The 72,089-nt window shown below is 37.1% G+C and overlaps 3 protein-coding genes across 17 annotated transcripts in view; 1 reads left to right on the top strand and 2 right to left on the bottom strand.

The window, feature by feature from the left end:
• Positions 1-13,059, bottom strand: part of LOC128243922 (uncharacterized) — a 16,019-nt gene extending 2,960 nt beyond the window's left edge. Inside the window, exons 1-9 of one of the 5 annotated variants that reach the window (XM_052961934.1) lie at positions 13,021-13,059; positions 8,584-8,635; positions 6,601-6,624; positions 6,251-6,361; positions 5,452-5,619; positions 3,178-3,327; positions 2,184-2,207; positions 1,042-1,152; positions 741-875 (exon numbers count right to left, since the gene is read on the bottom strand). In XM_052961934.1, coding sequence (XP_052817894.1) covers positions 741-875; positions 1,042-1,152; positions 2,184-2,207; positions 3,178-3,327; positions 5,452-5,619; positions 6,251-6,361; positions 6,601-6,624; positions 8,584-8,601 — 741 coding nt within the window. In that variant the 5' untranslated portion in view covers positions 8,602-8,635; positions 13,021-13,059. Of the gene's footprint in view, positions 1-740; positions 876-1,041; positions 1,153-2,183; positions 2,208-3,177; positions 3,328-5,451; positions 5,620-6,250; positions 6,362-6,600; positions 6,625-8,583; positions 8,636-12,777; positions 12,983-13,020 lie in introns of those variants that run through there. The other 4 variants (XM_052961932.1, XM_052961933.1, XM_052961935.1 and 1 more) reach the window with 4 other exon arrangements.
• A 3,348-nt stretch (positions 13,060-16,407) lies between these two features.
• LOC128242593 (uncharacterized) lies at positions 16,408-30,191 on the top strand. Of its 2 annotated transcripts, XM_052959810.1 has the most exons (12): positions 16,408-16,665; positions 19,131-19,169; positions 19,352-19,375; positions 20,797-20,838; positions 22,334-22,447; positions 23,222-23,239; positions 24,770-24,904; positions 25,568-25,621; positions 27,228-27,474; positions 27,774-27,908; positions 28,556-28,738; positions 28,977-30,191. In XM_052959810.1, the coding sequence occupies exons 2-12, from the start codon at positions 19,152-19,154 to the stop codon at positions 29,072-29,074; spliced, it is 1,068 nt and encodes a 355-aa protein (XP_052815770.1). In that variant the 5' UTR covers positions 16,408-16,665; positions 19,131-19,151; the 3' UTR covers positions 29,075-30,191. The 2 variants fall into 2 exon arrangements, with proteins under 2 accessions (XP_052815770.1, XP_052815772.1); XM_052959812.1 differs by lacking the exon at positions 23,222-23,239.
• Positions 30,192-30,741: 550 nt separating this feature from the next.
• On the bottom strand, positions 30,742-63,596 carry LOC128244907 (uncharacterized). 10 transcript variants are annotated; one of them, XM_052963029.1, is made up of 16 exons: positions 63,193-63,593; positions 59,041-59,227; positions 56,555-56,614; positions 55,806-55,871; positions 55,502-55,546; positions 54,609-54,701; positions 52,814-52,873; positions 51,809-51,868; positions 51,139-51,171; positions 49,908-49,952; positions 49,069-49,203; positions 48,564-48,730; positions 47,947-48,032; positions 47,379-47,510; positions 46,396-46,530; positions 30,742-31,796 (listed from the first exon to the last, which is right to left on the bottom strand). In XM_052963029.1, the coding sequence occupies exons 2-16, from the start codon at positions 59,047-59,049 to the stop codon at positions 31,711-31,713; spliced, it is 1,212 nt and encodes a 403-aa protein (XP_052818989.1). In that variant the 5' UTR covers positions 59,050-59,227; positions 63,193-63,593; the 3' UTR covers positions 30,742-31,710. The 10 variants fall into 10 exon arrangements, with proteins under 10 accessions (XP_052818989.1, XP_052818990.1, XP_052818994.1 ...); XM_052963030.1 differs by lacking the exon at positions 49,908-49,952 and adding an exon at positions 50,993-51,007 and having other exon boundaries at positions 63,193-63,592; XM_052963034.1 differs by lacking the exon at positions 52,814-52,873 and having other exon boundaries at positions 63,193-63,596.
• Positions 63,597-72,089: the final 8,493 nt, after the last annotated feature.

Here is a 72,089-nt window from a genome sequence, read left to right as displayed (position 1 = left end):
TTGTCTTTGTTATTGTAAAGTTCCAGTTTGACACTGACCCCTGTTAGTGTACTATTATATATGTATAACTTATATTTTGATTTCTTAACACAATCCATGTATAAACAGTTAGACCATGATTTTGCATGGCGTGATTTATATATATATATATATAATTATATATATCAAACGTTTAACACAGATACATATTCAATAAAGTAGACTAGTCATTGCTCAGTTTGCAGTATAAATCAAATGCTGCAATGCTGTTAACAATGCACTAGACCAGTCTGCGAAGGTCGACGCAGATATACACGGAAACTCATCAGCATTCCCTTGCCAAACACGGGCTCATCAACGATTACCCAATAGCCGTCACACGCTGCTATGGACCTGACGATTCACTGGACCACAATGACTCAAATTTTGGAAACTGTATGTTATTGTTGTCATTAAATGTGTTTTGGCCATGCTCATTGTTCATCAATACATCCACAAAATAATCACTGATTATGAAATATAAACAATGTATACCTGATACTGGTAACAATGCATGTATAGAGCCACCGTGCTCTGGACTGCATAGGCAGCGATGAACGACCGAAATATACTTATATACTAGTGTCGGTATTCCATTTCCAAACAAGGTTCAACAAAAAGAACAAGGTAGTCAATAAATACTGCTATATAGAACTGACACTGCTCTACATTACATTGGTAAATTGGGCCAAGCTGTAAGGGCCGACCCAGATACCACATACCAGACAGGGCTCAGCGAATCCCAAACAGTAACCCTCGAACGCGGCTATGGAGCTGACATTGCTCTGGACTGCATTGATGACCTCGGCAAGGCTGCGTGGAGCGACCCGCATCATCACCAGGTAACCTTTGTGAACCTGTAGGGTGTTGTGCTTATTATATAAGTAAAGACATTTTGTTACAATCCTTTCATTTATCAGAATAATACTAAACTACAGAATAACTATGAAACTGTAATGAGTGTTTCATGAATAGGGCATGTTTAGCCTTGAAATAAGGAAGGGATAGTTCCCTCGTACAAACCTCCATGGAGCGTCTCAAGCTGTGGTCTTTCACAACAGGGTCCCTTATGGACGTGAGTAGATCAGTGATTCGCGTGTTGTAGTTCGTCGCCAGACCGGCGCGTGGCATATTCTGAATATGTGTTTGTAAATAATATCTCATATAAATTAATAGTAAGTTTATAACAAATAAACCAAAGTGAGGCTGAACACTTGGGAATATGCTTAAAAAATATTAATGATGCTAATCCAATCTTTATAGACGATGAAGCAAGGACTTTGATTAATAGCAATCCGTTGCACACAAGCGGTGTCCAAAAGAAAAAAGCCATACATGTCTAAAACAATTTTAGTAGACAAAGATGCAAGCAATAAGAAGCGTGGCAAAACATGTTTGTATCTGTGTTGCTCAGAAGTCCCATTCGGAGCTCCTCGGCCATTTTTTCAAAAACAACCTCGGATGTATGCCGGTACATCTGTTGAAGTAGTCCGAATTTTTTTGAATAAAAGCATTAATTAAATGTTGTGTTTAAGAGTTGTATTCATTGCTCTCAGTTTAAATTGATTGCCAGTGAAGTGTATTATTGCAAACATAATTACGATTCCCAAGAGTTAAGTCATAAATTTTAACTACTAAATAAGATTACTACGCGATCTATTTGCAGCGGACTTAAACGTACCACTTTTTAAGTATGTAAACCGTCCATATACATCCGAGGTTGTTTTTGAAAAAATGGTCGAGGAGTTCCGAATGCAGAAGTCCGTGCATTTAAACTGATTCTATGTTCAGCGCCACCGGGCGGAGAAGTTTTGGTGTTTTGAAACGTAAAAACTCAGACAGTGTTTATTGTGTAATGTTGTCAGATATTTACCTTAAATATAAGTTTTCATGGTAGAATCGATCGCTTTGCGACATTTTGTTCTTAAGTCGGTTTGTTTGCGGGGGGTGGGGGGGGGGTGTAGGAATTTGAACCTTACGTAAAACATGGAGGAATCGGGATGGCCTAAAGCGTCTCCATTACATTGTTTTTAGGCGTTGCAAGCAATGTCTTAAATTAGTTCACTCTACGTAACACTCTGTGGGTAACGTAAGCAAGCATTAGAGTGAGTGCTAGCAAGGGTTGTTATAAGAGGGAAGAACCATGAGCAGGCAAACCGTCATACCTCATACTGTTGCTTATGTCGAACCTATCAGAACAACATGTAAACCTCGGTACTGTACAGTTATTGGAATGAATGGGGAAAAGTCATATGGTATGAAAAATAATAGACATTTAGACACAACAATATTAGAAAATATTTATTTTCCACGTACTTTAGTATTAATTTTCTCTTCTCGCCAAATAATCAACATTAGAAACTTGACCTTGAGCGTGAACAGTGTTGCATTTCTCACCACGGTCAATGAGCAGTTTCAATTAGGCTGACAAGACTGTTTCCATATTTTTATGCGTCAGAAGGATCTTCCTTTCAGCACGTTTTGAACCAATACACGACTTACCTGGTCTGCTGGCCTCGGTGGTGTATGGTACAAGTACAAGACATACCTGGTCTTCTGGCCTCGGTTGTGTACGAAACAAATACAAGACTTATGTGGTACATAACTGGTCTTCTGGCCTCGGTGATGTATTAATCAAATACAAGACTTACCTGGTACTTACCTGGTCTTCTGGCCTCAGTGATGTATAAAACAAATACAAGACTTACCTGGTACTTACCTGGTCTTCTAGCCTCAGTGATGTATAAAACAAATACAAGACTTACCTGGTACTTACCTGGTCTTCTAGCCTCAGTGATGTATAAAACAAATACAAGACTTACCTGGTACTTACCTGGTCTTCTAGCCTCAGTGATGTATAAAACAAATACAAGACTTACCTGGTACTTACCTGGTCTTCTAGCCTCAGTGATGTATAAAACAAATACAAGACTTACCTGGTACTTACCTGGTCTTCTGGCCTCAGTGATGTATAAAACAAATACAAGACTTACCTGGTACTTACCTGGTCTTCTGGCCTCAGTGATGTATAAAACAAATACAAGACTTACCTGGTACTTACCTGGTCTTCTAGCCTCGGTGATGTATTAACCAAATACAAGACTTACCTGGTCTTCTGGCCTCGGTGACGTTTTGAACTACTAGTAATACAAGACTTACCGGATCTTCTGGCCTTGGTGATGACTGGGAATAATAAGGGCTGTTAAAATCTCTATTGTCATAAGGAGGTGGCTGGCGTTGTTGCGGCTGCTGCGGCTGGTACTGCTGGTGCTGCTGTTGCTGCTGTTGCTGCTGTTGCTGATATCTCGGCTTTTGGTTAATATAAAAAGACATAAATGTAAATTCATTAACAGTTTTTGTATACTTTGCGGTCTGTGTTTAGTTTTGTGTGCGTATTTAAATGGTAGGAAATAACAATGCAATCTCAGTACACAGATTAGAACCGAACTAGTTATATACGTACATATGCTACTATCTTTGGAGGATATTAATTATAATCCTCGTTCGTATGTGGAACATATACAAACGGTTAGATATTAGCAGTGAACACGTTAGTCTTTTAAGGTGATGTATAGAAAAGCTATTAGAAATGATAGACGATCCATGAACAACATTTTGAAACATGCTCGCTTCTGTTCTAAATGTATCGTAATGCTCAAGACTTAGAAGTCAGCACACACACACATATAGACCTTAATAGTTATCGCACACTGCAGTACCAGTGTGTGTAAACTTGCTTCATAAATACTAATAAATGCTTCGGAAGGCAACATTTTGCTTCAAATAAAGACTTTAAACAAAGATAACTTTCCTATTTCTTCATCATAACTGAAACATAGCGCAGTCTACGCCGCTCACGGGGCCCCGACTTCGGTCTTTAACCAGAAATTGATTGAGAGTTTGATTTCTTAAAACGCTTCGACAAACCTTTTCACAAAACGGCCGTCTGACGGAGCACTGTCAAAACATTAATTTGAAAACAGGTTTGTCGAAGTGTTTGATGAAACTAATCACCTTATCAAACTCTGGTTTTAAAACGAAGGCGGGGCTCATTAAGCAGGATAGACTGCCCTTTGTTTCATTTAAAATGGTGTAGTAAAAGACACGTTACCTTTGTTTGAAGTCTTCATTTTTAGCAAAATGATGCCTTCAGATGTAGCATATCTGACGTAATTTATCACATGGTATACGCACACTGAGTACTTCTAGGTTTAAATTTTTATACACGATTTTTTTTATGTATAAGGCTGTTTTGTATTATACAATTGCTTGTGTTGCCCACGCTTTATTTAATATATATAAAAAAGCTGTGTAACAAACACATGTCTGATAGCAGTGTGTCGTGTCAGTCGTTTGTTGTTGGTACACTCATTCATAGATTCTTCCACATATCCACCCGTCTGTCATGCGTCCTCACATGTCAGTCCTGATATCAATGTAGCGGAAACAACGGCTTCTATAATGCTTTGCAAGTTCTTAAACAAATTCGCGTTCTTCTTTCGAACCTTTAATGATTTTTTTAAATATGATAGCTGAACAATTACACAAAGCATTACGAATTTGTCCCACAAGTAATTTTTAAACTAGTTTGCAAGTTTAAATGATATGATTTGATAAAAATAATATTTGATAAATATTGAGAGGCCTCGTCTCCCCAGCGTAAATAGGTTATGATACGCTGAGGTGCCGAGGATGAGTAAATTGGACTAGTGGATAGAGTCGAGATGATGTGGTTATACCAGTCTTGATGGAAACATCAGAATCAGTAAGATGGAAGAAAAGTAAACATGACAAACTACAAGCTCGTTGTCACTCAATACATTCAGGAGGAATTACGACCCCTTAATAATGCGTACACGCTCTAAATGTCTGTACAAGAATGGGCCTTTTTACCGTTCCTTATGTTGCAGAAACGGGAAAAGTAATGCTTTCCGGTATACATGTGTGAATATAAAATACCTTTACTTCAGGCAAACAATTTCCAGAGCATATATGACATATTAAACATTTTAGAAGTAGCATACCAAAAGTAATAAAAAAGTAAAACAGTTTAACAATGTAACAATCGACCAAATAAAAATCCAGGACAAGTATGTTCTTGGGGTTGAACTTGGGAAGAATAAGAGGAAATCTTGATCCTGATAACTACACTGAGTAGGGAAATTTCACCATGCTACCTTTCTCAATGACCTCATCGCTCACAGAGGGATCCTTACACTTATGTTGACTTACTCTAATGCCACCATTAAAGTTAACATACTGTGACTTTTCCTTTAATACCAGCTTAAATCAACAAATAGACGCCCTTTAAGAAGGTACAAACATGATGTTGTTAGCCTGGTTATTTCTGCAGAAATGCGTATGAGTGCGAGAGCGCGGCCAATGGTATAAATGCGTTGTTCTTCAGTGATTCTATGGATGTTTTCTACTTACAAGACTTTGCATAAAGGCTGGCGATTTATACGTATCGTTTTGGTATGGAGGCCGATTGCTATAGGAGTAGTAGGGTCTCTGTCTGTATCTTGGTGGATTATATGTGTAATAACTATATGCGGGCTGTTGCCTTTGTTCGGTCTGCAAGGTCGGACTTCGTCGATTGTCCTAGTCAAAATAAGACTTATTTAGTATTTATATTTATTTGAATTACTGTTCAAGTGTTACTCTTACATAGCTTTTCGTGTTTTGGGATTTGGTATAACGAAGAAGTGCATACACACAATGCTTGATGTAAAGAATTCAAAGTAACGATTAAATACATAAATGGCTTACATTAATTAATCAGCCATTAACGAACAGAATAGCCATTAAAAGTCAAGAGCTTATGAGGTCAAGGGATTGATAGTATTACTTAAAATATTAGTACCACTCTTACGCATTTTATAAAAAAGATAAGTCATATTATATAATTGACTTACCAATGACCTTACCAAAAATAAATTTCAAGTATTGTACAACTTAACTTCATATCCCTTTCTGGGCAGCTACCTTCAAAAAATCCTGAATTCCACAATAAAAACCCCCCATATCTTTTACGAGGGAGGGTCAACCTGTTTGTTACTTTGTCATTTACTGTTTTCATTTCTGTACTGCTTGCACACAAAACAAGTCCAAATGTAATGATATAGTTACTTCTGAACTTAGTCATGTTTTTGATGAATTCTGAAGATCCATAAATAACAATACAAATTGATCATCCCTCGTATTTGATCCATTTCGGCCATGTTAATCTTACGTCATCATAGTTTCTGTAGACTGGTTGAGGAAATCTGTGGTAGGCTGGCATTGGGACGTAGGGGTCAAACTTGGGGTCGTACTGGGAACTGTGCGGGTTAGCACGAGGGTCCTAGAGGATAACATGTCATAGGTTGTTCAATGTTAGATATACGAGTGATTAGATAACGTGTTTTAATAGGAATGTTCATCAGTCTAAAACATGTTTGATGTTTGCTACAATGTCGTATGAACTGAAGGAAAATATTGGAAACAGACATGTTTCATGAATGCTTGATTAGCTAAACGACATCTTTGTTCTAAACTAGTTGTGTTTCAAGAAGGCCAGGGGGTTAGCTGTTCTATACTCACATCATATTTGGCTTCGTAACGGTCCTGAAAATCAAACAAAACAACATATGTGTTGAAATGAATACGAGTATTAAGAATACTTACTTATATTTAAACTTATGCATTAAAGAACCCATTTCAGTTGTATAATATTTTGGAGGCTAGTTTAGTCTATGACATTCGCATGGCAACCTTACAATACTTATATTGAAATGAGTATCTGCTTAAATACATGTCGTCCATCACAGAGCAATTTGGCAATACATATCAGCATATTGGTTCATCTTTGCTAAGCTAATGATCGAGTATAAAGTGACTGTTATGTCCAGTAGTGAGGTCTTTATTGTTTGTGATGTCCCTTTGACCGCTTGAGTGCTACTGTTCTATTGCCAAAAACGTCAAGGTATGGTGGGAACGTTAGCTCAAGGCAATGACCCTATGGTGGGAACGTTAGCTCAAGGCAATGACCCTATGGTGGGAACGTGAGCTCAAGGCAATGACCCTATGGTGGGAACGTTAGCTTAAGGCAATGACCCTATGGTGGGAACGTTAGCTCAAGGCAATGACCCTATGGTGGGAACGTTAGCTCAAGGCAATGACCCTATAGTGGGAACGTTAGCTTAAGGCAATGACCCTATGGTGGGAACGTTAGCTCAAGGCAATGACCCTATGGTGGGAACGTTAGCTCAAGGCAATGACCCTATGGTGAGAACGTTAGCTTAAGGCAATGACCCTATGGTGGGAACGTTAGCTCAAGGCAATGACCCTATTGGGGGGAACGTTAGCTCAAGGCAATGACCCTATTGGGGGGAACGTTAGCTCAAGGCAATGACCCTATTCACTGATCTTAAGTATAACATTCAAGGGTACACGGATGTCGGGCTGGTTTCTAGCGAGGTGGTCAGGACTGTCTGACTATTAAAACTAAATATCCCACCATACATACGCTCGATTGCCCTATTGAATAGGTGTTTTTTACACAAATGTAAAAGCATTATTTCATTTCGAGGATTAATACTGAGACCCCATATTTCCATATTAACTTAGGACTGGATAGTTTAATGAAAATATCCAATATATGCTTAGCTGAATAGAAGGATATTTAGATAAACAGCTTATATACTGCCTTCAATGCCTGTCCGAACAATGCATCAAACGTGTTTTGTAAAGGAACCCCTTGGTGTAAAACTTATTCCAAGGTAAGTAAATCTATCCGCTTTGTCTAATTCTTTACCCTTATACATAAATTTAATATTTCTACTTAATCTTTCAACTTTTCTAAATTCGATTACCTTTGTCCTTTTGGATTAACACTTATTTTCCAACTTTCACACTACTTGTCAAATAATAATAATAACCCTTCTTGTTATCCTGACTCTGTGTGAGATAAAAAAAAACTCTATCATCAGCATGTAGTGAAAATAGATGTAAACGAATCCAAATCAATAACTGCATAGTTTTCAGTACATGAATACTCTTCTACTCTTCGTCATTTAAATTAATGTAAAATAAAAACGGAGTTAGAGATTCTCCTTGACCTACACCTAATAATCACAAACAAGCATTACGGAAATTCACTATTGTATTTCACTTTTGACATAACAGTTGAATTTATGTAACGCATACTATCTAAAATCCCTTCCCTGATTCCAAATTTTATCAATGTATATCTCTAACAATATAATCAAATTCTTTGGAAAAATCAACAAACACATCATATAATTTCCTATGCTATCAAGTTAACAAATAATTATATTATGTAGTACAAATATATCATCAATACTTCCCATAGTTTGCCTTAAACCAGCCATGGCCTCAATATTCACAAGATAATCTCTTGCCCATCAAGTAAGTCTAGTATTCAACATTTTTATACATCAAATTGGTATTTTTTACTTGTTTAATACAAAGATATATAGTTTTTATTTCACTGATATATCTCTATAAGCCATCGTAAAGCATATCATAAAACTTGGCCTTTATGTTACAAGGACACGGACTTACTGCTTGTCGGTAGCTCATGGTTAGGATCTTGACATCTGACTTTGGTCAGCACCTGTAAATCGAAATGTGATAGAAGCAGTGAAAAAGGTGGGCAATTTATATATGAACTTGATGTCAAAAGTTGGTATTCAGAACTGGTGCATATGCAAAGGGTAAAATTAAAACATCGAAAGCTTGGAACATATGTCTGTTTTAACAGGCAATAAGCCATGAACTGTACTGAATATAAGTTTCGGGGCGTTTCCAGGAATTTACGTTATATTGACGTGGTTTAGGTGCGCACCTTGGAGCATGTTCCTCCTTCCCACGGAATCGCCAAAACATACTCTGTACATGGAAAGGAGCATGTGAGTCCTCCCCCAATGATCATTTGGATAATTTTAGTCTTTATGGTGTTTTTCGTGTATTATGTGTATAATTTCACTACGGTATTGACATGAAATGATCACTTGTATCCGCTAGTATCGCTGGAATACAAAGTTTTGGTAGTGTCTAGCGGATCAGCGTTGGACACTATGGATTATCAGTTGTAATCCACAACGTCATGTCAACAAAACAAATTATCCCGCTTTATTGCAACCATTCTCATTCATCAGAGGTTCGATTGTGATAAATCCAATGCATAGCATCATCACTCTGGTCAACGAGAATGTATTGCAACATACTGACTTAAAAAGATTTGCGAAATGTTTGGTGAACAGACTATAAGATACTGGTTGCAAAATATTAGCCTTTATCATTTTTCAGACGTCATAATTTTCAAATGTATTAAAGGTAAACATTATATTTTAGGTCTACTATAAATGATATTTAATTAACCACGTGTAGGTTTAATTGCTGACCAGCCTACAGTGGTAAGTGTATCAATAAGAAAATCTATCTGAAGTGTCTCATATCAAACATTTGGTTTTTAATTGTCATTAAAGTGGCATTGAGATATTGACTTTGAAAATAGGCTGTTGATTTAATCTCACTTTTTAATTCATAATTAAATGAGTTCTATAACCGACAAATTAAGTTCAATTGTTACGAATTTGGTTTGTCAAAAACATGTGGCAATTTCAGAATTGAACATTTCATGTATTTTGTTAATCTGACATTGACAAATTGGTAAAAGGTTAAAAAGTTTAACTTTGTTTCAGATTGCACCTGGTGAATAGCAGCATTTACAGTATGGTATTTCAATATAACATAGCATACCTTCAGTCATTGGACAAACTATAATTACCAACACTACGTCAAAACAGTTTTTGTGTTGAAGGGATATACTATAAAAAGTACTCGTACTATAAATGGACACATACTTATTTTTTGTTAAAGGAGAGAAAACAATATATCACTAAAGGATCTATCATTGGAATACATGTTTGCGGTATTTGCGATTTAATTTCATTTTCTGTTGTTGCCACATGCTGATCAGTGCAAGAAGTTAAGTGTTTTTCAGACTGATTTGTAAATGATCCTGATATAATTGCATGTGTTAGATTCTATGCCAACGGTAGCATGAACTAGATGTTTCGCTTTCCCATTTACCTAAACCTTTCCGGAATTCAATGTCCATTATATCTTTTTATGTCAACAATGCAAACTCTTCACATTTGATGTGATCATAATGCTTAAAGTGACACTCGTATTTAAAACCAATACATACATATGTATAACAAACATACATTTTGAGCGATTAACCTTCAACGATTTACTGAATAATGCATTTATGGAAAATATTAATTACTGATTACAAGATTGTAGCCGTGTATTTAATAGCTGTAAACACACACATATTAAATGATTGGTGGGCCCTATTTACAGTGATCAACGTATCGTCTCATGAGGTAAAAATACGGTGTTTTTGCACCTTTCTTTTCAAATTAAACACGGTATCCTTCTTAAGAACCATTGTTTTCGATATTTAGTCATCCTTTTCGGTAAATTAACGCAACTGTATTCATTGTGGTACTAAGAGCTTATTTGAGAGTAAAAGTGCATCTTTAAACGCACTTTGTATTAGAATGTGGTTTACGATCGTTAAGTATTGTCACCGATGTTTATGTACGATTTGCTCTTCATTATTTGAGGGAATACAAATCTGTAAATCCAACTTGTAAGTCGTTCGCAAATACACTTATAACATTTAATTAAAAATTTGCCATTTCGTATAAGAGGTTTCCAAACATCAATTGTACGTGTATATATACAGATACTTCTGTTTCCTTTAAGTTTAAGGATGCGTCGTCAACGTTTGCGAACTATCCGGTACAGTACACGTTAAAATGTAAATATATTATTCCGCTAACTACTTCTAAAACTCAGCTCCAGTTTACGCGTGTAAGTGGAGAGAACTCTGATATAACAAATACAAGTGCGACAAATACAGCCCTGAAGCGTTTTCTACAATTGTTCATTTGCTAAAAATATGTAGATTGTTATCTCTTTCTGCTCGTGAGTTGCTGACTAAACAAATAAAGTGTATTTGTTTTAGGCGCTTGTATGTAATATATAACCGTGCCTCCGTCTCTGGCGGTAAACAGTCTTTACTTTTGCGGGGATATACTCAAGGAGAAAAGTATGTGATTACTTGTAATGATAAGTGTTATTCTGTTGAAATACAAGTTGAAAATTAATGTTCGAATTCCACTTCAACAAAATACACTTTATCGAAGTTCAAACCAATCACGGATGTTTTTATGGATTAAGAAAAGACGCACGAGGATTGCAAATGTATTGGGTTGTCCTCTAAAGTTCAATAACAGCTTAACAATCACAAAACGCAAAACAAAATAAAAAAAATAAAAAAATCACCACCAAAGGTAAAACAAAGAAAGCAGCGGTCAATAGATCCACAGCATCGAAATTCGCATAATAGTTAAGTTAAATCTTAAACATAACTTAACATATTTTCCGGATTTAAAGCATCTTTTACAATCACCAGTTGTGTCAGTATCGGGTTCGACATTCCGTCTCCGATGAACGTCATGCAACGCCACTGCAGATTAATTTTTGCAACAAAATCCGTTGAACAATTTTAAATCTCACCACGCTCCACTTCAGATCTCAAAGAATTTCTTCAATTCCAGGCATTTTATTTGCATTTTTTTTAATCATTTTTGCAAGCTAAAATATTAAAAAGCGCTCTCTGTTATTTAAATACTAAGCGTGTCTGTGACATCAGTCTTACAGGTCTCAGATGCAATTTTATCTACGTTAATCAACGGTCATACCATTTTTCATCAATTTATATTAGTACATTTTGTTCAGAACATTTCTTACTCAAAAACATAAGGTTTTTTTTTTAACAAACGTAATACAAAACTTACATATTTTTTAAAAAAACCTTATCATTAGACCGACCAGCAAGTCAAAACATTAATTCATTCAACCATCGAATTCGAATTGTGCTACGGGGAAAATGCTTGAAGGCAAGATATCTGAATTGTCATGATTTTATTTAAAATATAAAAAGATAACTACCAATTTAAAAATTGATGTGTAAGAACTTTAAGTGAGTAAATGCATCCGAGTACAAGTTGGTCATATAGACAGTTATTCAAACCGTCCTTATATACTTGGAGATATATTGTTGTTCACGTGCATTGTCTGAACAAAAAACATAATTATTATTATAATTATCAATTTACTACAAACTAAAAAGAAAAAAAAAACACTGGTTCATTCAATTACAAAATATGAATAGACGTTTTGACTATGAAGTCGATAACTGTCTGTTAGTGTTATAACTTTATATTTGTCTAATGAAATGGTAGAAGTTTTTAAATCGGTCATGCAATTATTTTTGTAAATCAGTAATCAGTCCTTTAATCAGATACACGGTAGCTGTGTCTGTAGACAAAATATTATGTCAAACACAGCTTTTAAAGGGGTAATAAGCATGCATTTACCAAATAATTGCTTCGAATGTCTGGTAAGTGTAAGGACTCGCACTTCGTGCACAGTTCCAAGAAGAATAACTGCATGATATATGTTTAAGAAATGACTATTATGTTTAGAAAAGAACACTTTGCTAAGACACAGGTTTTAGTTTTTAATGCGAGTATACTGTAACTTTTCAAGCACATCTATTTGATAACATTTTAGCTCAATATGTAATGAAAATGGTTGAAGTGACCATTGCTACTTTCACTAAATCCTTTATAAATGTAGGTCCAACAGAGGGCAACACAACGAACAAAGTCTTACCCGTTATATAAATGGTTGTATTAAATATTATGTATATCCAAAACAGAATGTCCAGATTGTATCAGCCTAAAACAAACACTCACTTTGTATTAAATCACATCATTTTATTGGACTGATATCTTATTTATATATCCTTCTGAAATATATCATATGTATTCCAAAAACAAGTATGTCCAACAATTTAAATAAAGGTAATGCTGATTGATTTAAAGCATAAGAAGATTAACAAAGTAATAAACTTACAATTTAACAAATACCGTATTGGCGAATATTATAGGTCCATAAAGAATAGTATAGTCAACGCCTATGGCTCGCTTATCTATAAGACAATAGATGCAAATGTGTTAACAAATCGGAACAAAAGGCGGAATATCATTTAAACAGGAGATACACATCATTCGTATGATCAAGGTTTGGTAGACTTATATAAAGCCACATAAACGTGGGTCTGTCCTTATTCCATTTAGTCTGGTAGTGTAATAAAATGAATGGGTTAAGTCTTTATTTCTTGGTAAAATCAGCAATAGGTGTACACTATTAGACATCATTTGGAACTTATGGGGCTGAAATCCACAACATACTAGTTGAAAAGCAGGCAAATACATCACTTCAACACCACAGCCTAAAGCTTTGATTAATACTTCCTACGTGGATTGTTAAGATGTTATTTCGCAAGTTAAAAAGCCTCACTTGAGAGTTATTCATGATACGTTGAAGAGTCTCTAACACCTTGTTTTCCTATGAAAAAACAAAGTAAGGCACACTTATTCTTATGAGCAGAATGGATTAAGTGTCAAAATTTCGTGATTTGCCTAAAAAGATGCCTTGCATTTCAGAAAACTCAATCTTATAAACTATAAAACTGATTATATCTAAACCTGACAATGCACCAATAAACGTGCATACCATGGTTAAAATACGATTAAAACTGAAGTGTTCTTCCAGTTTAACTCCGATTCAAAAAGCCCGGTTCTCCGCTTTACTTCCGACTCAATTAGCATTGTTCTGCTTTACTTGCGACAAAAACCGCATTGTTTTGTCATTTTACTGGCGATGGAAACCGCATTGTTCTGTCTCTAAACTTGCGATAGAGACCGCATAGTTCTGTCGCTTACTTGCGATGAGACCGCATAGTTCTGTCGCTTACTTGCGATAGAAAGCACGATGATCTGTCGCTTTACTGGCGATAGAAACTGCATTGATCTGTCGCTTTACTGACGATAGAAACTGCATTGATCTGTCGCTTTACTGGCGATAGAAACTGCATTGATCTGTCGCTTTACTGGCGATAGAAACTGCATTGATCTGTCGCTTTACTGACGATAGAAACTGCATTGATCTGTCGCTTTACTGACGATAGAAACTGCATTGATCTGTCGCTTTACTGGCGATAGAAACTGCATTGATCTGTCGCTTTACTGACGATAGAAACGGCATTCATCTGTCGCTTTACTGACGATAGAAACTGCATTGTTCTGTCGCTTACTTGCGATGAGACCGCATTGTTCTGTCGCTTACTTGCGATGAGACCGCATAGTTCTGTCGCTTACTTGCGATGAGACCGCATAGTTCTGTCGCTTACTTGCGATGAGACCGCATTGTTCTGTCGCTTACTTGCGATGAGACCGCATTGTTATGTCGCTTACTTGCGATGAGACCGCATAGTTCTGTCGCTTACTTGCGATGAGACCGCATTGTTCTGTCGCTTACTTGCGATGAGACCGCATTGTTCTGTCGCTTACTTGCGATGAGATCGCATAGTTCTGTCGCTTACTTGCGATAGAAACGGCATTAATCTGTCGCTTTACTGACGATAGAAACTGCATTGATCTGTCGCTTACTTGTGCTGAGACCGCATTTATCTGTCGCTTACTTGCGATGAGACCGCATAGTTCTGTCGCTTACTTGCGATGAGACCGCATAGTTATGTCGCTTACTTGCGATGAGACCGCATTTATCTGTCGCTTACTTGCGATGAGACCGCATAGTTCTGTCGCTTACTTGCGATAGAACGCACGATGATCTGTCGCTTTACTGGCGATAGAAACTGCATTTATCTGTCGCTTACTTGCGATGAGACCGCATAGTTCTGTCGCTTACTTGCGATGAGACCGCATTGATCTGTCGCTTACTTGCGATGAGACCGCATAGTTCTGTCGCTTACTTGCGATGAGACCGCATTGATCTGTCGCTTACCTGCGATAGAGACCACATTGATCTGTCGCTTACTTGCGATGAGACCGCATTGATCTGTCGCTTACTTGCGATAGAGACCGCATTGATCTGTCGCTTACTTGCGATGAGACCGCATTGATCTGTCGCTTACTTGCGATAGAGACCGCATTGATCTGCCGCTTACTTGCGATGAGACCGCATTGATCTGTCGCTTACTTGCGATGAGACCGCATAGTTCTGTCGCTTACTTGCGATAGAGACCGCATTGTTCTGTCGCTTACTTGCGATAGAGACCGCTTAGTTTTGTCGCTTTATTGGCTGTAGAAACCGCATTTATTGTCGCTTTACTGCCGATAGAAACCGCATTGTTTTGTCGCTTTACTGGCGATATAAACCGCATTGTTTTGTCGCTTTACTGGCGATATAAACCGCTTTGTTTTGTCGCTTTACTGGCGATAGAAACCGCATTGTTCTGTCGCGTTTCTGGCGATAGAAACCGCATTTTTTGTCGCTTTACTGGCGATAGAAACCGCATTGTTTTGTCGCTTTACTGGCGATAGAAACCGCATTGTTTTGTCGCTTTGCTAGCGATAGAAACCGAATTTTCTGTCGATTTACTGGCGATATCAACTGCACTGTTCTGTCGTTTTACTTGTGAGAGAACCCGCATTGTATTGTCGCTTGCTGACGATAGAAACTGCATTGTTCTATCGCGTAACTTTCAATAGCGACCGCATTTTTTGTCGCTTTACTTGCTATAAAAAACGCATTGTGTTGTCGTTTTACTTTCGTTAGAACCGCATTGTTTTGTCGCTTGACTTGGGATTAAAATTGCATTTATCCCCCAGTTTACTTCCGATTTAAACCACAATGATTTTAATTGCTATAAATACCACATTGGCCACCTCCATCACTTGCTTGCCATCACCAGTGTGTTCTTTTTCTGTGATTTGTTTGTAATGGTATGCTTAACCGTCTTGATGTCTACGAAAGAGAACAATAAAATATGGTTCATCTACGAAAGAAAGTTTTAAAATTTAAAGTTCGTTGAATTGAAAATGAACTCAGCACGTGTATCAAAACTATTTCTGTATTCTGTTGCAAGCATCTGTTATTCTTGGTTGTACAGAAAATGTTTAAAAAATATCCCTCTGTTCGCGTACAAGCGTGTCCTAAGTTTTAGTCTCTTATCTTAAGTGCACGCGCAAAATTGATATTTTTTAAAACAAACGTGAAATTCAGAAGCATGCCTTAATCTTGAAATTGCAATGTAAATCGCCACTTTTTGTCAATATTTTAAATCTTTCTGGAAGAATTCCACAGTATTATACTCAGCGGCCAGGAGAGAGAAATGTGTTCACTCTTCCAGTTCATCGAACATGTTATTTTTACCCGTTTGCTTTTGTTGTATTTTAGCACTGAAAATATTTAGCCTTATTAATCTTCTTTCGAGGTCTTTAACACTCTACTTACGATATTGTTTATATAGGTTTTGGCTAATGTACATTCTTGCTCAATTTAAACTCAACAAATACCAGCAGTAGCACAAGTTTTGTGTTAGTTTAACAAATACATTGCAAATACAAAGAAAAGAAGTGGCAATAAAGAAAGTGTTCATTTTTTAAATAACGCAAACTTTAGTTTTCAGACAAACGGTGTGTGTTTCAACTAGATATTTCGGTAGGATATGAAGGTTTTGTCCGTTTAGAATAGGTAAGTAACCTTTTTATCAGCCATTTATTTTGCATATTTCATTTTTCCAAACAAAATTAAACTATTCCTATGTTTGGAAAACCTATGTCTCAAAGTGATCACAAATTACTGTGCTAAAACAGTCTTCAAATTGAATGACAAATGGTTATTCAAAATAACAAATAAAAGGCGTCTATAAGTCCAAAAGTAGTTTAATTTATTTCATGAAATCTTTTTTATTTGCTTCACACAATTTTGCTGCCTAATAATTATTCACAACTGTTATTTTTACTTTAAAACTTGTTCATGATTGGCATATGCCTTGTTATGGTTGTCTTGGAGCCCGAAAACATAGAACAAATAAGAATTGTCATATGTCTCCTCGTATTTCGAGAGGGCATAGGAAGAACATAGCAATAGTTCTTCTGACAGTCGCGCAGAGGTTGGTTATTGTTCTATAACTAATGCAAACAGATTGTTCATAGCTTTCACTGTTAGGTAATACATGTAATAGCCGACCGTGTTATTAAAGGATTTTAGTCGTCAACAATAATCTGAATTAACGCCAAAAATGGAAAAAAGTGTTGTTTTTTTATTTCATCAACGTTGTGTAAATTTTAACACCGCCTAAAATCCAGTTCACTTAAATGTGTTGCAACATAATGACACTATGACTCTTCTATCAGTGCCGTAGCTACACTGAGGCATACCATACTTCATTTGCCTCAACGTACACAAACCATCGACCAAAAGATACGTCAGAATGCAGCAAATCGCTTCTTGCAAAAAAATAAAATCCGGGGGGGGGGGCATGCCCCGGACTCCCATAGACCGTTCTGCCTCGGTGTTTTTTTTAAGTCTGGCTACGGCACTGAATATCATTTCAATTTACGACTTAAATCGGCTGAGATCTTACACATGATCTCACTAATTATTACTCGTTACTGTTTTTGGATAGTGAGCTTGACCCTGTATAGTTTATTGGAATATTGGAAGCATTCTGTTTTGTTTTTTTTGTTAATCAAAGTTGACATAATCAACGTTAAGATACATATGACAATTGATTTCGTTAGCACAATATGTTTTATTTTGTTTTGTAATCATAGCTTTACTTCGCTACATAATCAATTACCCTATCACATGTTACTTCTACCATTTAAAGGTTAACACGCTTTGTTAAAACAAAAGAATACGACGATAGGCTCATGGATTTCCTTTGTTTTCAGTGTCAACGAGGCTAAAGCCTATTTAAATGTTTTGTTTGTTTTCAAACTAAATAACCTTACGGTTGTATTGAATAACTTAGTTAGTTACTATCTCAATAGGAACATTGAGGTCCCTTCCACACACACGTAATCACTTCATGTTTTACACATTCTGTATACATATCACAATGAAAAAAACATGATAACATTCAATAAAGAAGTATTCCATTAACTTAACACACCTGATAATATAAGAAATATAGATATATAACTTCATGGGGGACGAATGATGTCATTGATGTTCAACAGGATCCAACTGGACCAACTTTACATTGGTTTAGTAAACTTCAAAAACTGCTAAAAATGATAAAAAGATTGGGGAAAATTCTACCAAGGTTTAGTTTAACTGCCTAAGATATCACGTGACAACAAAACAAGTCTAATAAGACCTTTAAAACATTTCATCTGATTGACATCAATCATCATTCAGTCAAAGAGAACAAATACAATAAATGTAATAACAATCTTGATTTTAAGACATGATTTGATTCGGTTGAATAAATGATGATGAAAACGGAAGAAACCACTGTTTCAAAAGTGGTAAATCATATTAGCATAGTGCTGCTAAACCACGTAACCAAATGCTGATTTCTATCAAAGATTATCTAAAACCTGTAAAGTATATGGTTTTGAATTACCTTACGAAGTGGCTGTCATGCATTGATTATGCAATTAGTAATTGTTTGCTCTCCTTTGTAAAGTAAACTACAAGAGTCCGATAGATAGTTTATTTTTATCGGCTATAAAGCAAGTTATTTGATCTTAATAATACCAAGAAAACGGCAATTGGAAGACACAAAGCAGACAATGTTAAGGTTTTAGCCAGAGTTTAAAAAGGGGCAGAACAGAGGCAGGGTGCTAAGGGTGAAAAAGGAACTTCGCTTTGGGCTGTGAGGAACTTAAATATTATGAATTTGGTGATCAAATGTCTTGTAGCGTTACGAATGCTTCTCGGCAAAGTAGAGCATGTTTTGTCATATGTTCCAATAGGTATAAAAGACAGAGCTAATTTGAACGTTTGTAGATGATTTATTATTGCTACACGCATTTTGTTCACATTCAAGGAAATATAAATAATCGATGACAGACCCCATTAAACATGAGCTAGTCCCTGTAATAGCAATAAGTGTGTATTCGTTGTCCCATGTTTCGGGTGCTATAGCAGCCATGTACGCTTAGTATTAGCGTGACACTAACATTGATGGGGCTTTATCATTTCAGATGTAAAGTGCACCAAACATCATGAGCCATCGTCAACCGGTAAGTTACCATATTTTGATTGTATTGAACGTGTGTTGGACTTTGTTCAATGTGTATAGATATATACAATGTTTTGAATGAAACTTTAGAACAACAAAGCAAAATAACCTAGGTGTTTTACATCCTGTCTTGAAGTTTTAATAAAATTACTATAATAACATTGGCTTGCATTTACCTTTCAGGAAAGATACGAGCCCAAACCAGTGGTAAGTATTCTCATTTTGTCTCCATTCATTGCGGATTTGTTTGACTTCAAACTGAAACTGGTTTTGACGCTATATTACGATATTATTCTTATTGCGAAAAACAGTAGGGTTTTCATTTATAATTGAAAACTGTGGGCGTCTTTTGTTGTACACAAAACCATTCATTTGTTACTTGAAGCAAAACGTTTAAAACAAAAGGGTTCCGAAAACCTTGAAACCAAAACTGAAATTAGTCTGGTATCAACACAAACCCCCTAAATTTGTTCCATAATGACCAGTTTTCTACCGCTTATAGAGATACATGATACTACAGGAGGAAGATACCACTCGTATGTCCAAAATATTTTTTTAAATATCATACTGTTAAAACAACAGTTGCCTTTAATCGTGGCGATCCAGTGTTTTGAGGAAACCGTGGCGATTTCAGTGTTTTGAGGAAGGCTCCATAGTCTTAAGCATTTATAATAAACGAATGGAATTTGAAGTAACACACATGTTTACCCCTGACTTGACCACGATTGGAATAAAACAAACATTTTACAAAATGTTTAAAATAATCTCTAAACGGAAATTAATCTTTTCACTTTCATTGTCCGCTTTTGATGATTTAGATAAATGTTCTTTTAGAAAACTACAACACTAGCGATAGAAAGTTATTCAAATATTTGCTCAGGGATACAAAGAAAGTCCAACGTGTGAAATTAATTTCTCTTCTTTAAACAGTTATAACAATTATGTTCGAAACGTACAGCCAGTCGTACCCTATACCCAATACGAATTGTTCTGTAATTGTTAAAAAAAAATAAGTAAATATTTTTTAATCCGCACACCCGTGTCTGTTTGCTTCGTTGTCACATGATTCAGGTGCAATCACAGCCATGCACGCTTAGTGTAAATATCTACAATCTAGCAGACCATTCTTACACTTCACAATCATTATTTTTTCTCGTTTAGCTCTAGTGCCTCTAAGACACCATAACTAGATAAGTTGTTTTTGCTTTGTAATTCACTTTTAACTGTGTCACCCTTTCCATGGTATGTTTCTGTTAATGTTCAGTCTATTGCTTAAAAGTGGTTAATTCTTTGGTTTTGTCACATTTAGCCGAAAAAGTAATTGATTGGTCAACATGTTTGCAAATATTCATACTGACAAATGAAATCATTTTAATGTGCAAACTAACAAAGAGATACAACCTGTATACAACTTAACCAACTTGTATTTACTAATTGTTTCCGAATGGCGTTGATTTTCGTTGTAACCGAAAAGAACAGCCATATTTTCTTTAAATTAAGATAAAAAAAGACAGTTAATCTGAACATGTAGTAGCGATTCTTGACAATGTGAACACAGTCTGTATTCTGTGATTGTGACATAAATGTTTTCCTACAAATTTAACATTTGCCATTTCACTTGATTGCAGCGAGAGCCATATGTGGCTCCGAAGTTTGACTATCATACAGATGTAAGTATTACCTTAATTTATACCACCAAAACTAAGTATGACAGTAGCAACTAGCAATGATGGTCATGTTTAAGTGTAGTCTGCTTAACATAAGGTTAGAGGTCCATCTCGAGAACCGTCGATTCACGTGCAGATCCAGGCTCCAATTTCTCGTAACTTCTTAAGCTTAACATGCTTAAGTAGCTTATTTCAATAAGCCAAAATAATATTTAAATTGGATTTTGATAAATAAAAAAGTATTTTTTTGTGATTATCGTACAGATCATTCCTATCTAAAGAATAAAAATATCTTAAAGAATTAGATGTTACGTAAATTATTGAAAAGCAAAAATAGTGAGCGAAGCTTAATCCTGTTATACGAGACTTAAGACGTTTCGAGAAATTGGGGCCTGGATATTAGACAGCGTTGTACAGTAGCAGACATTTCATTAACAAATATAACATTAAGGCTGGGGACGGCATTATATCATAGCTAATTCATAGCACAGTTCTAGAACATAGTATCTAGTAGTAGGTTACAGGCTGGTGACGGCATTATATTCTAGCACAGTTCTAGTATAACAAATCTAGCAGTAACTTGCAGGCTGGGGACAGCATTTTGTTAAAGCACAATTCTAGTATAAAGTATCTAGCAGTAACTTTCAGGCTGGGGATGGCATTCTGTTATAGAACAGCTCTAGTATAAAGTTTCTAGCAGTAACTTACAGGCTCGGGACGGCATTCTATTATGGTACAGTTCTAATATAATGTTTTTAGTAATATTTATGCCTCAGCTTCCATTCCTTTAATGTACTGTTTTTTGGCAATTGCGAAGATTTCCCAATGAACGATACATCTTCGGATATGTTCGGATCGCTAATCATCGCCTAACAATATACATGAAAAGTGAAAGTGTTTCTCTTTTTGTTAATGCTATTGTTTATATTGTGCCAGCAAGCTCCGAAAAAACTTAAATCAACATGTTAAATAGAATTAATTATGACATGTTAAGTGTACAGTTGTCATTAGTTTTTGTTTTACTTTAAAATTTTACGTTTAAAAGTGATTTTAAGTGATTTATTGTTTCCTGCTTTGTCGCATTTCCGGTTACGGTCGGGACAGAATGGGTAAGAAATAATTACTGTTAGGTTTTCATAAATGTAATGAAGTATTTTTTTTTTAATTCTTGAATAAAAAAAATGAACTATTGTTGTAAAATAAGTAATGAATTACGTAATTGATGTCATCATCGGAGATATTCATGAACACAGTACGGTGCATTTGGATTCCACACACTTTAACCAGCCCATCTGCGTTCATACCCCGATAATGGCATCAATCCCGCAATTCATTCCTTAAGTAACTTTTAGCACGGACTTACAGTACGGATTGCAGGTTCCACCTTGAGAATCGTCAAATCATGTGCAGGTCTCAAAAACACGGTAGCGGTATGGCAACATGAACAAGAGAGGACCAGCTACTGTGGTGATGTCTGACATATAACTTTATCTTCCAGGGAAGGTTCCACAACAGTTACCCGTCTGTTCCCGTGCAGACCCCCAACACACGACAGCGGTATGACAGCAGACAGTTAAACAGCAACTACTACTTTCAAGACAAGGAAGACCAGGTAAGGGAAACACGGATATGGGGGACTTTTATGATGTTTGAAATCTTATACGACGGCATCAATGGATTCAATAATGTTTTTTTTAATGATTTGTATGTTTTAAACAATGAGGATCTATGTCGCAAGTATGGAATGAAGGGCATGTCATAGCTTTAGATCAGCACTGAGGGTTGTGTATGTTAAATATTCGTACATTGTAGTAACAACTGTGTTGTTCCTTTTGTGAGCATTTGGGCGTGTTTGGGCACTTCACCATACATTTTTGAGTCGGGCAGTGTGACAGGGCAAACCGGGCCCCAATAAAGGAGGACTTGATTGTGAAATTGTATTCTTTGTCAACATCCGGTCCTCGGTCAGAGGTTGCCTAGTATTACGCAATAGCTTTTATAATTTAAATGTTCTTGAGTTTGTTTGCTTTATAGGATTTGTTTATATTGTCGGTGTGTCCACCCGGAATCGGTGCTCCTTTACAATGTTGCCTTTTTGTTGACATTAATATCTTCTATCGGAAATAAAAAAAGAACCAAAGCAATTTATGAACCAACTTTTATACACCTGTTTAAGTTATTGATTGTTTTGCTAAAAGTAGACATGCACTCACGCATGTTAAAATGTCAACCTTTTTTATGAAATATATAATATGGACTATAAAATGGTATTAAAAAAACGTTTAATGATGTTTTGATTATGAGCATGGCGTGGATTAATGTTTAATTACTTTGGATGCAAACTATATTTTATTAATTTTGATATTTTTCCTTATTTCTTAACTAGAGCCCACGAGCTTATGACGTAAGTGTTGTCTGATATCTTCTAAACCTTTGTTCTAGTTGTTATTCCCCTTTCTCTTCCTTTTAACGAGTATCTATGCTCGAAAACCATGTTTTTCTAAACATGCTAAATTTCAGACATGTTTCAGCTTTCACCAGAGTTATGACCCCTTGACGGCGACGTCAGCATGACGTAACGTTTCTGCTCCTGAAACTAAATTTGCTGTGGTCTGGGGCATAATCATGACTTATTTTCTAAGCTTTTCATACTATACTCTAACTATTGCATACTGTTTAGAACAAGTTCTTTAATTGACTTATCGATTTTAGAATATTTGTTTATGTTAATTATGTTCAATAATTTATTAGTTTTTTTAACATTGCGTGCTTTTGGCGCGTAAAATTTAAAATAGTCGTTGTTTGACAAACGCTCTCTAACAACATCGCCTTCTTCTAGCTTGGCGAGGTATTTAAATTTAGGAAACATGTATAGGGTTGCTTGAGTTTGGGTACGTTTTGCAATCGGTTGCTTTCCATTTTCATTTCCACTGCTTTATCCGTATATATTTATGTATAACTTCCTGGCGTTTCTTCCACATTTACGCACACACACGAATGAACCCTCGTGCACAGTTGGTTTACATTAAAACAAAAGTTTCTATTCTTTTTGTCTAATTTTCGTCCTAACATAGCTAAACACTAAACCTGCTCATGTATTTTTTATTTCTACATAATTTATCAATCAACATTCCGTCGGATCACCGTACAGAACGGTATATGACGATTGTAAGGAGGCGCCGTGGGGAGGTCTTCATAACCACATCACAGGAAGCAATGCCCTTAAGACCCCTAAATAAGAGCATCCTCTTGAAAAGGATTCCGCTCTTCAAGAATCTGTTAAGTCATCGGCAATCACGTGTGCTTGTTTCCATGCTGTAACTTTATAAAAATCAGTTGCAATCACGTGTGTTTGCTCCTATCCTAATATAAAAAGAATAACTTTAAATATTTGTTTTTATTTTACATAAACTGTTCAGTTAACTCCTAACCCTCTCACTTAGCAACAGTTCCTTTCTTTGTTTGAACCTTTTATTTACCATGTACTTGCGTGTAGGAGTTATAAATGCATCAACTTGCTGATTACTTGGCATGTCCAATTACGTTAGACAAATTTAAGGGTTATCATCCAAGTTTGAACAATTCCCGCAGTTAAACGATGTGATGATAGTAGCCATTTTAAAAATATATAATAATGATTGACATAGTGTGACAGATACAAGTAAAGAATGGGTAACATGTTTAAGTATATCAGTCCACTGAGCTTTTATTGTTCGTGTTTAAACAACCTTGTTTTACTATACAATATTTGTTACTTAGTAGATACGTAACTTATATAATGTGATTTACATGTCATATATAACATGAGCCATGATTGGTAGTACCATTTATCTTACCCTATGTTATTTAATCATCGTAAAATTAAAACGAAGTGAAGTAAAACAGACTAATGATATTTCTGCAATTATAATGAAAATACACGAATGGATTACAGACCCACAAGGGTTACCTAGTGATGATGCGGGTGGCACCCCGTAGTCTGGCAGAAGTCGTGAATGCTGTGCAGGGTAGTGTCAGCTCCATAACCGCCTCTAACGGCTACTGCGTGGGATTCGCAGAACCATACAAGGTATGACTATTGCCAATATACACAGAACCATACAAGGTATGACTATTGCCAATATACACAGAACCATACAAGGTATGACTATTGCCAATATACACAGAACCATACAAGGTATGACTATTGCCAATATACACGTACAATGGAAACTACAGGGACAAGCCCAGTAGTCGGATTTCAAAAACAAGCCCTGTATAGAGGCACAAGGCAAGGACACAAGCTATGATGAACTAGAGACACAAACGTATAAACACACATGCACAAATAGACACAAACAGCTAGATCACACACGCAACAAAAAGCTGTACCGATAACTGGTTGGGGTAAAGGAATATATTAAACCGCGTATACTTATCTTTCTTGGTCATTCCAACCATTTGGAATTGCATATTCGGGTTTTATATTAGCTTTAACTTGTCAATTTAATAACGATCTTTTACAAGTAATTACAATAGTATACATGTATTATTCACTCTCGTTGGCAAGATGTACCGCGAGAGTGTGGTTTAGTGTTGTGGGGGAAACGGAACCAGGAGGAAACCCACTCGACCGAACCAAATACACACACGCCCAGCTGGAGAATCGTACCAGGGTAGCATTGATGAGAAGCTTATGCTTAACCGGACAACATTACCCGTTCTATTTGTAGTGTGATATGGTATTTTACAGGAACACGGGCACCAGCACCCACACCAGCACCACACGAGGGAAGATCTCGGAAAGGTACATGAATGTTCTGTTTCTTTCAAATGATGTACCTGTGTTATGTAATGGGTTTAAATTAAGGTTAAATGATTAGTGATTTACATGCTCGTGCAACTTCTAACGCTCCCATTGTATGATAGCAATTTTAGTTCCTGCATTTTTCATAATTTGACTGCTAACACAATGGAAAATGCACAGGAAATATGCATAGGTTGTACAGGATTTGTTAGTTAGTTTTGTTTTAGTTTCATCCATATAGCACTCATAATTCATAGCATGTGGGATTGTTTAATAAAGAGGACTAAAAGTAATAAGAAAAATAAATTGGTATGAAAAAAAGTGTGCCTGTATTTCCAATACAGTTTGTGTCTGTGTTGCAGGAGACAATAGGTCAAGAAAAACAACAACAATGAGTCAGTCCATATTACGAACAGTCTGACCAACATTACTTTATAACAAGATTCATGAAGAACACTTGATCGATTAAAGAGTAGACGTGCTAAATTAGCTATAATATTTCTTTCAACCAGGCAGTCTCTGGTATTATTTTTCCTTATTAAATGAAATCGACGTGATTTTTTTTATTTCTATACATTTTGAATGTTTGTTTTTTCTCATGTAGTCAAAACTCTTAAGAATAATTGTATTTACACATCTTATGTTTTAACGACGATATTTGTGAAACTCATTATTGACGTTTTATTCAATCCTATTTAGTAGTCAGGAAAGTGTGTGGATGTTGGCAATATTTATATAAGCAAACATCTTGATTATAATGATGACGATAATGTAATTGCATTGTATACCTATCAATTCCTTAAAAAAATGAAAAATCCGTATATATAGCATCACGCTACTGTCGTTTTCCTGCATCTACATAGAAGCATACGTTGAGTGTTTCCTTTTAGACATTGATGTAAAGTTTAGTTATCTGAAGTATAGTCTTATGCACTAGTCAATTGTAACCACGCCCCCCCCCCCATGTCCGGGGAATAGCGGGGATTTTGACTTTCGGTCCAGCCAAGCCCGGGTAAAATCCCCGCCCTGCAGTGACGAACCGCTGGTAAAATCCCTGCCAAATGCACCCGCAACCCAGGGACCCTAGGTAAGGCCCTTTCCCCGCTATTTTTGGCACGAAGACAAAACCTCATACACCCGGCACTGCGGGGCCACCTGGAAGGTAAAAACACGGCCCATTTCCCCGGCTAACCTGGGGGCCGTGGTTACAATTGACTGGTGCATTACTATTCAATAACATATATTTCCGAAAGACATTATCTAAAATGTATTTAGGAACATGCACTAAATTCTTTTTGCATTTCCGGGAAACGTTGTGTAAAATCTATATGCAGTTTCGTTGGTTAAATCTAAATGCAGTGCGTTTGAACTTAAAATAAGAGAAACATACAATGAAAGTTATATAACAGTAGGTTGAAAAGCGTTCTATCACAATATTCCCTAAATACAGCCTCTACATCACTTGTAATATCATGAAGAGAGCAGTAAGCTGTGCGTCTCTCAGTGTTTAATTATGTGTAATTTGTAACTCCGCAACGAAGAATTCACATAGTATCGTATATTAGTAAAACACGTCTTGACGAACAATAACGGTTCTCTTTGAAAGGTGAAGGTGTTGCGACCCAGTTATTCCTACCACAACGATGCCTGGTGGGATCCCAGAGACGACAGGCACCAGGCGAGGTACGCGGTGGTGGTGTTCTGGTTTAAAGACGCCTCCTCTGCAAGAATGTGCTTTGAAAGTGTCGGTCGGTTTAAGCAGCCAGACTTTCCCGATTCGAACCCGCTTCAAATAGTGGCGATTCCTCTAACGTATGGAAGAAATAGAGACGCGGCACCATTTAGTCCCGAAAGTAAGTATTTGCTGTTTGGGGTTTAGATTTGATGAATACATTTGAAGCATACATACAATTCATAGTAGCTATCTTTGGCACAATTTTCAACTAAATTGCTTTGAATTTCCCGACAGCGGTTGCATTTTCCCCGACACATAACCTATTGTTTGTCTCGCATAAATCAGACAATGAAGGTAACATAATTAAATTAATATATATAAACACATGCTTCTACATCGCATATCCTGACAGAATATGCTGCTTTAAAACAACTTACGATCAGTTTCTTGAAGTAACGCATGTTTTCTCTCTACTAGGCGATCACCTGACCCTGTTCTGGACCGAGTTTCCGTCCATTCACGAAGGAGAACTGTACGATTTCATGAAGCACTACTCTGAACCGGCAAAGAAACTTATGCAGGAGTACGGAGGGAACCCTTACATCGCCGTCTGTATGTTTATATTCAGTTGTTTGAGTAGAAAAAAACACTTTGTAGAACTCCACCCGGAAACCCAATCATCCATTGATAATGTAATTTTGATAACTATGATATGTGCCATTAATCCATTTTGTGACTTTAGACGTTATTATTAAATATATATTATTATTATTATCTATGTCGTTGATCTGTGTGACTGACTAGGTTCATGCTTCTTTTTTGGCCGCTTTGGACGTCCCGGTACTTTTCATGGTATCATTTCTATAGCTGCTTAGGATGTTGTTGCATTTTCAACAACACATGTATAATATCTATTTAGCGTAACTATTTAACCATACTTAAATAGGGTCTCATATATTGTGGCGACCTTCAATAGGGTCTCATATTGTGGCGACCTTCAATAGGGTCTCATATATTGTGGCGACCTTCAATAGGGTCTCATATATTGTGGCGACCCTCATATATTGTGGCGACCTTCAATAGGGTCTCATATATTGTGGCGACCTTCATTTAAAAGCGATCAAAGCATCACAGAGCATTTTTGATGAAACCGAAGAGATGTTACAGTAAGAATACCCTGGTAAAAAAAGATATCATTGAATGTTATATCATCGCCCGTGAAAATACAAAATGACAATAAAATATTCCGTCTACTTCAGGCCAGTACGAGGCTGGTTGGGGTCCCGACCTCAACAAGTTCGGTTCCCCTGGTTACGCACGGTATGAGGTGGAACAAAGACGGGTTGGTCGACCAATCAAAAACGCCTGGCTCAATCCGCGCACGATCATCGCCGTCAGCTCGTTTCCAGACATGGAGGCGTTGGATGCCTTCTACAACGACCGTATGTAAATTCCGTAAATGCACGTATTTAGTCCATGTAAATTTTAAAATTTTACTTTTTTTCTAAGTACGACAGGAGGGAGGGGTACATTGTATCTATGAACACTTGATTTATGTTTACTTTTTTCGGAGAGGAAAGCGTATTAACTGAATATGTGTTGATATATAACATGGTGTATGGGCATGATGAATGGTGAAATGATTCCATTCAAATCCTCATGCATGTTATTGTATTGCAGCGCGGCATAAAGACCTTCTAGGGGCCCTGGGGCATTTTGCTGAGCCGGTCATGATCGGGGTAACCCTTGTCAGGATCAGAGGAACCAGCCGGGTGTAGGCTTCCTGGGATTAGTGCAGATTTATTAAGACTGTTTCAATCAGTATTTCTATCAGTGATAAGTCTTGTTCATATAACTACTTTGTTAAAATCTTTTGATACCACACCATATGAGAGAACTGGATGTTTTACTTTCAGCACTTGATGTATCCAATGTAAAGAGTGTGAATTTGAGATGCCTGTTGACCTATTATTACTTTGGCATCATTTAAAGGGTTTATGAGGTTGAGGATTTTGTAAAAACACACTGAAAAATAATATTACATACAAGATGTTTAGGCCTTGAGAAACCCCAACATGGGATTTTTCACAGCGAGGTTAAGTTAAAATACAGACCAAAAATATAAACGGCAATTATTTGATTTATGATTATTTTCTGTTCATTCAGTTTAAATATATAAATCGGCAAGAAAAAAACTTTCAAATTATGACACAGTTTACATGAGGTCGCTAGGAATTATCGTGTTTGCTTTTGGACTTTTGGACAAATATTGTGTTCGACAACAGAAAAAGGATTTTGGAAAGTCATTTGTATAAATGAAATTGGAAGAGTTCGTGCATATACAAACAATAAACGCTGTGTGTGTTTTAGTCGTCGAAACAGGAAATTCAACGTTGTAAAACTACAGTGGAACCCCGTTGGCTCGATCTCCAAGGGACATGCAAACATACCTCGAGCCTCGGGAAATTCGAGCCAAGCGGAACTGATCCTCTTCAGTAGAATGAAATCGGCCCTTTACAACCTGTTCGAGCCGACGAGGATATCGAGCCAACGAGGAAATCGAGCCAAGCGAGTTCGAAACAACGGGGTTGAACTGTATGCGTAAATATGCGTGTGTGTTTTTCTATATTTATTTCAAGGTGTATCAATATTGTATGTGTGCATTATTTTCCAATTTAGATATTATTTTCATGTCTAATAACCATAATCATTATTGTGCAGTAAATTAATAATGATACTAGTACTTTATCAACCGGTTTCAATCCAAAATACGCAGACCCCTCTTAACGTGTAAAATATTTCAATTGGAAATATTATTAAAATTTGTATCATAGACAAAAAGTTGTATGTGTATGTTTGTTTATACCATAATATAAATACAACTTATTGGTTTTATGGTTTCGTTTTCAATGAGTTCTGAATATATTTGTGTTCGTACATATCAGGCGCGTAGCTGCCTATACGCGAGTACGCGGCTGAATTCACATGGTTTTGACAAAAAAAAACAGCCAAAGTTACAGTATGCGTACAGGACTACATGATCCTAAAACTGTCCATTTTCCAGTACTAAAAAAAGCACATCAGAACGCCCAGAATGCACCAGATTGCACCATGGTTTTCAATTTTTTCTGCAACCTCGCCCCGATTATGAATCCACATGAATAGAGGGCTAGCTACGTCTCTGCATATGTATTCGATTAAAGGAATGACGAAGCAAATTCAGACCAAGAACATGGATGAACCATATAAACGCATGAATTTAAAATTCAGTATGAAAGCTGACGGCGTATCGAGTGTCAGTGTTGTATAACGCGTTTGTTTTGTGGTCAGTGTTGTATAACGCGTTTGTTTTGTGGTCAGTGTTTTCTTTATTCAAGTCATTATTTAACCTCTCGTTGAAAACGTCAAACAATCCATCACTTATTGTTTCAATCAATCACATACGTCTGGTTAGTATACTTTATTTCTATAATAAATCTGTATCTACATGTACAAAATATCACATTTACCATCACAAATGAAATATATCACAGACTCGTATGTACATGAAACGTACATTTGATAAGCTTAAAACAATCCACCCCAACAGATAAAGGTGAGTCATCGGTTCAAAGACGTGCTTCATGTACAGACGTATGGCATCACACAAGGACGGAACAAAACATGTCTGATACTGATGGTGTATGAATATTGCTACATAAGTTCAACTCTTGAATACTTCCGTGTGAATTAATTGCAAGTCATGAATAATGAGATGCGGCTGATGAAGATATTAAGTGTTGATTACAATATTTTCTGTGTGATGATTTAGCATTATATTGTAATCGTGCTAAAGAGCAAGGGGCCGGTACTCATAAAACACTTTTGAGTCAAACCTTTAAGCCTAACTTAAGTTTATTTACTTAAAAATCATTGTCAAAGTAAAAACAGTATAAGTGTTTTTAACACGAATGTATGTATTGTCATAAAGCCAATGAATATAAGGTATTTCGGAAGTTATTTACTTATGATATAATATGACCAATGAGATACTCAAATTGACTTAAGTTAGAAAATCACATCAAAAGTTTTACAAATACCGGCCTTGCATTTGTACCCAAAATAAGGGTATTTTATGATTTTGTAAAGCAATTACAGAGGAGCATAAGACTATTTACCAAAGGCATAATACATCGAACAATATAAATAATTGGAAGTTAATATCATGCATTTCATTTTCTATCTTTACATCGTCCGCTACTTACATGAGCTAATTAAATAAAGTAAGTTAATACCCTGAGGCATGGTATGGTCAACCATTTGCACGCTCAGGTCACATTGGCACAATATTCAATAAATAACATTTGTTCAAGATTTTAGAATCTCTATGAAAGTTGAAACTAGTTTCATCACAATGCAAGTCTCCATGGAGTCCCTACAGCCTCCAATCCTCGAGGCCCACGATCACCGTGTTCGGCGCAGACACCCGGTCCTGGCATTCCTTCGCCTTCAGGTATTCGGCTTAAAGAGAAAATATCAAAATTAGTGCCTGACAGAAAAATAAACAAAAGTGTTGTACTTTGATGATTTAAGTAATTCTTAGAATCTGAATTTTGAAAACATCACTCGTAATTTCGTCGATAACAAATTATCATGTTTTCAGTGATTCAGACGGACATATCTAAGTTCATAATAGCTAACAAAGTCGAAGGAATATGGCAAAAAGACACACCAAGAAAAAAAACAACAAAAAACAAAGCCTTCTGTTACACTCATGCAATTATTCGATAAATATATTGTTAACTAACAGCATTCAAACAACAGAACAAAGATCTCAATGTTGAAAAGTTATTCCAAGAGTCTACGTTACACAGAAACAAAGTAATACATACGACCGTTGGACTATCATTGGTCTATCCTACACTACACAGTAATTCATACGATCGTTAAAATATCTCTGGTCTACCCTACACTACACAGTAATACATACGATCGTTAAAATATCTCTGGTCTACCCTACACTACACAGTAATACATACGATCGTAAAAGTAATGCTGGTCTACCCTACACTACACAGTAATCATACGACCGTTGAAGCATCTCTGGTCTACCCTACACTACACAGTAATACATACGATCGTTGACGTATCCTTGGTCTACCTTACACTACACAGTAATACATACGACCGTTGAAGTATCTCTGGTCTACCCTACACTACACATTAATACATACGATCGTTGAAATAATGCTGGTCTACCCTACACTAAACAGTTATACAAACGACCGTTGACGTATCCTTGGGGGACCCTACACTACACAGTAATACAAACGACCTCCGACATATCCTTGGTCTACACTTAACTACACAGTAATACAGTAATGACACAGTCTCGGTCTACCCTACACTACACAGTAATACATACGATCGTTAAAATATCTCTAGTCTACCCTACACTACACAGTAATACATACGATCGTTGAAGTATCGCTTGGCTTCCCCACACTACACAGTAATACATACGATCGTTGACGTATCCTTCGTCTACCCAGCACTCAACAGTAATACATACGATCGTTGACATATCCTTGGTCTAACCTACACTACACAGAAATAAGTGCGATCGTTGAGGTATCTCTGGTCTACCCTACACTACACAGTATTACATACGATCGTTGACGTATCCTTGATCTACCCTTCACTACACAGTAATACATACGACCGTTGACGTGTCCTTGGTTTACACTACACTACACAGTAATATATACGATCGTTGACGTATCCTTGGTCTACCCTACACAACACAGTAATACATACGACCGCTGAAGTATCTCTGGTCTACCCTACACTACACAGTAATGCATACGACCGTTGAAGTATCACTGGTCTACCCTACACTAAACAGTAATACATACGATCGTTGACGTATCTCTGGTCTTCTCTGGTCTACCCTACACTTCACAGTAATACATACGATCGTTGAAGTATCTCTGGTCTACCCTACACTAAACAGTAATACATACGATAGTTGTAGTACCTCTGGTCAACGCTACACTACACAGTAATACATACGATCGATGACGTATCCTTGGTCTACCCTACAATACACAGTAATACATACGATCGTTGAAGTATCTCTGGTCTACCCTACACTCAACAGTTATACATACGATCGTTGAAGTATCTCTGGTCTACCCTTCAATACACAGTAATACATACGATCGTTGTAGTATCTCTGTACTACCCTACACTACACAGTAATCATACGACCGTTGGACTATCGTTGGTCTACCCTACACTACACAATAATACATACGACCGTTGAAGTATCTCTGGTCTACCCTACACTACACAGTAATACATACGATCGTTGACGTATCTTTGGTTTACCCAACAATTCACAGTAATACATACGATCGCTGAAGTATCTCTGGTCTACCCTACACTACACAGTAATGCATACGACCGTTGAAGTATCTCTGGTCTACCCTACACTAAACAGTAATACATACGATCGTTGAGTATCTCTGGTCTACCCTACACTACACAGTTATACAAACGACCGTTGTAGTACCTCTGGTCAACGCTACATTACACGGTAATACATACGATCGATGACGTATCCTTGGTCTATCATACACTACACAGTAATACATACGATCGATGACGTATCCTTGGTCTACCCTACTTTACACAGTGATACATACATACGATCGTTGACGTATCTCTGGTCTACCCTACACTAAACAGTAATACATACGATAGTTATAGTACCTCTGGTCAACGCTACACTGCAAAGTTATACATACGATCGTTGACGTATCTTTGGGCTACCCTATACTACACAGTAATACATACGATCGCTGAAGTATCTCTGGTCTACCCTAAACTACACAGTAATACATACGATCGCTGAAGTATCTCTGGTTTACCATACACTACACAGTAATACATACGATCGTTGACGTTTCCTAGGTCTATCCTACACTACACAGTAATACATACGATCGATGACGTAACCTTGGTCTACCCTACTTTAAACAGTAATACATACGATTGTTGAAGTATCTCTGGTCTACCCTACACTAAACAGTTATACATACGATCGTTGAAGTACTTCTGGTCTACCCTACACTACACAGTAATACATACGATCGTTGTAGTATCTGCGGTCTACCCTACACTACACAGTAAACATACGACCGTTGGACTATCACTGGTCTACCCTAAACTACACAGTAATACATACGATCGTTAAAATATCTCTCGGTTACCACATACTACACAGTAATACATACGATCGTTGACGTATCCTTGGTCTTTCCTACACTACACAGTCATACATATGATCGATGACGTATCCTTGGTCTACCCTACTTTACACAGTAATACATACGATCGTTGAAGTATCTCTGGTCTACCCTACACTACAGAGTAATACATTCGACCGTTGAAGTACCTCTGGTCTACCCTATACTACACAGTAATAAATACGATCGTTGTAGTATCTCTGGTCTACCTACACTACACAGTAATACAAACGATCGTTGAAGTATCTCTGGTCTACCCTACACTACACAGTAATACATAGGATCGTTGAAGTATCCTTGGTCTACCCTTCACTACACAGTAATACATACGATCGTTGTAGTATCTCTGGTCTACCCTACACTACACAGTAATACATACGATCGTTGAAGTAGCTCTGGTCTACCCTACACTACACAGTAAACATACGACAGTTGGTTTATCTCTGGTCTACACTACACGAAACAGTAATGCATACGATCGTTCAAGTATCCTTGGTCTACCCTACACTAAACAGTTATACATACGATAGTGGAAGTAACGCTGGTCTACCATACACTACACATTCATACAAACGACCGTTAACGTATTCTTGGTCTTCCCTACACTACAGAGCAATACAAACGACCTCTGACGTATCCTTCATCTACCCATCACTACACAGTACACATACGACCGTTGGAATATATCTGGTCTAACCTACACTACACAGTAATAAGTGATATCGTTGAGGTATCTCTGGTCTACCCTACACTAAACAGTAATACATACGATCATTGAAATATCTCTGGTGTACCCTACACTAAACAGTAATACATACGATAGTTTTAGTACCTCTGGTCAACGCTACACTACACAGTAATACAAACGATCGTTGACGTATCCTTGGTCTACCCTATACTACACAGTAATACATATGATCGTTGAAGTATCTCTGAACTACCCTACACTTCACAGTAATACATACGATCTTTGAAGTATCTCTGGTCTACCCTACACTACACAGTAATACATACGATCGTTGTAGCATCTCTGGTCTACCCTACACTACACAGTAATCATACGACCGTTGGACTATCATTGTTCTACCCTACACTACACAGTAATACATACGACCGCTGAAGTATCTCTGGTCTACCCTACACTACACGTAATACATACGGTCGTTGACGTATCTATGGTCTTCTCAAGTCTACCCTACACTACACAGTAGTACATACGATCGTTGACATATCTTTAGTCAACCCTACACTTCACAATAATACATACGATCGTTGACGTATCTCTGGTCTACCCTACACTAAACATTAATACATACGATAGTTGAAGTACCTCTGGTCAACCCTACACTACACAGTAATACATACGATCGTTGACGTATCCTTGGTCTACCCTACACTACACAGTTATACATACGATCGTTGAAGTATCTCTGGTCTACCATACACTTAAAAGTCATACATACGACCGTTGGCGTATCTCTGGTCTACCCTACACTAAACAGTAATGCATAAGAACGTTGACGTATCCCTGCTTTACCCTACACTAAACAGGAATACATACGATCGTTGAAGTATCTCTGGTCTACCCTACACTACACAGTAAACTTACGACCGTTGGAGTATCTCTGGTCTACACTAAACTTCACGGTAATGCATGCGATCATTCAAGTACCCTTGGTCTACCCTACACTACACAGTAATACATACGATCGTTCAAGTATCCTTGGTCTACCCTACACTACACAGTAATACATACGATCATTGAAGTAACGCTGGTCTACACTACACTACACAGTTTTACAAACTACCGTGGACGTATCCTTGGTCTTCCCTACACTACACAGTAATACAAACGACCTCTGACGTATCCTTCATCTACCCTACACTACACAGTAATACATACGACCGTTGCCCTATCTCTGGTTTACCCTACAATAAACAGTAATAAGTGCAATCGTTGAGGTATCTCTGGTCTACCCTACACTACAAAGTAATACATACGATCGTTGAAATATCTCTGGTCTACCCTACACTAAACAGTAATACATACGACAGTTATAGTACCTCTGGTCAACGCGACACTGCACAGTAATACCTACGATCGTTGACGTATCCTTGGTCTACCCTACACTACACAGTTATACAAACGACCGTTGAAGTATTCTTGGTCTTCCCTAGACTACACAGTAATACAAACGACCTCTGACGTATCCTTCATCTACCCTTCACTACACAGTAATACATACGATCGTTGGAATATCTCTGGTCTACCCTACACTACACAGTAATTAGTGCGATCGTTGAGGTATCTCTGGTCTACCCTACACTACACAGTAAAACATACGATCTTTGAAATATCTCTGGTCTACCCTACACTAAACAGTAATACATACGACAGTTGTAGTACCTCTGGTCAACGCTACACTACACAGTAATACATACGATCGTTGACGTATCCTTGGTCTACCCTATACTACACAGAAATACATACGATCGTTGAAGTATCTCTGGTCTACCCTACACTACACAGTAATACATACGATCTTTGAAGTATATTTGGTCTACCCTACACTACACAGTAATACATACGATCGTTGACGTATCCTTGGTCTACCCTACACTACACAGTAATACATACGATCGTTTTAGCATCTCTGGTCTACCCTACACTACACAGTAAACATAGGCGCTGGACTATCATTGGTCAACCCTACACTACGCAGTAATACATACGACCGTTGAAGTATCTCTGGTCTACCCTACACTACACGGTAATACATACGATCGTTGACGTAGCTCTGGTCTTCTCAGGTCTACCCTACACTACACAGTAATACATACGACCGTTGAAGTATCTCTGGTCTACCTACACTACACGGTAATACATACGATCGTTGACGTAGCTCTGGTCTTCTCAGGTCTACCCTTCACTACACAGTAGTATATACGATCGTTGACGTATCTTAGGTCTACCCTACACTTCACAGTAATACATACGATCGTTGACGTATCTCTGGTCTACCCTACACAAAACAGTAATACATACGATAGTTGTAGTACCTCTGTCAACGCTTCACTACACAGTAATACATACGATCTTTGACGTATCTTTGGTCTACCCTTACACTACACAGTAATACATACGATCGTTGAAGTATCTCTGGTCTACCCTACACTAAACAGTAATACATACGACCGTTGACGTATCTCTGGTCTACCCTACACTAAACAGTTATGCGTACGACCGTTGACGTATCCCTGCTTTACCCTAAACTAAACAGAAATACATACGATCGTTGAAGTATCTCGGGTCTACCCTACACTACACAGTAAACATACGACCGTTGGAGTATTTCTGGTCTACGCTACACTACGCAGTAATGCATACGATCTTTCAAGTATCCTTGATCTGCCCTACACTACACAGTAATACATACGATCGTTCAAGTATCCTTGGTCTACCCTACACTACACAGTTATACATATGATCGTTGAAGTAACGCTGGTCTACCCTACACTACACAGTTTTACAAACGACAGTTTACGTATCCTTGGTCTTCCCTTCACTACACAGTAATACAAACGACCTCTGACGTATCCTTTATCTACCCTACACTACACAGTAATGCATACGACCGTTGAACTGTCTCTGGTTTACCACATACTACACAGTAATACATACGATCGTTGAAGTATCGCTTGTCTACCCTACACTACACAGTAATACTTACGATCGTTGACGTATCCTTGATCTACCCTACACTACACAGTAATCCATACGATCGTTGAAGTATCCTTGGTCTATCCTTCACTACACAGTAATACATACGATCGTTGACGTATCCTTGGTCTATCCTTCACTACACAGTAATACATACGATCGATGACGTATCCTTGGTCTACCCTACACTACACAGTAATACATACGATCGTTGACGTATCCTTGGTCTACCCTACACTACACAGTAATACATACGATCGATGACGTATCCTTGGTCTACCCTACTTTACAAAGTAATACATACGATCGTTGAAGTATCTCTGGTCTTCCCTACACTACACAGTAATACATACGACCGTTGAAGTATCTCTGGTCTACCCTACACTACACAGTAATACATACGATCGTTGTAGTATCTCTGGTCTACCCTACACTACACAGTAATACATAGGATCGTTGTAGTATCTCTGGTCTACCTACACTACACAGTAATACATACGATCGTTGAAGAATCTCTGGTCTACCCTACCCTACACAGTAATACATACGATCGTTGTAGTATCTCTGGTCTACACTACGCTACACAGTAATCATAGGACCGTTGAAGTATCTCTGGTCTACCCTACACTACACAGTAATACATACGATCGTTGTAGTATCTCTGGTCTACCTTACACTACACAGTAATACATACGATCGTTGTAGTATCTCTGGTCTACCCTACACTACACAGTAATACATACGATCGTTGAAGTATCTCTCTTCTACCCTACACTACACAGTAATACATACGATCGTTGTAGTATCTCTGGTCTACCCTACACTACACAGTAATACATACGATCGTTGTAGTATCTCTGGTCTACCCTACACTACACAGTAATACATACGATCGTTTTAGCATCTCTGGTCTACCCTACACTACACAGTAAACATAGGCGTTGGACTATCATTGGTCAACCCTACACTACGCAGTAATACATACGACCGTTGAAGTATCTCTGGTCTACCCTACACTACACGGTAATACATACGATCGTTGACGTAGCTTTGGTCTTCTCAGGTCTACCCTACACTACACAGTAATACATACGACCGTTGAAGTATCTCTGGTCTACCCTACACTACACGGTAATACATACGATCGTTGACGTAGCTCTGGTCTTCTCAGGTCTACCCTTCACTACACAGTAATACATACGATCGTTGACGTATCTCTGGTCTACCCTACACAAAACAGTAATACATACGATATTTGTAGTACCTCTGGTCAACGCTACACTACACAGTAATACATACGATCTTTGACGTATCTTTGGTCTACCCTTACACTACACAGTAATACATACGATCGTTGAAGTATCTCTGGTCTACCCTACACTAAACAGTAATACATACGACCGTTGACGTATCTCTGGTCTACCCTACACTAAACAGTTATGCGTACGACCGTTGACGTATCCCTGCTTTACCCTAAACTAAACAGAAATACATACGATCGTTGAAGTATCTCGGGTCTACCCTACACTACACAGTAAACATACGACCGTTGGAGTATTTCTGGTCTACGCTACACTACGCAGTAATGCATACGATCTTTCAAGTATCCTTGATCTGCCCTACACTACACAGTAATACATACGATCGTTCAAGTATCCTTGGTCTACCCTACACTACACAGTTATACATATGATCGTTGAAGTAACGCTGGTCTACCCTACACTACACAGTTTTACAAACGACAGTTTACGTATCCTTGGTCTTCCCTTCACTACACAATAATACAAACGACCTCTGACGTATCCTTTATCTACCCTACACTACACAGTAATGCATACGACCGTTGAACTGTCTCTGGTTTACCACATACTACACAGTAATACATACGATCGTTGAAGTATCGCTTGTCTACCCTACACTACACAGTAATACATACGATCGTTGACGTATCCTTGATCTACCCTACACTACACAGTAATCCATACGATCGTTGAAGTATCCTTGGTCTATCCTTCACTACACAGTAATACATACGATCGTTGACGTATCCTTGGTCTATCCTTCACTACACAGTAATACATACGATCGATGACGTATCCTTGGTCTACCCTACACTACACAGTAATACATACGATCGTTGACGTATCCTTGGTCTACCCTACACTACACAGTAATACATACGATCGATGACGTATCCTTGGTCTACCCTACTTTACACAGTAATACATACGATCGTTGAAGTATCTCTGGTCTTCCCTACACTACACAGTAATACATACGACCGTTGAAGTATCTCAGGTCTACCCTACACTACACAGTAATACATACGACCGTTGAAGTATCTCTGGTCTACCCTACAATACACGGTAATACATACGATCGTTGACGTAGCTCTGGTCTTCTCAGGTCTACCCTTCACTACACAGTAATACATACGATCGTTGACGTATCTCTGGTCTACCCTACACAAAACAGTAATACATACGATATTTGTAGTACCTCTGGTCAACGCTACACTACACAGTAATACATACGATCTTTGACGTATCTTTGGTCTACCCTTACACTACACAGTAATACATACGATCGTTGAAGTATCTCTGGTCTACCCTACACTAAACAGTAATACATACGACCGTTGACGTATCTCTGGTCTACCCTACACTAAACAGTTATGCGTACGACCGTTGACGTATCCCTGCTTTACCCTAAACTAAACAGAAATACATACGATCGTTGAAGTATCTCGGGTCTACCCTACACTACACAGTAAACATACGACCGTTGGAGTATTTCTGGTCTACGCTACACTACGCAGTAATGCATACGATCTTTCAAGTATCCTTGATCTGCCCTACACTACACAGTAATACATACGATCGTTCAAGTATCCTTGGTCTACCCTACACTACACAGTTATACATATGATCGTTGAAGTAACGCTGGTCTACCCTACACTACACAGTTTTACAAACGACAGTTTACGTATCCTTGGTCTTCCCTTCACTACACAATAATACAAACGACCTCTGACGTATCCTTTATCTACCCTACACTACACAGTAATGCATACGACCGTTGAACTGTCTCTGGTTTACCACATACTACACAGTAATACATACGATCGTTGAAGTATCGCTTGTCTACCCTACACTACACAGTAATACATACGATCGTTGACGTATCCTTGATCTACCCTACACTACACAGTAATCCATACGATCGTTGAAGTATCCTTGGTCTATCCTTCACTACACAGTAATACATACGATCGTTGACGTATCCTTGGTCTATCCTTCACTACACAGTAATACATACGATCGATGACGTATCCTTGGTCTACCCTACACTACACAGTAATACATACGATCGTTGACGTATCCTTGGTCTACCCTACACTACACAGTAATACATACGATCGATGACGTATCCTTGGTCTACCCTACTTTACACAGTAATACATACGATCGTTGAAGTATCTCTGGTCTTCCCTACACTACACAGTAATACATACGACCGTTGAAGTATCTCTGGTCTACCCTACACTACACAGTAATACATACGATCGTTGTAGTTTCTCTGGTCTACCCTACACTACACAGTAATACATAGGATCGTTGTAGTATCTCTGGTCTACCCTACACTACACAGTAATACATACGATCGTTGAAGAATCTCTGGTCTACCCTACCCTACACAGTAATACATACGATCGTTGTAGTATCTCTGGTCTACACTACACTACACAGTAATCATAGGACCGTTGAAGTATCTCTGGTCTACCCTACACTACTCAGTAATACATACGATCGTTGTAGTATCTCTGGTCTACCTTACACTACACAGTAATACATACGATCGTTGTAGTATCTCTGGTCTACCCTACACTACACAGTAATACATACGATCGTTGAAGTATCTCTCTTCTACCCTACACTACACAGTAATACATACGATCGTTGTAGTATCTCTGGTCTACCCTACACTACACAGTAATACATACGATCGTTGTAGTATCTCTGTTCTACCCTACACTACACAGTAATACATACGATCGTTGAAGTATCTCTGGTCTACCCTACACTACACAGTAATATATACGATCGTTGAAGTAGCTCTGGTCTACCCTACATTCAACAGTAATACATACGATCGTTGAAGTATCTCTGGTCTACCCTACACTACACAGTAAAACATACGATCTTTGAAATATCTCTGGTCTACCCTACACTAAACAGTAATACATACGACAGTTGTAGTACCTCTGGTCAACGCTACACTACACAGTAATACATACGATCGTTGACGTATCCTTGGTCTACCCTATACTACACAGAAATACATACGATCGTTGAAGTATCTCTGGTCTACCCTACACTACACAGTAATACATACGATCTTTGAAGTATATTTGGTCTACCCTACACTACACAGTAATACATACGCTCGTTGACGTATCCTTGGTCTACCCTACACTACACAGTAATACATACGATCGTTTTAGCATCTCTGGTCTACCCTACACTACACAGTAAACATAGGCGTTGGACTATCATTGGTCAACCCTACACTACGCAGTAATACATACGACCGTTGAAGTATCTCTGGTCTACCCTACACTACACGGTAATACATACGATCGTTGACGTAGCTCTGGTCTTCTCAGGTCTACCCTACACTACACAGTAATACTTACGATCGTTGACGTATCCTTGATCTACCCTACACTACACAGTAATCCATACGATCGTTGAAGTATCCTTGGTCTATCCTTCACTACACAGTAATACATACGATCGTTGACGTATCCTTGGTCTATCCTTCACTACACAGTAATACATACGATCGATGACGTATCCTTGGTCTACCCTACACTACACAGTAATACATACGATCGTTGACGTATCCTTGGTCTACCCTACACTACACAGTAATACATACGATCGATGACGTATCCTTGGTCTACCCTACTTTACAAAGTAATACATACGATCGTTGAAGTATCTCTGGTCTTCCCTACACTACACAGTAATACATACGACCGTTGAAGTATCTCTGGTCTACCCTACACTACACAGTAATACATACGATCGTTGTAGTATCTCTGGTCTACCCTACACTACACAGTAATACATAGGATCGTTGTAGTATCTCTGGTCTACCTACACTACACAGTAATACATACGATCGTTGAAGAATCTCTGGTCTACCCTACCCTACACAGTAATACATACGATCGTTGTAGTATCTCTGGTCTACACTACGCTACACAGTAATCATAGGACCGTTGAAGTATCTCTGGTCTACCCTACACTACACAGTAATACATACGATCGTTGTAGTATCTCTGGTCTACCTTACACTACACAGTAATACATACGATCGTTGTAGTATCTCTGGTCTACCCTACACTACACAGTAATACATACGATCGTTGAAGTATCTCTGTTCTACCCTACACTACACAGTAATACATACGATCGTTGTAGTATCTCTGGTCTACCCTACACTACACAGTAATACATACGATCGTTGTAGTATCTCTGGTCTACCCTACACTACACAGTAATACATACGATCGTTTTAGCATCTCTGGTCTACCCTACACTACACAGTAAACATAGGCGTTGGACTATCATTGGTCAACCCTACACTACGCAGTAATACATACGACCGTTGAAGTATCTCTGGTCTACCCTACACTACACGGTAATACATACGATCGTTGACGTAGCTTTGGTCTTCTCAGGTCTACCCTACACTACACAGTAATACATACGACCGTTGAAGTATCTCTGGTCTACCCTACACTACACGGTAATACATACGATCGTTGACGTAGCTCTGGTCTTCTCAGGTCTACCCTTCACTACACAGTAATACATACGATCGTTGACGTATCTCTGGTCTACCCTACACAAAACAGTAATACATACGATATTTGTAGTACCTCTGGTCAACGCTACACTACACAGTAATACATACGATCTTTGACGTATCTTTGGTCTACCCTTACACTACACAGTAATACATACGATCGTTGAAGTATCTCTGGTCTACCCTACACTAAACAGTAATACATACGACCGTTGACGTATCTCTGGTCTACCCTACACTAAACAGTTATGCGTACGACCGTTGACGTATCCCTGCTTTACCCTAAACTAAACAGAAATACATACGATCGTTGAAGTATCTCGGGTCTACCCTACACTACACAGTAAACATACGACCGTTGGAGTATTTCTGGTCTACGCTACACTACGCAGTAATGCATACGATCTTTCAAGTATCCTTGATCTGCCCTACACTACACAGTAATACATACGATCGTTCAAGTATCCTTGGTCTACCCTACACTACACAGTTATACATATGATCGTTGAAGTAACGCTGGTCTACCCTACACTACACAGTTTTACAAACGACAGTTTACGTATCCTTGGTCTTCCCTTCACTACACAATAATACAAACGACCTCTGACGTATCCTTTATCTACCCTACACTACACAGTAATGCATACGACCGTTGAACTGTCTCTGGTTTACCACATACTACACAGTAATACATACGATCGTTGAAGTATCGCTTGTCTACCCTACACTACACAGTAATACATACGATCGTTGACGTATCCTTGATCTACCCTACACTACACAGTAATCCATACGATCGTTGAAGTATCCTTGGTCTATCCTTCACTACACAGTAATACATACGATCGTTGACGTATCCTTGGTCTATCCTTCACTACACAGTAATACATACGATCGATGACGTATCCTTGGTCTACCCTACACTACACAGTAATACATACGATCGTTGACGTATCCTTGGTCTACCCTACACTACACAGTAATACATACGATCGATGACGTATCCTTGGTCTACCCTACTTTACACAGTAATACATACGATCGTTGAAGTATCTCTGGTCTTCCCTACACTACACAGTAATACATACGACCGTTGAAGTATCTCTGGTCTACCCTACACTACACAGTAATACATACGATCGTTGTAGTATCTCTGGTCTACCCTACACTACACAGTAATACATAGGATCGTTGTAGTATCTCTGGTCTACCCTACACTACACAGTAATACATACGATCGTTGAAGAATCTCTGGTCTACCCTACACTACACAGTAATACATACGATCGTTGTAGTATCTCTGGTCTACACTACACTACACAGTAATCATAGGACCGTTGAAGTATCTCTGGTCTACCCTACACTACTCAGTAATACATACGATCGTTGTAGTATCTCTGGTCTACCTTACACTACACAGTAATACATACGATCGTTGTAGTATCTCTGGTCTACCCTACACTACACAGTAATACATACGATCGTTGAAGTATCTCTCTTCTACCCTACACTACACAGTAATACATACGATCGTTGTAGTATCTCTGGTCTACCCTACACTACACAGTAATACATACGATCGTTGTAGTATCTCTGTTCTACCCTACACTACACAGTAATACATACGATCGTTGAAGTATCTCTGGTCTACACTACACTACACAGTAATATATACGATCGTTGAAGTAGCTCTGGTCTACCCTACATTCAACAGTAATACATACGATCGTTGAAGTATCTCTGGTCTACCCTACACTACACAGTAATACATACGATCGTTGAAGTATCTCTGGTCTGCCCTACACTAAAGTTTAGCAGTAATATATACGATCGTTGAAGTATCTCTAATCTATCTTACACTAAACAGTAATACATACGATCGTTGAAGTATCTCTGGTCTACCCTACACTACACAGTAATACATACGATCGTTGAAGTATCTCTGGTCTACCATACACTACACAGTAATACATACGATCGTTGAAGTATCTCTGGTCTACCCTACACTACACAGTAATACATACGATCGTTGAAGTATCTCTGGTCTACCCTACACTAAACAGTAATACATACGATCGTTGAAGTATCTCTGGTCTACCCTACACTAAACAGTAATACATACGATCGTTGAAGTATTTCTGGTCTACCCTACACTCAACAGTAATACATAGGATCGTTGAAGTTGTAAACTACGCTGTACAATGGTACGTACGATCATTGTAGTACCGCTGAGCCTCCTGTATGGACTCAAACATACTGACGGAGATGATGCCGTTCTGCTTGATCCAGCAACCCCGCAGGTGACGCGCCACCCGTTTCCGCGGATCATCAATCGCCATGGAGGTGGCTGGTTAAAAACACATAGTTATATAAGCACATCCTTATTTCCTTCATTTACCGAGATACATTGTCAGCATACATACAAGTAAGCATAAAAATGATATATTCCTTATAACTTTCCTTCTATTTTTTATGAATGCAAGTATAGAAAAAACATGAAAGGTGCATCTAAAGTCCTTGCATAAATACGACCCAATTAGGAGCATAAGCTTTAGTCAGCTATAACATTTATTTGTCAAATTTAAAGCTTTTGCATAGCTTACAAGACAAGAACTGTCACTGAATGTTATTAAAAACCCCGAACGCCACCTTTAAAGGAAATGGCAGTAGAATATTTAGAAAGGGCAATGTATCTTCCATTAGCTAAAAAAGACTTATGCTCATATAAACTGCACTTCCACTTAGTGTGCTTTACCATTGTATGAAGTTTAATTAAATTCCATCATTTAGTTTTCAAGTTATGCTCCAGACAAGAAAAAAGTAACAAAGGCCAATTATTCTGTAATTAGCTGAAATAGAGTCATTGTTCATGTACACTGCGCTTGTAACCATTGGACAAGAAAATTGCAATAATGGCGTCAGTGGTGTACTTTGAAGACTCGTAGCTTTAGATGTGTTATAAATGCTGTTTATATATAACCATACCCTCACTGGTCGTATGCTTGTGATGTGTTTCCGATGTCCGGATGTATATTCGAAACAAAATGCATGCTCGTGTTTTACCTTAACGTCAATTTACGACAAAGCATTCAAGAAATGGCAAGTGACGCCGTACATTGCCCTTTATAAGTAAACAGAAGAAAATGTGTTCGTCCTACTGGTGTTTCTTCCCTTACTCGTCTCAGTGTTGTTTACCTTTAACAACATATGGATTGGACCTGAATCTTGTCCTCAACATGTCCTCGGTAGGTATGGAGAACTTGTCTCTAAAGTACTCTGGGTGGCTGATTTTCGGGTACTCGGACATCACGAGGGTCTTACTGAACTCTGTGACAAACAGCACGATTTCGATAAATATTTATAACGATCAAATACATTCATAAAAAGATTTAAATAACACTTTAATTTAGTTTACATTTATATTGATTAATAAAAAAAAGACAATATCATCATCTCATGCATTTTGTCTGTGATTTTTTAAGTTAAACGTATTCGTGTCCTGCCAGGTATCAAAAAAATACATATCTTACTGGTATTAAACACCTATGTGTTTTTATACCCTTTTGAACATGGTATTTGTTTTGTGCATGCAATTACCAGCCAGAGCATGTAATCACTGTGCATGTGTTTATGATTAGGAACACTTAATGACTTATCGTAATATCTCTTTTGATCTCTTTGAACTAAGTTGGATAGAATATGTATCATCTTTCATAATAGCTAGATATATCGGCGTTTAATAGAAGTGCGGTCTAAGACTTACTTGTGTCGACACCGGCGTTGAGGGGCAGGGCTATGCAGTCTGTGGTGTGTGGTGGAGGGAAGTCCTTTTGCTTGAAGGCAGAATCTCTAAATATGGAAATTTAGATCAATAATTGAGGGAGTTATAAGCGTATGACGTGGGGCAAAAACAACGCTATTACATGAACGGTTGTTTCGTCGCTTGCTATTTAAACGGGTTACATGATTAGAAATGAATTCCTAACAACAACAGTTACATCAGAACGTAAAAGATAAAATACACACAATAATGGCATACCAAGTGTCTCCACCTACAACATGACATTAAAAACAGGTACAGCTCTATAAGTATTGCTAATGTATATATGTATATGTAATGCAAAGATGCTCTTTAAAACTATAAGATACAGATGAATCTATTCTTTGGCTCCAAAAAATCAGCTACAACTGTATATTTACAACATTCTTGTGTATCGTTAAGCTACAGCTGTATATTGACAATAAAAAAGCTACAGCTGTACATCATGACTGTTGTATTATATATAAAGCTACATTTATACGTAGCCCCTTGGCGCGCCATACAAAACAGCACAATACAATACGTGAAAAAACATACTCGTAAGGAACTAAACAACTCACCTGTCAAACCACTGTATTGCTCTGGCTAGTGACGGGTAGTATATTGCAAGCATACAGTAGTTGGTATCATCATGCCTGGGGGAGTCCTTCACGCCCCATTGACCGTTGCCCATGTGCCGCATACCACCGAACAACACCCAGCCGTCGCCGCCTTCAACTATCCTTATCTAGTAGTAGAAATAAAGTCCTAAAGTCATAAGTTAGAGTAAATTCAACTTAAGCAAACAGTAAACCATTCAAAAGTAGGGAAAACGGATGAAAAGAAATAAGAACAAGCACATAATTTGAATTCTAAGAGATTGGCCATGCTTCAAATATGACGGCCGTGTATGTACTAGGAATGTGATTTAGTGGCGTCAGCTTGCGATTATAGTTGAGCAGAACAAAAATTATGTACCCTTAGCGATAGTCTTATTCCTCGGCAGTTAACAATTATTCTGTATAAGCGAATGGTGAAGTGAAACCTTTTAAAAAAAAATAAGTGCGGGACTCCAAAATATCTTACCGCATAAGAGCGAGCTATGCCGAGGATGCGTCCCTGGTCCATCTCGATGTGTTTCTGTGCCATTGTGAGGGCGCGCTGTACCTGGGATAAGCCGTCTTTGTGGAATCTGAGCAGGAGAAGCCAGCCTGGGTGGGGCTGCAAATAAGGTGACAGGGTTATACAACTTACATTGGAAATGGTCTACACCTATGGCATTGAAAAGTACGTGCAATTTAATAGATTCATTATGCTTACCATCCATATCATTGTCGAATTGTTTTCGCTATTTAATATTTCAAATGCGTAGTTTATAAAAATGGTGGTTGGTAAATATGATATAGATGTACCGATTATAGTACTGAAACCGTTTTTGAAGAAAATTCAAACTTCAATATTTAATGTTTATACTTTAAAAACGAAGACACTGGAACAAAAACACAACAGCAATAGTGGCTAGTGCATAATTATGTATAAAACCATTACCATCATATAAAACATAATTTGAATTTTAAAGCAAAATTTACTTTTGTTCCATTGATTTAGTTACATGTACTTCCTATGACCACAAAGAACATTGACATCGTATATTCGATGGTAGAAGAAACAAAAACATGGTAATAATAAAAATAGCCAATGATTGAATAGAGAAAACGGTTAAAATAGAGAGATGGTTAGTAAAACATTCCTTACCATTGGCAATGAAAATGTGTTCTAAATGAACGAGTGAGTATTTATCATATTCTATTCAATGTATATACCAACTGTTAAAAACAATACATGTTCACCAATTCATGACCACATTAATTGAAACACGACGTGCTGATAAGCCTTTTACACGTGTTTGCTTGCAATGTACTTACTCCATGTCCGTCCTCCGTTGTCAAATCTTGCCGTGTTTTTGAAGACTATGATTGACGGGAGAAATAATCAGACAAATAAAATGTATAGGACTGAATGTTGATGTTTCCAAGTAAGATCATGATTGACGATGCCGACTTAAATATTAGGACAGACAGATATGTTGATCAAAGATTTTGAAGAAATTGTCATGATCAGTTAAAACATGCATTTAATAAGGCTATTTAAAAGATAACATGATACTATGACATGAAGGCAATATTTAATATTTTTCAGTTATCCCCAGCGTGTAACCTAGACATCACTACTCAAAATTACTTGCATACAAATGTATGCTACCGTTGCCCTAGCAATTAAGAACTAGACATATGCACTACTGGACACTCTGTACATGGACTTACTCGCAAATCGTCCTCAGGCTCAGCAAATTGCACAGGGGCCTTTTATGACAATATGAATATGGTATATGAGCAAATAAGAATGACAAAGTAAATGTTTTAATGAAAATGTCTGAAGACAGTCTCACAGAAATGATTCTTGAAGTAAATGTACATGATTAAAAGGACAACAACAGAAGAAGACATATGGGGCCGTTACAGTATGTAACCTACTCGCGGGCTTAGTGCAAATCGGTCATAGTTAAATATAAAACAGAAGGCGTAACAAGAGTTAAGAGCTAAGCCCACGAATATTAAGTAGGAAGGAATTTAAACTAAAGAAGCGAATGTATTTTTAACAGCTGTACTCTCTTCCTTGGGCACAAAAAGCTCCTAAGTCTCTTATCAACAGATCCACATGTGTTCATTGATAGTAATGTTTTAACTTTGTATTAGTTCAATACCCTTTAAAACAAAAGAAATAAAACGTACAGAATTGCCCAATGATAGCCATTAGTTCCGCTTTGCGACAAAGTTGGAAATGAGTAAATATGATAAAGAAAAAAAAGGGTTAATCAGTTTGGTAAAATACAAACCACTGAAACCAAGATTAGAGGGAATTTAACAAGAAAAAGCAGGTACTGTAAGTTGAAGCTTTAGGAACGCTTAAAGGAGAAGAATAAGGGGAATTTAACTTTGCGGGCACTTACAGCAGGGAAGCCATGCTACAATAGTCGTAACATTGTCAACATATAATCACATAGATCTCTGCAATATTGATTAAGTAGACGGTCCAACGACGTCTTTACTTTTACTGGGATTGAAGTTAATGAAAAAAACAGTCAAGCATGCTTACCTTTTGCTGTTGTTCCGAAGCATAAGGGTCGTACTGAAAGTAAAGTATTATAATGAAGAAGTGTTTATTGCAGAAATCGGTATCTTTTTACGCAATGTATTGATGGCAGTGAATATGAATAGAAATTAGCAGATCTGCACTTCCCTGTATGCAATAAATCACAAAACAGTTTCGTTAGATAGACTAAAACTGGTCAGCTTTAACATTTGATTTAGTACAGTATATACTTACAGCAAAACAAAATACCGATCATATTTTCATTGTCCAAATCAGCTGATTGCTTTACTTGTATACAAATGTAAATTAACCTCGATTAGAGCGACATTGTTAACAGGTCACAGATTAAAATGCATTTCATTAAACGGATATTTGGGAAGGCTACCATGGTTATATCAAAATATCCGTAAAAGTAAGTAAAAGTAGTTAGCAAACTAGAATTGGCAAAGGACATCAATATATCTCTATGGAAACCCCAACCAAGCGTTTACCTTGGTTCCAAACTGTAATTGAAAGTAAAAGTTATAACCAAAACATATTTCTATGTAAAATATTGTGTATATGTTTTTAATTGATACAGATATGTATTACGGTAACTGGACTTGTATTCAAAACAAAATCTTGTTTATGACATTTAACAACACCACCATTTCAAATAATTTAGAACACGTACCCCTATTTCTGGTGGTTGCTCGTACTCATTGTGTCGTCTCCTGAATGGCTCTTGTGGGTACTGAAATACGGAAGCATGCTAACTTTCTTAAGTGTTATCGTGTTTGATCGGTGTTTGGCGTCAGTATTCGGACAAGATCATAGTCAGTGTTGGAAATCTGGGTTAGTCTGTTGCATTATTTTACATGAACTGACTTCTTCGTTCATTAAAGATTTATCACAAAAAGGCAATATTAACACCTTGCATTTCCTTAATTTACTACCATCTATGGATTTCCAACGTTAAGCTGTATCATATAATTATCAAATATATTTACTTTCATTCAAACAAGATAACATTAAATATTTTGAGTCATATATAGTTTAAAATGATATAAATGTCAGCTCGTATGCGTGTTAATAACTTCAATTGCAGCATGAAATAGATGAAGATTATGAAAAATCAACCGATATTAGTTTATAACAATAAATTATGTGCCTGATAAGTTCGGCACAACTTAAAAACATACAGCTTAAAAAATATTGCAAGTGCAGTTTCAATGACGGTTATGTCTAGCTACATTATAGGCCGATTGCTCAGAAGTTTGTTAAAGGTAACAATGTTTTTAAAAGCGTCTTTTTTATTTGTTTAAGACTATTTTTAAGTAAAACATGTACAGCTGAAACAGTTGTCTTGGACTTGATAGAAAGACTTCAGATCACAAGTGTATCACATTCATTTCCCGAGCTGTAAAGTAAGCGATGATGACGTTAACGAGGCGGTTAAGTTTGAAACTGTTTTGAACAATCGGCCCAACACCAATCAAATAATTATGATGGTGAGTGTATCTGCGTATGTGTGGGGAATCCATGCATTCTATGATGATAGTGATGAACTGAATGAAAGCTATATTGCAAGTGAAGCCATTTTAACAAAGCAGGAAGCGTTGTCGGTCTAACAAAGTGCATGCAATTATAATCCAACTAGACTACTGCAGAGATCCGCGCATGCGTGCTGTGTACTCACCGGTACATACACGTCTTTTGGTGGTTCGAAACCTAAATCAGGCCTTCCGGATCTATACGCCTGCAATCGTCAGTGCATATGTTATTATGTAGAGGGTTATTTTTGGACTTTGAGACTCTGTTCTCGCGTTATTAGTTATACTTCAATGTAAATCACTTATAATATGTTTTATATAAAGCACCAATTTCACAACTCTTAATTATTTGTGTCATTCGAGTTGTTACTGCTCCGCCGCTTTTGTTGACCTGTTATGAAGTAATGACGAAGAATCCGTCTTTATTTCATATCTGTTAAATTTTCATCTTTAATATTCAATGATCTGAAAATGAAATATGGAAACCGGGAAACAAATCTGTATTACACACTGCGTTTTCTGATTCTGTCTCACACGGTAGGCTAGTGCACATGCACAAATCTACTTGCGCAACAGAATGTTTTCCTTCCAATTAAAATGCTTTCGCAAAGAAAAATTACTGTATTATTGGTTTTATTCTTAAATACTTAAAGAAATTAAATAAATGGAATACTGTGTAAGTACTTCAATCTGTGGGAATGTATCACTTCTCAGTTCTTGCGTAAAAATTATTGCACTGGAACTTTAGGACTCATGAGATATGGACTTGAAGCAAGCAACTCGAAGAGACACAACCTCGAAGATCACCAAACTGACATAATATTCTCTATGTGTCAGAGAAACATTGAACATTGAACTAATTGAGATGATGATAATATACTTTCCAAACATCCGTCCGACGATTTTAGCCAATGTTGTATCCGGTTCCGTAAGTAATATATAAATAAGGATACTCAAAGCATTAACACGCTTTTCTCTTTCCTCTCCATTTCACAAACCGACCATGTCGCATCACATATAAACCGACCCAGTTACATCACATATAAACCGACCCAGTTACATCACATATAAACCGACCCAGTTACATCACATATAAATCGACCATGTAACAGTACATATAAACCGACCATAAACCGACCATGTGACATCACATAAAAACCAACTATGTAACATCACATATAAACCGACCATGTAACATCACATTTAAACCGACACATTTACATCACATATAAACCGACCATGTAACATCGCATATAAATCGACCATGTAACAGTACATATAAACCGACCATAAACCGACCATGTGACATCACATAAAAATCAACTATGTAACATCACATAAAAACGGACCATGTAACATCACATATAAACCGACCATGTAACATCACATATAAACCGACACATTTACATCACATATAAACCGACCATGTAACATCGCATATAAACCGACCATGTTACATTACATATAAACTATGAAACATCACATATAAACCGACCATGTAACATCACATATTAACCATGAAACATCACATATAAACCGACCATGTAACATCACATTTAAACCATGTAATATCACATATAAATCGACCATGTAACATCCCATTTCAACCATGAAACATCACATATAAACCGACCATTAAACCGACCATGTAACATCACATATAAACCGACCGTGTAACATCACATATAAACCGACCATGTAACATCACATTTAAACCGACCATGTAACATCCCATTTCAACCGACCATGTAACATCACATATAAACCGACCATATAAACCGACGATGTTACATCAGATATAAACCGACCATGTAACATCACATATAAACCGACCCTGTTACATCACATATAAACCGACGATGTTACATCAGATATAAACCGACCATGTTACATCACATATAAACCGACGATGTTACATCAGATATACAAAATTTGTCCTACCCTTGCTTGTTGTTCCGGTTCCTGTCGGGGTGACTGGTAACTCTGCTGCTCATAGCGCGGGGAAATGTAACTCTGCTGTTCGAATCGTTTATCCTTCAAACATTGGAAAAATAACATGCATTTATTGTTTAAATGGCTATATAACAAACTATGAAAATATCATAATTGGATGCAATACTAACGTAAAAATGTGCAAAAAATGCGTCATCGCCTAACGTTTCACTACATTGTCAGATAATAAATTTGAAAAGTCAAACATTTTGAGATCTTGAACAGAAGAATGACGACAATAAATCGTCAAGTATGTGTCCTTTGACAAGATAAATACACTTAGGTTACAATAACCCTGTACATTTAAAGTGACACTCGTATTTAAAATCATACATACACATGTATAACAAACATATATTTTGGGTGATAAACCTTTAACTACTTACTAAATTCATACATTTATGCATTTATTGAAAATACTGATTTCTGATAACAAGATTGTAACTGTGTTGTAAATAGATGAAAACGCGCAAATATTAAATGACTGGTAAATCCTAAAAGATTTACAGTAATCAGCTATCGTCTCATAAGGTAGAAATACCGTGTTTTCTGCATTTTTCTTTCAAATTAAACACGGTATTCTTCGAAAGAACCATTGTTTTCGATATGTATGCATCCTTTTCGGTAAATTAAACAATTATATTATTTGTAGTACATCTTATTTTGGAGTAAGAGTGCGACTTTAAGAAACGAACATTTATTACGATTTACAATTTAAGTGGGTAAACGCTTGCAAACTAAGTTGAAACAGGCATCTAGGTTGATACCAACGTTGCTTTTTCTTAAAAGAAAGAATGTCAATAAAATTAGAAAAGGACCATTCCCATGTGCGCAAGACTTACACCGGGGGTATAACTGTTTGGGCGAATGTTTTGGGGAGGCCTGTTCTGAAAACGTCAAAAGGCGACAAACACATAATTAATTTATACTTTTACTCGTTTGGGACGATAAGTTGTCCGGATCAAGTAGGCTTGAGGTTTCTAACACTCCACACAGTGTTTGTGAAGAGCTATACAACTGTCATGTCAAGATTTAAGTAAAATAATTAGATTTGAAAACAAATGTCTTTAAACTACTTGTAAACATAAACAGTTTCACGACATACCACGACCTCAATTACATATGAGATGCTATAATGTAAATTACCCGGCCATCCAGGGGTTCCGGCTTCCTCTGTCCGTCGTAGAATGAGGGGCGACCACCAAATACTTGCTGAAATTGATATATGATTAAAACAATAAGACTGAAATGGAATGAGATATTACTAGACCTTGAATATGCTTTTGTCTTAATTCATCATTGATTAACGGTAACTATAGTTAGAGTCCATCGCCAATATGTTAAACATGGCAAACCACTCACGTGGGTTAGTAAACAATGTGCACAGATTGATTCGTAATGTGACATCATGCGTTAAATATCGAAAACAGATGCAAAAAAATCACATTTTGAATATAGGATGCAAATAAATAGAAAAATATCTAAACGCATTTTTTTTCTAAACTACTGTTACTGGAGGCTCTCTTATTGTTTTACTGAAATAAAATCAAGAAGTGTTTTTTTTTAACTTCGCAACAATTTGTAAGATTATGTAAATAAACGCCGTATAGAATAACGCCTATTCGAGTCTAGTTGGTATACTGACGTCAAAGATATATCACCTATACTAGCCTTATGATTGTTATCTTCAGCTATATGATATATTTACATTATAACAGACTTACATGGATACTACTATTAATTACATGTATGACAAAAAACATCTAACGGTCGAGCTACATTATACCCCGGACACCACATATGTGCTAACATATAACGTTAAAATAGCCAAAACAACATGTAACAAGTACAATGACCACATGCACATGTCCATTGACATACGTGTGTATACAGACCTCCTTGTATTTATGCTGTGATATCTGATAGGGCAATGTATAGCCCCTGTCCATGTATGGCTGTAAAAAACAGTTCATGACACACATGTATGCCGTATCAGCTTCATAACATGATGTTTACTCTTGATTCCCACAGTTCGAAAGTTCATCACATACCCATTTGATTTAAAACATAGGCGTGATGGCACCATTTTCACTTTATATTAATACTACGTAGGTGCCATAATGGCCCGGGACCCTAAGCCCTAAACACACACACACACTCTCAAAGGCAAGTACATGTTTATCGATTATCATAATGTTTTATGATGTTTATCCTAAATGTGCATACACAAGTTTGAATGCTTATTGATCTATGTCCTAAATGGTGTACACCTAGTTTGAATGCTTATTGACCTATGTCCTAAATGGTGCACACCTAGTTTGAATGCTTAATGATCAATTCCTAAACGGTGTACACCTAGTTTGAATGCTTATTGATCTATGTCCTAAATGGTGCACAACTAGTTGAACTGTTTATTGATCTATATCCTAAATGGAGTACACAACAGTTTGGATTATCTTTGATCTATGTCCTCAATGGTGCACAGAACAGTTTGGATAATTGTTGATATACTTCCTAAATGGTGTTAACAACAGTTTGGGTGAATGTTGATCTACGGCCTAAATGGTTCGCACAACGTTTTGGCTGTTTATTGCTCTATGTCCTAAATGGTGCAGACAATGGTTTGGATGTTAATTGATCTATGTCCTAAATGGTGCAGACAACAGTTTGGATAAGTGTTGATCTATTTCTTAAATTTTGCACACAACAGTTTGGATGTTTATTGATCTATGTCATAAATGGTACAGACAACGGTTTGGATTTTAATTGATCTATATCCTATATGGTGCACACAACAGTTTTGATGAGTGTTGATCTATTTCCTATATGGTGCACACAAGAGTTTGGATGTTTATTGATCTATGTCCTAAATGGTGCACAGTTTCTATGTTTAGTTTGAAATGTTGAAAGATAATTTAGCTTGTCATCGAAGTATATGACTGGTAAATGGAAATATCGCATTCAATAGTTTCAATAAATACATCGATCAAAATGGAACTGTTATTGATATTATGTGTTATAAAGCAGAAACTGTTCAATCTATTGACGCAGGCTGAGGAATGGGTATCAGACCCGCCATTGAAGAATGCATTTATGCAAACGTCTCTGTAAATACAAACTGCGATGACATTTATATTTTGATCGGTAGTCGATATTTTGTCCTTTCAAACTTATTCAATTAACGTTATAATTGAATAAAATGATAAACTGTTCCTGAGAATGTAATTAATATGAAAAAATCTAAAATGTGTACATATCTTTAATGGCAAGTACCGACTAAGGTTTATTTATCAGTATATGGCTGACAAATGCATGGTCACAATTAGAAAGCATTAAGCATTCATTGGATGTCCTTGAATCCACTTGTTATATTGACAGTTACCATGCTGTGAAGTTAGTAAATCTGTTTGAACAAAATGGCACTCAGAGCTAACATTTACCATTCTTAAATGGTTTAACTTATTCTTAAATACTGACAACTATTATATATCAACTGAACTGCCGGGTGATTGAAGAAAGCCTCGTACCAACCGCTAACAAACATTTCGGACATTGTCAGCACAGTTGCTATGTACATATTTGATCATTTTTATAAAAATTGTCTCTTTCATTGTGGTCTTCTCGATAATATCTGTATAAAAGGTAGCGCGAAAGCTATGCAGATTGTTTGAATTGGTGATACTTATGTCGATTTGTTTGTGGAAGATTTAAAATTAAATCCACTTATTTTAAAGTATTGGGTGTAATGTGTTCGAATTGTCGTTATTGATCAGGAAAGTTAGTGTCAACTATGAACAATACAGACACGGTGGTACAGTTGTAGTAGGTAAATGTAATATACCCGTATCAGATTAACCCAGTAATGGCGCAACGTGTGGAGGAAATGCTGTGCTTGTTATACTTCTTAAACTGTCATTTAAGTGTAGTTAAGCTGATTATACGTGCATTTCGTATGACCCTGAGAAGTACCGTATTACAGAGTTTCAATTGATATTAATAACACCATTTAAGGTCAGAAAGAACTTAACGAAAGTCTGAGGTATTCAACATACTTATATCAGGGGCAAGAAAGTATTGCGAACAAACCTATTGAATAGAGAAAGTCATAGTTATACTACAGCGTTTTATACAAGCCATAATACTAAGCACATATGAAGAGAATAAGTCTTAAAAACAAATACTCGAGGGAAGTTATTGAATGTAGGTCATGTTGTATTATCGAATGAAGTTTTATTACTGTGTTTGAAGCAATCCCGTTTAATCTAAGCCTTATTATCAAAAAGGAACATGAATTCATTCAATAACAATTGGAAATGAACGTATTTTCATGACATCTTATATTCACTTCATCGATAAATAAATAGAAAGTCACGTTATTTACATTAGACATGTCTATGTGTTCCTGGTGCTGGTCCTGATGGTTTGACTGCTGTCCAGGTTCCCTGTAGCTCTCTGGCCCGTTCCCAGGCAGCGATGTTCTCTGTGGTTGTACTGGTCCTTCGTTTGCTTCTGTAGGTTGCTGCTGTGCAGTCCCTGCAGCCGAGCTTCTGTGTTTGTTTCTGCTAAAGCTGTTTGAAAACGAAAGAATAAATGTCTACATAGTGTGGTGTGAAATTTATCGTCTCTATAAACATGCATACCAAATAACGAGTAAATGGTCCGGAATAGAAAACCATATCAAAGTCTATCAAGGATGGTATGGCACTATTTCTAACAGTCATTTAGCTTCGCTTTTGTAAGAAACACTTATCTATTAATTATCATTAACATACTAAATATGTATGTTTGGACTCATTAATATAACAAAAGGTAACGAAGCTGTAGCTGTAAATTTGTTATGTTTTCTATTGACGAACTTGACGTGTCCATTGTTGATAATGTAACAATTACAAAGATGCCTTATCAAAACGTGCATACTGATCCAGCTATAGGAATAAATATTTCGAAAAGATGAAACCATATGTTCGGCCAGTTTTTCTATATAAGAGTAATCCACCCAGTCTATTTCCAAAATATGAAAATTGAAGACAATGTTGCATTTTGAACGATGTATGTTCTTCAGCGTTATTTGACAGATTAATTGATCTCTATGTAGATATTTATTGTAAATATAACACTTATATTGCTTATCAAAAAGTAATTTGTTTTCAGTTTGTTTCATTACCTTTCGGGTGTTTTATATCCCTCTTGTTCATACTTTTCGTAATCATAAGCAGACGACCACATTTTACAATTATTCTCTAATGAATCAAACGAATATCAAACTAAACTGTCGTTTATTTTTGATGTTTCTTTTGATTCCACCTTTTTTTTAACAGTGGTTCAACAATGGTTTAGAACCTTTGTGATAAAAAATGATGATTTGTTAGTTTAAGAATTTTAGGTTCCGCAAGATTTTTACATAAATGAACAATACAAATACTATTGGTATTTTGAGGTTTACCATGTAAATAGAGAATTGATTGATTCTTGAGCTCTCAGCGGAATACAGCTCATACATCAATACCTTGTAGTGACAAATAGATCAAGGCTTCAATAAAGATGAATCAAACTCTTAAAAGGATGTATTCTGGAGTATATAATTGTGTTCCTTTGAAAGGGTGGTGACCACCATTTAATCAATAAGTAACTTACAATTCACCTTTCGATATCTATCTTTATCCCCTGAGATATTGAAATTGTTATTGAAAACTCACAGGTAAACCTTTGGAGAAATGTTCAGGGTTGTTGAAAAGGATGAGCTTACTTTTGTCCATCAGTTACAGAATTTAAAATAGAATCTAAACATACGACACTTGATTTGGAGAGGCCCCTACTTAATAATTCATGACATACGTACTGCTACCACGCCTTAAATTTCAATTAACCTCGCTAAGCTGATTTATTAATTGAATTCACATCACAGCAGCAAACCTCTATATAAATCCGTTTATATATCTGAAAATTGAAAAACTATCATTTGTTTGTAATGTGCGTTAAAGGATAAACGTCTTTGAAATAGCTTTTATATTTATGAAAGAAAAACTTGAATGGTTGCTTGATGTTTATGATCAGAAATTGATGATTTTCCAACATAAACATGGCTTGATCAGTTTTTTGCATTTATGGTACAAAGCGTCTGTTTTAGTACCATGGCGCAAACCACGTCCATTGGGTAAACATGTATCATCAAATAATATACTCCAATCGTAGAGGCAACCATGTATTTTTACGCAAATATTTCTGATAATATCAGCAAATTCTAGTTGTATTAAAATTGCATGCTTAATTAAGCACCTCTAAGCAATACTTTCGAAAGATATTTTTAAGCAAGCTAAAGAAAATATGTATATAATGTATAACCTTTTTTTTTCAACTACACATTATTATACCATGCTGTAATTCCCATATTGCTACTTACAACTTTAATATTTAGAATGTATATTATTAACATCCTTACTTATTTTATTTTATTGAAATAACTAACAAATTTACACTGGTATATCAACTAACGAAGCCGTGCGCGTGTGGACTGGTCGTACAATCAGGAAACTAGTTGATGCTATCATTGTATACAGTGCTTTAATCCATCTTACTTTTTGCAATTGTCTGGATGAACATAATAAGAAATGGTATATCTATCTATTTATCTATCATGTTTTGTTATGTTATCATATGTTTGTTTGCTGTTCATGTTTCTTGTTATCCAACTTCAAATAAAGATTCTTGTATCTTCTATCTTGTACTCTTATTATTGGTACTTTTAATCTAGTAACAGTACTTCAATATTAAATTGAAATCACATTTTATATTTATATTCAAACAAATCAAGGAGTGTTTATCTTAAAGCACTCTTACATTCAAGCACCCTGACTTATATAACCAGGTTCTACTTGGATATGTTGGTTTGAATCATTCGTACTACACCTATTTATCAAGGGTTAGCAGGCTGCTGTCAATCTGCATGAACGCTTCATCAGTTCATCATGGATGTGTACCTTAACCCATATTTACAAATCTCCAAAATAAACATGTTTATCTGGCGGCAAACAGGCTTCTCTTAATGAGAACATGGCAACTGAGAGTCCGCTTCAAGTGTTTACTGTATGCCAAAAGATGGTATTATTAGTTGTATTATTTTGTTAATGATTGTGTCAAATGTCTTATCATTGTTGTTTTTATAAAAAATAGAAAAGTTATACACTCAATTATTATAGTGTATGCTTGCTTGAAATGCTTGTTTAATATAACGAGTTTTCTTATATCAACATGCGTGATATATGAACAAAGATTTTGATATGTGTATTTGGTGTATTTGATAAGGTTATGACGTTACTTAAGATATTGTATTTTAGTACGAAATCTGCATGAATAATAATAATAAGAAGAAGAAGAAGAAGAAGAAGAAGAAGAAGAAGAAGAAGAAGAAGAAGAAGAAGAAGAAAGAAGAATAAGATTAAGAAGAAGAAGAAGACGAAGACGAAGAAGAAGAAGAAGAAGAAGAAGAAGAAGAAGAAGAAGAAGAAGAAGAAGAAGAAGAAGAAGAAGAAGAAGAAGAAGAAGAAGAAGGAAAAGAAGGAAAAGAAGAAGAAGAAGAAGAAGAAGAAGAAGAAGAAGAAGAAGAAGAAGAAGAAGAAGAAAAATAAAAAGAAGAAGAAGAAGAAGAAGAAGAAGAAGAAAGAAGAAGAAGAAGGAAAAGAAGATTGATAATAAGAATAACCATAGTAAGGACAATAGCAATAAAAAGAATAGAAATATATTTCCGTAAATGCATTTAATATAACGAAATTTGACTAAGTAATAATATACGTTTCATGTCAAAATACAACCTAAAGTCATTGTAATCATCCGTTTAATTTGACAAGTAAATTTAAAGTTCCTATATATCAGGTAACATTTTAAATGATAGTTATACTTGTAAGGTATTGATCACTTCGTCGAGATTTATAGTGGGAATTTAGAGATTTTATTCACTCAAATATAAGATAGCGTTATAATAACAATACCAGCTCAAAAGGTGACTAGTTCAGAACTATCTGCTTAAATATCTGTGATATTTTTATTCAGATCATGATTGAAATGATTAAAGCGTAATTTAGATATTCAGAAATGTATCCTATTCAACTACTGATATTGGTATGAAGTATATCTAGTATCGGGGGTGTAAGTATATAAGCAAAGTTGAATATTTATGTGTATGATCCTGAAACCTACATAACAACCTCATCATATACTGAAAAAAATGAAAGTGAACTAAATGTACAGGTAAAAAAAGCAACACTGTTCCTGGTGAATACGTGCTGTTTCTTAGCGTTATATTTATGGTCTTGCATTTACTTTATTTAATCAAATTTAAATACAATTATCGTTTGTTTGAATACTTAATTAAGAGAATACACGAAAAGCTGTTCTATGTAAACAATATTTATCAAATCTATATCGATATTCAATAGACACATTATTTGTAAAGTTAAAATTAATTCTAAAATAATATTTGCTAGAACCAATCTACTACATATATATTGAAAAAAAATATAATGAATGTGATACTCACTCGAAAACAGATCTAACTTCCTTCCTTTGTTTGTCTTATAGCATGAAATCCTGGTTTATTTTCATTTCAATGTTCCTAGGTCACGGACATAGAATACTCAGTGTTCGATCAGACTTTCTTTCACAAATCAAAAATCGTTTACCCACATTCTTTAAGCTCAAACGGTAAGTTGGTTTTAGACTGTATGTAAACAACTATATACGATATGCTTTTAGACCATTAAACTTTCCCATTGCAGCTATAAACATTCGTCAATGTTTATGTATTGAACACTTTAAAACGTCTTTTATTCCTCTACGAGCATATCTCGCAGGTTTAATATCTATGAAAATCAAAGAAGGTTAATTCTCATCAAGTATAAAATCACGGTTTTAAAGGTGATTAAGAATTCATTTTGATAAATAACGTGAAAAGGACATTCAAACATTGCGAAAGAAACATGATATGAATCATTCCATGCGAGATGAATTGATTTAAAAGTCCCAAAGACAATTGCTACTGACTCACAGGACACCAAGGATATATGGATGACAGTGTATCGTAGCATGTGTGTGCGTGCGTGCGTGCGTGCGTGCGTGTGTGTGTGTGTGTGAAGTTTCTTGTTCAATTTACGACTTCAATGAAAGTAGGAGAAAAATCCTAGTACAGTAGAAAACATGGCATGCCTAGACCAAGTTGACACTTATATCACATGGTGCTGCAGCTGGAAGGGTCACGAATGTTTCCAGTAGATCGGCCCAAAATCGCATTCGCCTTGTTTGGGTTAAAAACCTTATAATTTATCAACAGCTTTTGTAACAGTCCCTTTGAGAACGAGTCCTAAACTGATAAAGTGGCATTAGCAATTCTCCAAAATTTCAATTGGTGCTTTGTTTAATGTTCAATATTTCTTATGAAAAAATCTCTATTTCAAACATTATTCTTATAAAAAGTTATACCATGTTACACAATCGCTTGTTTGAATTTCGAATTTTCCTACAGTCATTTAGTATAAGACAGTCGTACAGTCATTTAGTGTAAGACTGTCGTACAATCAATTAGTGTAAGACTGTCGTACAGTCATTTAGTGTAAGACTGTCCTACAGTCATTTAGTGTAAGACTGTCGTACAGTCATTTAGTTTAAGACTGTCCTACAGTCATTTAGTGTTAGACTGTCGTAAAGTCATTAAGTGTAAGACTGTCGTACAGTGATTTAGTGTTAGACTGTCGTACAGTGAGTTAGTGTTAGACTGTCGTACAGTGAGTTAGTGTTAGACTGTCCTACAGTGATTTAGTTTTAGACTGTCGTACAGTGAGTTCCTGTTAGACTGTCCTACAGTGATTTAGTGTTAGACTGTCGTACAGTGAGTTAGTGTTAGACTGTCCTACAGTGAGTTAGTGTTAGACTGTCGTACAGTGAGTTAGTGTTAGACTGTCCTACAGTGAGTTAGTGTTAGACTGTCGTACAGTGAGTTAGTGTTAGACTGTCGTACAATGAGTTAGTGTTAGACTGTCGTACAATGAGTTAGTGTAAGACTGTCGTACAGTCATTTAGTGTTAGACTGTCGTACAGTGAGTTAGTGTTAGACTGTCGTACAATGAGTTAGTGTTAGACTGTCGTACAATGAGTTAGTGTAAGACTGTCGTACAGTGATTTAGTGTTAGACTGTCCTACAGTGAGTTAGTGTTAGACTGTCGTACAGTGAGTTAGTGTTAGACTATCCTACAGTGAGTTAGTGTTAGACTGTTCTACAGTGAGTTAGTGTTAGACTGTCGTACAATGAGTTAGTGTTAGACTGTCGTACAGTGATTTAGTGTTAGACTGTCGTACAGTGATTTAGTGTTAGACTGTCGTACAGTGAGTTAGTGTTAGACTGTCGTACAGTGATTTAGTGTTAGACTGTCGTACAGTGTTTTAGTGTAAGACTGTCGTACAGTCATTTAGTGTAAGACTGTCCTACAGTGATTTAGTGTTAGACTGTCGTACAGTGAGTTAGTGTTAGACTGTCGTACAGTGATTTAGTGTTAGACTGTCGTACAGTGAGTTAGTGTTAGACTGTCCTACAGTGAGTTAGTGTTAGACTGTCCTACAGTCATTTAGTGTTAAACTGTCGTACAGTGAGTTAGTGTAAGACTGTCGTACAGTGATTTAGTGTTAGACTGTCGTACAGTGAGTTAGTGTTAGACTGTCCTACAGTGATTTAGTGTTAGACTGTCGTACAGTGAGTTAGTGTAAGACTGTCGTACAGTGATTTAGTGTAAGACTGTCGTACAGTGAGTTAGTGTTAGACTGTCCTACAGTGATTTAGTGTTAGACTGTCGTACAGTGTTTTAGTGTTAGACTGTCCTACAGTGAGTTAGTGTTAGACTGTCGTACAGTGAGTTAGTGTTAGACTGTCGTACAGTGAGTTAGTGTTAGACTGTCGTACAGTGAGTTAGTGTTTGACTGTCCTAAAGTGATTTAGTGTTAGACTGTCGTACAGTGTTTTAGTGTTAGACTGTCCTACAGTGATTTAGTGTTAAAATGTCGTACAGTGATTTAGTGTTAGACTGTCCTACAGTGATTTAGTGTTAGACTGTCCTACAGTGAGTTAGTGTTAGACTGTCCTACAGTGAGTTAGTGTTAGACTGTCCTACAGTGAGTTAGTGTTAGACTGTCGTACAGTGAGTTAGTGTTAGACTGTCGTACAGTGATTTAGTGTTAGACTGTCCTACAGTGATTTAGTGTTAGACTGTCCTACAGTCATTTAGTGCTAGACTGTCGTACAGTGATTTAGTGTTAGACTGTCCTACAGTGAGTTAGTTTTAGACTGTCGTACAGTGAGTTAGTGTAAGACTGTCGTACAGTGAGTTAGTGTTAGACTGTCGTACAGTGAGTTAGTGTTAGACTGTCGTACAGTGATTTAGTGTTAGACTGTCGTACAGTGTTTTAGTGTTAGACTGTCGTACAGTGAGTTAGTGTTAGACTGTCGTACAGTGAGTTAGTGTTAGACTGTCGTACAGTGAGTTAGTGTTAGACTGTCCTACAGTGAGTTAGTGTTAGACTGTCGTACAGTGAGTTAGTGTTAGACTGTCGTACAGTGAGTTAGTGTTAGACTGTCGTACAGTGAGTTAGTGTTAGACTGTCGTACAATGAGTTAGTGTTAGACTGTCGTACAGTGAGTTAGTGTTAGACTGTCGTACAGTGATTTAGTGTTAGACTGTCCTACAATGAGTTGGTGTTAGACTGTCGTACAGTGAGTTAGTGTTAGACTGTCGTACAATGAGTTAGTGTTAGACTGTCGTACAGTGAGTTAGTGTTAGACTGTCGTACAGTGAGTTAGTGTTAGACTGTCGTACAGTGATTTAGTGTTAGACTGTCGTACAATGAGTTAGTGTTAGACTGTCGTACAATGAGTTAGTGTTAGACTGTCGTACAGTGAGTTAGTGTTAGACTGTCCTACAGTGATTTAGTGTTAGACTGTCGCACAGCGATTTAGTGTTAGACTGTCGTGCAGTGATTTAGTGTTAGACTGTCGTACAGTGATTTAGTGTTAGACTGTCGTACAGTGTTTTAGTGTAAGACTGTCGTACAGTCATTTAGTGTAAGACTCTCCTACAGTGATTTAGTGTTAGACTGTCGTACAATGAGTTAGTGTTAGACTGTCGTACAGTGATTTAGTGTTAGACTGTCGTACAGTGAGTAAGTGTTAGACTGTCCTACAGTGAGTTAGTGTTAGACTGTCCTACAGTCATTTAGTGAAAGACTGTCGTACAGTGAGTTAGTGTAAGACTGTCGTACAGTGATATAATGTTAGACTGTCGTACAGTGAGTTAGTGTTAGACTGTCCTACAGTGATTTAGTGTTAGAATGTCGTACACTGAGTTAGTGTAAGACTGTCCTACAGTCATTTAGTGTTAAACTGTCGTACAGTGAGTAAGTGTAAGACTGTCGTACAGTGATTTAGTGTTAGACTGTCGTACAGTGAGTTAGTGTTAGACTGTCCTACAGTGATTTAGTGTTAGACTGTCGTACAGTGAGTTAGTGTAAGACTGTCGTACAGTGATTTAGTGTAAGACTGTCGTACAGTGAGTTAGTGTTAGACTGTCCTACAGTGATTTAGTGTTAGACTGTCGTACAGTGTTTTAGTGTTAGACTGTCCTACAGTGAGTTAGTGTTAGACTGTCGTACAGTGAGTTAGTGTTAGACTGTCGTACAGTGAGTTAGTGTTAGACTGTCGTACAGTGAGTTAGTGTTAGACTGTCCTAAAGTGATTTAGTGTTAGACTGTCGTACAGTGTTTTAGTGTTAGACTGTCCTACAGTGATTTAGTGTTAAAATGTCGTACAGTGATTTAGTGTTAGACTGTCCTACAGTGATTTAGTGTTAGACTGTCCTACAGTGAGTTAGTGTTAGACTGTCCTACAGTGAGTTAGTGTTAGACTGTCCTACAGTGAGTTAGTGTTAGACTGTCGTACAGTGAGTTAGTGTTAGACTGTCGTACAGTGATTTAGTGTTAGACTGTCCTACAGTGATTTAGTGTTAGACTGTCCTACAGTCATTTAGTGCTAGACTGTCGTACAGTGATTTAGTGTTAGACTGTCCTACAGTGAGTTAGTTTTAGACTGTCGTACAGTGAGTTAGTGTAAGACTGTCGTACAGTGAGTTAGTGTTAGACTGTCGTACAGTGAGTTAGTGTTAGACTGTCGTACAGTGATTTAGTGTTAGACTGTCGTACAGTGAGTTAGTGTTAGACTGTCGTACAGTGAGTTAGTGTTAGACTGTCGTACAGTGAGTTAGTGTTAGACTGTCGTACAGTGAGTTAGTGTTAGACTGTCGTACAGTGAGTTAGTGTTAGACTGTCGTACAATGAGTTAGTGTTAGACTGTCGTACAATGAGTTAGTGTAAGACTGTCGCACAGCGATTTAGTGTTAGACTGTCGTGCAGTGATTTAGTGTTAGACTGTCGTACAGTGAGTTAGTGTTAGACTGTCGTACAGTGATTTAGTGTTAGACTGTCGTACAGTGTTTTAGTGTAAGACTGTCGTACAGTCATTTAGTGTAAGACTCTCCTACAGTGATTTAGTGTTAGACTGTCGTACAATGAGTTAGTGTTAGACTGTCGTACAGTGAGTTAGTGTTAGACTGTCGTACAGTGATTTAGTGAAAGACTGTCGTACAGTGAGTTAGTGTAAGACTGTCGTACAGTGATATAATGTTAGACTGTCGTACAGTGAGTTAGTGTTAGACTGTCCTACAGTCATTTAGTGAAAGACTGTCGTACAGTGAGTTAGTGTAAGACTGTCGTACAGTGATATAATGTTAGACTGTCGTACAGTGAGTTAGTGTTAGACTGTCCTACAGTGATTTAGTGTTAGAATGTCGTACAGTGAGTTAGTGTAAGACTGTCCTACAGTGATTTAGTGTTAGACTGTCGTACAGTGAGTTAGTGTAAGACTGTCGTACAGTGATTTAGTGTAAGACTGTCGTACAGTGAGTTAGTGTTAGACTGTCCTACAGTGATTTAGTGTTAGACTGTCCTACAGTGTTTTAGTGTTAGACTGTCCTACAGTGAGTTAGTGTTAGACTGTCGTACAGTGAGTTAGTGTTAGACTCTCCTACAGTGAGTTAGTGTTAGACTGTCGTACAGTGAATTTTTGTTAGACTGTCCTACAGTGATTTAGTGTTAGACTGTCGTACAGTGTTTTAGTGTTAGACTGTCCTACAGTGATTTAGTGTTAGACTGTCGTACAGTGAGTTAGTGTTAGACTGTCGTACAGTGATTTAGTGTTAGACTGTCGTACAGTGAGTTAGTGTTAGACTGTCGTACAGTGAGTTAGTGTTGGACTGTCCTACAGTGAGTTAGTGTTAGATTGTCGTACAGTGAGTAAGTGTTAGACTGTCGTACAGTGATTTAGTGTTAGACTGTCCTACAGTGATTTAGTGTTAGACTGTCGTACAGTCATTTAGTGCTAGACTGTCGTACAGTGATTTAGTGTTAGACTGTCCTACAGTGAGTTAGTGTTAGACTGTCGTACAGTGAGTTAGTGTTAGACTGTCGTACAGTGATTTAGTGTTAGAATGTCGTACAGTCATTTAGTGTTAGACTGTCCTACAGTGATTTAGTGTTAGACTGTCGTACAGTGATTTAGTGTAAGACTGTCGTACAATGAGTTAGTGTTATACTGTCCTACAGTGATTTAGTGTTAGACTGTCGTACAGTGATTTAGTGTTAGACTGTCGTACAGTGAGTTAGTGTTAGACTGTCGTACAGTGAGTTAGTGTTAGACTGTCGTACAGTGAGTTAGTGTTAGACTGTCGTACAGTGATTTAGTGTTAGACTGTCCTACAATGAGTTAGTGTTAGACTGTCCTACAGTGAGTAAGTGTTAGACTGTCGTACAGTGAGTTAGTGTTAGACTGTCGTACAATGAGTTAGTGTTAGACTGTCCTACAGTGAGTTAGTGTTAGACTGTCGTACAGTGATTTAGTGTTAGACTGTCGTACAGTGATTTAGTGTAAGACTATCGTACAATGAGTTAGTGTTAGACTGTCGTACAATGAGTTAGTGTTAGACTGTCGTACAATGAGTTAGTGTTAGACTGTCGTACAGTGATTTAGTGTTAGACTGTCCTACAATGAGTTAGTGTTAGACTGTCGTACAGTGATTTAGTGTTAGACTGTCGTACAGTGATTTAGTGTTAAACTGTCGTACAGTGATTTAGTGTTAGACTGTCCTACAATGAGTTGGTGTTAGACTGTCGTACAGTGATTTAGTGTTAGACTGTCCTACAGTGATTTAGTGTTAGACTGTCCTACAATGAGTTGGTGTTAGACTGTCGTACAGTGATTTAGTGTAAGACTGTCCTACAGTGATTTAGTGTTAGACTGTCGTGCAATGAGTTAGTGTTAGACTGTCCTACAGTGAGTTAGTATTAGACTGTCGTACAGTGATCTAGTGTTAGACTGTCGTACAGTGATTTAGTGTTAGACTGTCCTACAGTGAGTTAGTGTTAGACTGTCCTACAGTGAGTTAGTGTTAGACTGTCCTACAGTGAGTTAGTGTTAGACTGTCCTACAGTGCTTTAGTGTTAAACTGTCCTACAGTGATTTAGTGTTACACTGTCGTACAGTGATTCAGTGTTAGACTGTCCTACAGTGAATTAGTGTTAGACTGTCCTACAATGAGTTAGTGTTAGACTGTCCTACATTGATTTAGTGTTAGACTGTCCTACAATGAGTTAGTGTTAGACTGTCGTACAGTGATTTAGTGTTAGACTGTCGTACATTGATTTAGTGTAAGACTGTCCTACAATGAGTTAGTGTTAGACTGTCCTACATTGATTTAGTGTTAGACTGTCGTACAGTGATTTAGTGTTAGACTGTCCTACAGTGATTTAGTGTTAGACTGTCGTACAGTGATTTAGTGTTAGACTGTCCTACAGTGATTTAGTGTTAGACTTTCCTACAGTGAGTTAGTGTTAGACTGTCCTACAGTGAATTAGTGTTAGACTGTCGTACAATGATTTAGTGTTAGACTGTCGTACAGTGATTTAGTGTTAGACTGTCGTACAGTGATTTAGTGTTAGACTGTCCTACAGTGATTTAGTGTTAGACTTTCCTACAGTGAGTTAGTGTTAGACTGTCCTACAGTGAATTAGTGTAAGACTGTCCTACAATGAGTTGGTGTTAGACTGTCGTACAGTGATTTAGTGTAAGACTGTCCTACAGTGATTTAGTGTTAGACTGTCGTGCAATGAGTTAGTGTTAGACTGTCCTACAGTGAGTTAGTATTAGACTGTCGTACAGTGATCTAGTGTTAGACTGTCGTACAGTGATTTAGTGTTAGACTGTCCTACAGTGAGTTAGTGTTAGACTGTCCTACAGTGAGTTAGTGTTAGACTGTCCTACAGTGAGTTAGTGTTAGACTGTCCTACAGTGCTTTAGTGTTAAACTGTCCTACAGTGATTTAGTGTTACACTGTCGTACAGTGATTCAGTGTTAGACTGTCCTACAGTGAATTAGTGTTAGACTGTCCTACAATGAATTAGTGTTAGACTGTCGTACAATGAGTTAGTGTTAGACTGTCCTACAATGAATTAGTGTTAGACTGTCCTACAATGAATTAGTGTTAGACTGTCGTACAGTGATTTAGTGTTAGACTGTCGTACAGTGAATTAGTGTTAGACTGTCCTACAGTGAATTAGTGTTAGACTGTCGTACAATGAGTTGGTGTTAGACTGTCGTACAATGAGTTAGTGTTAGACTGTCCTACATTGATTTAGTGTTAGACTGTCGTACAGTGATTTAGTGTTAGACTGTCCTACAGTGATTTAGTGTTAGACTGTCGTACAGTGATTTAGTGTTAGACTGTCCTACAGTGATTTAGTGTTAGACTGTCGTACAGTGATTTAGTGTTAGACTGTCCTACAGTGATTTAGTGTTAGACTGTCGTACAGTGATTTAGTGTTAGACTGTCCTACAGTGATTTAGTGTTAGACTGTCGTACAGTGATTTAGTGTTAGACTGTCCTACAGTGATTTAGTGTTAGACTTTCCTACAGTGAGTTAGTGTTAGACTGTCCTACAGTGAATTAGTGTTAGACTGTCGTACAATGATTTAGTGTTAGACTGTCGTACAGTGATTTAGTGTTAGACTGTCGTACAGTGATTTAGTGTTAGACTGTCATACAGTGATTTAGTGTTAGACTGTCCTACAGTGAGTTAGTGTTAGACTGTCGTACAATGATTTAGTGTTAGACTGTCCTACAGTGATTTAGTTTAGACTGTCGTACAGTGATTTAGTGTTAGACTGTCCTACAGTGATTTAGTGTTAGACTGTCCTACAGTGAGTAAGTGTTAGACTGTCGTACAATGATTTAGTGTTAGACTGTCCTACAGTGATTTAGTGTTAGACTGTCGTACAGTGATTTAGTGTTA

Source organism: Mya arenaria, chromosome 8, assembly GCF_026914265.1.
Source record: "Mya arenaria isolate MELC-2E11 chromosome 8, ASM2691426v1".
NCBI lineage: Eukaryota > Metazoa > Mollusca > Bivalvia > Myida > Myidae > Mya > Mya arenaria.
The sequence above is the reverse complement of the archived record's forward strand: the minus strand, read 5'-3'. Positions and strand labels throughout refer to the sequence as shown.

What these genes read in the sequence shown, in the direction of transcription:
- LOC128242593 (XM_052959810.1), top strand. An exon ending in GATACGAGCCCAAACCAGTG is followed by an intron (nt 19,376 to 20,796) that starts GTAAGTATTCTC and finishes ACTTGATTGCAG; the next exon opens with CGAGAGCCATATGTGGCTCC. An exon ending in GAACCCTTACATCGCCGTCT is followed by an intron (nt 27,909 to 28,555) that starts GTATGTTTATAT and finishes CGTCTACTTCAG; the next exon opens with GCCAGTACGAGGCTGGTTGG.
- LOC128244907 (XM_052963029.1), bottom strand. An exon ending in GCATAGCTCGCTCTTATGCG is followed by an intron (nt 48,731 to 49,068) that starts GTAAGATATTTT and finishes TTCTACTACTAG; the next exon opens with ATAAGGATAGTTGAAGGCGG. An exon ending in TCAGCGGTACTACAATGATC is followed by an intron (nt 31,797 to 46,395) that starts GTACGTACCATT and finishes TTTCTCTTTAAG; the next exon opens with CCGAATACCTGAAGGCGAAG.